This window comes from Cyprinodon variegatus, unplaced genomic scaffold (assembly GCF_000732505.1).
Source record: "Cyprinodon variegatus isolate N-32 unplaced genomic scaffold, C_variegatus-1.0 Scaffold109, whole genome shotgun sequence".
Taxonomy (NCBI): Eukaryota; Metazoa; Chordata; class Actinopteri; order Cyprinodontiformes; family Cyprinodontidae; genus Cyprinodon; species Cyprinodon variegatus.
In genome coordinates this window covers 429393-492913 of record NW_015150562.1, presented here as the reverse complement: position 1 = coordinate 492913, position 63521 = coordinate 429393, and the positions used below count along the sequence as shown (strand labels likewise).

Below are 63521 nucleotides of genomic sequence, written 5' to 3'. Positions count from 1 at the left end.
AAGTTATTGTTCAATTTTGAGCCCTAACAGAATTTTGCATGGATCCATTGTTAACCCAGTCTACTCTAAGTAAAAAAAATAAAAAAAAGACTTAATTACTCACTTGTTTTGAGTACAACAAAGATTCTGGGGTATTAGAGAATTGATGATTCATTTAATCTTACTTTTATTCTCCAAATAAAACAAATTTTTAAATAGATTTCCAAAACAATTCTATATTTAATATATACAACTCTACAAATACTTGAAAAATATTCCACAGAAATCAATTAAGGTCAATAAAATTTTAGTATATTTGCACCATTTGTTGTGTCTATTTTAATACGATTCATCACTTAAAATCTAAGGATGATGGAAAGATAAACATTTGAAGCTTTTAGTGTGTTACATTAACTTGAGGCAATCAGTTTCCTCAAATTAATTAATTTTAAAAAAAAGTTGTGAGAACTAAAGTATAGTAATTTTTTGGGACTAAAGAAATTAGTAGGTTAAGTATTTTGAATCATCTTAAAGTAAATTTTACCACTTAATTTGGTGTGGCTCGGTGCTGATAAGTACACTGAACATATAATAAACAAGTTTTAAGGAAAAATACACCTACGTTCAGGAAACTTACTGGTTTTAAGTTCAGTTTACTGAATGAAACAGTACAATAGAATATTAACAACTGTGTTACCATAACCAGAATAAACTAATAACATACTTAATTAGTTTTTTTTATAGAACTTGTTCATTTGAGTTAATGTACTTAAATGATTTAAAGAAATCGGTTTCCTTAAATCATGTGAGTTCCAAATTACTTATAAGGTTTTACAATGTATAATAAATTAATGTTGCTTTTTGTTTATTTTTTTACTCCCATCAGTTGAAATTGTAAAGTAGATTGACCAAGTTATTTTATTAACATGAGAAGGGAGAGAGCAAGTGTTATCAATGATGACACCAATGGGAGAGAAAGATGGAGGCGTGACTGGAATGAAGAAGCTATGAAGTTTGGTAAAGAGAGAAGTTTTGTTTAATTGCATTTTAATTTAAGAAAATTCAGGATGAACCAGTGTTTTATTCCACGGAGTCAATTGGAGAGGGACTAATATGGGAATATAGAATTGGATTTGAGAGAGACATGGAGCTGAGTGTCATCCACGTAGGGGGAGAAGGTGAATGACGAACATGCCTATTAATCCAAGGGAACATCTGAGGTGACAGAAACATGATGGGAGGGAATCTGCTTGACAGTCAACAGGATATGTCCTTTAATACATGTGGGAAACTTTGCATGTTCCTGTGTCAACACAGAGACAGAGGACAAACAGTCATGCACACAGATCTAAGGGCCGTTAGTGAGACCAACTTACCTGTTTGCATGTATCATGTTTACATGTAGTTTTGGTTTTTAAAGCAGGCTTTATAGAATGGAGAATTGAGAGGAAGAAGAGGGCTGTTTTACTGCTTCAAGGTTAACAGATAACCATGCCAATGAAAATGAGAGAGGGGTTTTTCCCTGCCCCGTTTTACACTGTTGTCTCTGTTCTGTCACTGATACCAGGTAGTTATCTGTATTTTAATGACAAGCGCGGTACATTAACCTAGCCTAAGGGAAGAAACCCCCCCAGAAAAGTACATTTTAGTATAATGATAAGGCGTGCGAAGAAAAGTTTGACTAGTTTAGATAAAGCTCTTGGACATGAGTCCTTTAATGCTGCAGATATTATTTAGGTGATAGAAGGCTTTGTTACTGTCTTTATGTGGCTCTGAAGGTTCAGGTTTAGTGGATTTTCAGCCTGGTTGGTGTTTTCCAGCTAAAGTAACTAAAGCTATGTGCTAAATTATTATTGCTCCAGGTTTTTACAAAAACTTTAACTTCTATTCTGTTTTTGTTCAGCTGATAATTATTTGATCCATCCATGCATTAGTCAAGGCCGTTTGTTAGCTTTAACAAAACTTACAAAAGGTGAACTGCAGCTTAAACCGACCACAGCGCTTAATTAATTAGTGTTGAGTATAAATTGGTTGTCAAGTATTAGCTCTTCTCTGAACATACATTGCATTACAAGCCATTTATATGGTGAATGGATCCCTCTGGTAACACTATCGAGAATAAACAGAATCAAGGATCTTGTTATCCACCACATCTTTTAGATACACCCATACAGCAGTACAAACAAAATGGTGAATCCCATTTAAACAAAGAGGGTTTCATAGACATCTTTAGAAAAGTATTTGTGTATGAACTATTTGTCATATTGCAAAAGGCTGTAGGATCAGGAAATACTTCTCTAGTCATTTAAACTGGTGTGACAGCTTTAAACAAAGGCAGCAGTGTAGATATTAAAAGATTTTATGAGTTCATCATCCACACCTCAACTACCTGACTACATTTACATTTTGGTCTGCTGTAACCAAAACTATCAACCAAAAAATTTTGTTTTTGATTTAAATACATCTAAACTGGTAGATTTCCATGGTACATAGTGTAAACATCTTGCTTACATGCCCAAAGACACAAGTAATGATTCATGAAATTATTTTTTCAGCGAATATCTGAAATGTTACAAGTCCTCAATTGGGGAGTTAAGGTCTTTGGAGCACCTTTACTTAGTCACCAATTTAATATTTCATGTTAAAACTAATTGTAGGAGTAAATTATTTTTTTAATAATAAGTAAAAATGTTTTTTGTTTTTGTGCATAATCTAGCTATGTCTATTTTACTTTATTGTTTGATATCTGTTATGAGATTATGTTTTTTTTTTTTTGGTTATTTAGTCAAGTTCCTTTGTTTTTTGTTAGTTAGGATTAATTTAGAATGAATTAATTTATGATCAATTACTTTTTTTAAATAGGCAGTCACTAGTAGGACCAGCATGCATCTGGGTGGGCAAATGTTTTTTTCTTTTTACCAGATCAAGAGAAACATGGAGGAAATGTTTGTCTTTTTTTGTTTGCTTGCCTGAAGAGAAAATAAACTAGGAAAACTAAAGAAGTTTACCTGGAACATTTTTCTTTTGCCTGCGTAAAATTAGTCCATGGTGCATTTGTGGCCTTTGTGGATTTCCACTTTTTTGTGTCATCAAAGCTGGGCCACAAAACTAATGATGTGGAAAAAAAGTTTTTTTTTTTTTTTTTTTTAGGGCCTTTTTTTAGGGATTAAAGATTTTTAAAATTGGAGGTTCTACAGATGAAAAAAAAAAAAAACAATAAAGGTTTTGGATTAAAATTACATTTCCAGAATAATTTAAACTCAGAACTTTGATAAAGTTTCATTCTCTCAGTGTAGAATACAAATGTCTTATTGTGATGCAGGAACAGTATTTGTCAGCATCCTTTCTGATGTTGAATTCTTAAGCACAAAATTATGATAGAATTTTCCCTTCAATAAGGCTCATTTACAAAAGGCGAACTGCAGCTTTACAGAAACTGATAACAGCACTTAAGTTTTCAGTAACCTTAAGTAAACTGGTTGTGAATTCATCTGTTCAGTTTTTGCTTTTCCAGAACCAAGTTGTATTACAAACTGATAATATCAATGGCTCTCCATTTTTTCAGGACTAAACAGGATCCAGGAATGTTTATCTTAAACTCCAGTTCATCTTGAAAGCTTTGATACTTAAGCTTAAAAATTAACTGAAGCACAGTTTAAATATTTAAGAATGACCACCAGACATGATCGAACACAAATCTTGTTTTACCTTTTTTTTCTCCCAAGAAGGCCAAATATCAGAACATTTACTACAGAAAAGTTCTGCATTTTTCCCCGATTTTCATTCATTTCTGATTCCATTCTAAAGTTATGCTTTCAAAGGTTTTAAATAAACAAATGTATTAAAATGAGGAATAGACAGCTTTGCGGGTTTGATCCAAACCTGTTAAAAGTATACAGCAGCAGACAAACTGGGGGGAAAAATGGCCTGGGCATTTTCACCAGAGACAGGCCTGCTAGGTATTGATGCAAAGATAATAAAGCCAATGGATGGAAACAAAATTATTTCTGATGGAGCTTGCAAACTGTCTTTTTCCCACATATGTATTTTTCTAATAACCGTAAACACCTACAGCATCCTCTCAGTCCTGTTAGTCTGGAAAAGGACATAAACCGAAAGGCAGCTTGTTCTAGTTAACCTCCTTAACAATGTGCAGAATATAACAGGATCCTGACGTTTGGACAGAGAGGAGCAAAAGTGATCATTTTTATTTACAGATTGTGACTAAATATTATTACAACCTGTGCTTATCACATCAGGATGAAATGATTCAGATAATTAAAGCACTCTCTCTCCAAGATACCATGGGGACAAAAAGCTACATTACCTTAGGTAATAAAATGCCCAAATTATTTAGTTAACAAAAATATACTGCGTGAGCAGGGGAAAGAAATAATGTAACATGCCATCTATTGATCGTTAACTCTTCTCACGTAAAGGTAGGACAGCCCAGTTTAAGCACTTTCCATCCACCTTATCGATGCAAACTAGCTGAACCAAACAGAAACGGGGTGAAATGACAAATTTTTGCTTTTTATGCTTCCACTTTTTTATTACTACCGATTCAATATCTTTGGTATATTGCATTATCGTCCTCAGAGACAAAGAATCTTATACCAATGCCATATTATAGTTACAGCTATAGGCTGAGAAATACCAAAGGACCTTTACATTTGACTATAAAGTATTTTAAATTGAATGGTAACATGTTCAGTATAAATATAACTGAACCGGAGTTTGCAAGCACAAAAATAAACTACATCTTAACTTGTTTTATAGCTGACCCAGATAAATTAGTTCCTTTATAGGTGCCATTTCATATTTGCCTTCAGCTGCATTGACGGCTACAGTCGTTCTCCGGTAGAAGCTTCTTCAGATAATGCTGTTGAAATGGACACTACCAGAACCACCAGCACAAATCTTAACTTTACACATTTGGCGACATGTATGAAGGGCTTTTCTTTCTAGAATATTCTTCTCCATGTGTTGACAGAGTGGTCCAAGAGGAAGGACGGATCTGCCCTGATTACCCCTGAATCAGTCATCACAGGGAAGAGCAAGGTTAAAAAGACAGTCCCAATATCAAACCCCATACTTAAGACTTTTTAGGACTATACAAATCTTGATTGTCAATTTTAGAACATAAAGAGAAGTTATTTTCCTGACAATTTAACCATTTACACTCAAAATTTTAAATTTAAATAAAAGGTTCAAGTTTCATTTATTTTAGAAACTTTAGGTTTTCTCTGAGCTTAAGAAACAAGGACAGGCAGACAGGGACTGTCTTTATGTACATCTTTTATTATCAGCACTCGACAGGTGGTACGGTCAGGTGGTACAAAAGGAACCAGATTACTTCTTGGTCTCTTCCTCCTTTGAGAGGTTCTTAATGATTTCCTCTTTCTTGGCCTGGAGGCGCTCCTCTCTGCGCTTGCGAGCCTCCTTGGTCTTGGTACGACGGGCCTCAGCCTGATCACTGCAGAAAAGGAGAACAGAACAATGTTACTCTAACAGTTCAAACGTTTGATTCCTAAAACAGCTTGACTGGAACAAAATCTCAAGTATCATAAAAAAAAATTATATGGTCATTTCATGCATGAAAAGAATCAGTTTTTCATATGATGAAAACTTACGCAAGGAGCTTCTTGCGGGCCTTGTCTGCCTTCAGCTTGTGGATATGCTCCATTAGGATGCGCTTATTCTTGAAGACATTACCCTTGACCTTCAGGTAGAGGCTGTGGTACCTGGAGGAATTCAGATATGTAAAATAAAACATAAAGCATCAGTAATAAACCTATGTGGATGCTTGTATATCACTAGAGCGACTACTTTGAGACTAATGAAAAATCCAGAAAACTTACATGTGCCTGTCAATTTTTTTGGCCTCCCTGTAGCGACGCAGCAGACGACGCAGGATTCTCATGCGACGCATCCAGCAGAGTTTCTCTGGCATACGTGCGTTGGCTGTACCCTTTCTCTTACCTGGATACAAAAATTCAGCACATTAGTAAAAAGCAAAGTGAAAGTTGCCAATTCCCTCTTAGAAAAACACAATGTTCAACATACCGTATCCCATGTGTCTCCCCTTGCGGCGTGCCAGTGTGTTCTTGCGGCATCGGGCCCTAGAATGGACCGTAACGGGTTTACGGATGATCAGACCATCTTTAACCAGCTTACGAATCTGCTGACCTGAAAAAATAAAAAAATAGATTAGAGACAAACAATACTTGGAAATAAGTGTTAAAGGGGGCTGCACAAATGTATAGATCATCCAGGATATTTTCTCTTCCTCAGCTGAGGAAGAGACGAGTAAAGAAAGATCTACATTATTTGCACTGTGTAGCACTTTGAGATTTTTCTTAATGAAAAGTGCGGTACAAATCGGATTTATTATTATTATTATTATTATTACAACACAAAACTCATGTGGACACTGAGAATCTGCGGCTGCAGTTTGCCACCAGTAACTGAATTCACCATAAGATCAAGGCTTAATCATCCCTTCAGACACAGCTTTTTGAGAGATATTGTTGATCCTAGTTTGATCAGTCTACAATGCAAAGTATACAACTAGAATTGCACTAATTCAATCTGTGTATTCCTGATAAGGAGACATCCATGGCTTATTGAAGAATTGTTGCAGCCAGAGCTGAAGCAAATTATGTAGTTGTTCACTGATTATTGCACTAACAGCCAAATGAAATAAAATGATCACTGATTTAAGAAAACAAGACTGTAAAACATGCCATTTGCTTAAGGATAAACTCACTTCAAATATATATTAATTTTGATGGGGAAAAAAAAGGAGTGTAAAATACTCCATCCAAAATTTCACAAGCGTCATCTTGTTTCAACGGTTTCAAATTCTGCATTTAACCTATTAAACATTTTTTATCCAATTATTGATCAGAAGGAGTAAGCGAATTTATAAATAGATTTCCTAGATTTAGATTTCCTTTCAAACACAATTTGTGTGACCCTCCCATTTGTCTGTGGAGCTGAACTGTAAGCATGCTGTAAGTTTTGTCATTTGAATTTGCCCATCAAGTGCACCTGAAAAAAGTGAATTTATAACTTATCTAATTCTTTGTTTAAAAGGCACCATTGGGAAAATTATAGAAGTCATTTTAGGTATTATTTATACTGTATAAATGGTGAATTAAAAACAAAATTACAAATTGGATACAAGAAATGTATTCTTACCTGTCAAAAACTTACATTAAACATTGAAAAAAAATTAAGATTTCATTACCAGGTTTTATCAAGTTCTTAGTTATCACGTTTTCATAATTACAGCTTTGATTATAGCTTCGTTTGAAAGATGATGCTCCAAAGTCCATGTGGAATTGAAGTTAAAGTGATCTTTGATTTGTTTGGGGCCTGGTGTTGGGAAACTTCAGCACTTTCAGGTTAACTATCAGACAGAAATGCCTCAAAAAACAAACCAACAATTTAGCTATGATGCTTACGGGAGTTGGCGTTAGCGATCTCATTTGTCTCGTTGGGGTCCAGCCAGACCTTCTTCTTCCCGCAGCGCAGGACGCTGGAGGCCAGCCTCTTCTGGAGCCTGAGCATGCTGAAACATCAACGGTACACTCATTAGGGTCCTCCAAATTCAAATAATCTTGTCCCATTACTAAAATTATAAGACAATTATAGTTAAACTAAAACGTAACAACAGATGCTAGCCACTGAGCTAAATGTTAGCCACCCGGTTGCTAACACGTTATCAACATGGCCTCCGTCGCTACATCGTGTTACCTAAAAACACACCATTGTCATATTTAAGCTCAGAAAAAGGCCATAAACACGGGAAATACTATCATAAAGAACCATGTGTTCTTATTTCACTAAATACGTTGACAATGTGTGCATGAAAACAATTAAATTGTGACTTTTAGTTTGCAATCCACAGCGCTCCCACCTCATGGCTGCTACTTCAGTAGAAAAAGGAAGAGAGAGAGTCAGCCTGGAACATACCACTTTAAGAGGATAGACCATCTTTCGGCACAAACAATTTTGGGTTTGACAAGGTAACACTTAGCTATTATTTCTATTTCTATTAAAACCCATATGTGAACAAACATTATTTATATCGTAAAACTGAGTAACTGTATACAGAGCAACAAGAAAACAACGATAATAAATGTGTTTGACTAGCGTCCCCGGCCCCCCTCTCATCCAAATATTGGTACTAACCAATGTTTTTGCAATGCATTATGGGTCAAACACTACAGTATTGTGTTCTTTTCTATGAACACCAGATGGCGGTGTTGAGGCAACATAAAAAATTCCCCTTAAGCACATTTTCAATGTGGCTTCCTAAGCAGAACCATCACAAAGTAATGTTTAAAGAAATAATATTATATTTCAATTTTCAATAAAAAAAGAAAAATAACTTATTTGTTACACATCAAAACAGGAAAAAGCTGCAATAACTGAAATCCACATGTGTGTACTAAACTAGAGTAATAAATTAGACATTTATTAGAAAAGATTAAAAAGAAAAAGGCTTTTTCTTTACTATATTCTTTTAAAATTTTTTTGATAGGGCTAAATGGAAGGGTGTCAGTGAGGCTGTCAGAGGCTAACAGAAACACTAAAGACGCTGCTGAAGGGACTAGCGCTACAACCTGGCATATTTGCTTTGTAGGTGTGTATTTATATGCAATGTCCCTATTAAATGAATAAATGAAATTATATTAATTGTGATAGTAATCATTCATTCACCACAACAATAGATTTCTATGTTTGTCCAGTTCTGCAGCGTCAGCCCTGTTTCTCTCATTCAGGTAAATAAACAGAAGCCCTGCTGTTTTGTTTCAGTCTGTCAGAAAGAAATTAGTTGAAGAGACAGTTAAAGCTTAGGATTTCAGAAATTAGTCATAGATAAGAGTTTAGCAGATTAACAAATTAATAAAGAATATCCTAATATAATTTATATCAAAGCAAAATACATAATTTTCAGAAAGCTTAAATACATATATATCCATTCTGTTGTAGAACTGTGTAGTTTTCTAAAATAAAAAGATTTATGTCCTATGAGTTAAATACTTTAATATAATGCCTTAATAACCATCATTATTTGAAATATCCAAGAAAGTGAATAACAAAGCATCGAATAATCAAAATCCTAATGAGAAGAAGGAGCAAAAACACATCTGATGGTAATATTAAAGAATAAACTATGCAATTTTTAGTGTCAGTTGAAAGCTTTTATGTTTGATTAAGTTAGTAATTACTTTAAAAGGTTTTCTTTTGGCTCAATAAACTCAAAACTATAAAAACATGTAATTTCGCTAAAACAGAAGTTCCAGCTTTAAAACTAGTAATTCTTTATCTGTGAACACAATTCCAAATTAAGAAAGTAAAAAATACAACAATAATGCAAATCATTTCTTGTAATCACAATCTGGACTAATATCATTAAATCCACCCTTTAATGATCGTGAAGAGCATAAATAAGTGAATTGCAGCAAATAGTAGAAGTGTATATCTACAGTATGCAGCTAAGCGACAACAAGAATATAGCTCTAAAAAAAAAAAAGCTTTACAGACTCATCAAAGCATTTGAAGAGAACAAAAAATAAAAGCTTTGGTTTTATTTTATTTTTTAAGTGGTATCCATTAAGAGGATAAGATGGAAACTGTGTTGGTGTAGCGGGTGGGTTCTTGTAAAACTAACTCTTACAGCACAAGTTGACCAGTTATCGTTGAATCCTCGACCTTCTGGAGCACCATACGTCACCAAATGGAGGCTGCAGGCATACAGTGTGGGTGCACAAGGGCCTCTCTTGTGACGTCTTCACCTCATATAACTCACAGAGGCAAAAGCCTCACTAATGGGGCAAATTAGTGAGCGATACCTCATGCTGCAGAAAAACAGAACCTTGAAGCTTTTAAGATGTTTCAGCTTGCAACGATGACCTGCAATCTGTTTAGAGGAAAGGTCTATAATGAGGTAGAAAACGCTTTAATCGCCAAGATTAGTTATAAAGCATACACTTTTTAAATGAGCTGTAGAAAACTCTGCACTAATGGGGGGAAAAAAAATATAAATTACACTCCAACGAAATGTTTCACTTTCATCAATGTGGTCAAATGCAGCTAACCGACTCACGCTTCAGTAAAATAATGCAATCAAAAGAATACTTTTGACTTAGCTAAATAATTTCTAATAATATAAATAACCACAGACCTTAAACCAACAGTTTCATTTTAGTTTCTTTTTATTGTGTTGGTGGAGAGGAACCCCTTCCTGTATTATTGAAAGCTATACCAACCAGGCTCAGCATGAGCAGCCATCTGCCAGGGATAGCTAAAGACTAAGAGCACAAGAAGATACAGATAGATAACAGAATCTCTGAAGCAGAGCTTAAAATGATAGAAAGTGTTGAAAATTTCTATAAAAAGAAGAAAAAATGCACAAAGTTGATGACAGCAAAAGCCCTTTTTTTCCCATAAAGGAAAAAAAGCTAAACAAAAAACAAAATCACTGAATTAGGATTAAGTTATATAAACACATGGGCTGTAGTGTTGTGTATAATGTAGCAAACAATCGGTCTATCAGCTTTAATACCTTGTAGATTGATCAGACATCTCTGTTAACATCTTATTGCCTTAGTTCTACGTATGTTTAATCTTTAATGTCAGATGATTATGCAAATGTTTATCCAGTTGACTAATATGATACAGCTAATTTTTTTACTATCAAACACATTTGAGGGTCTTTCATTCAGTTTTTAAATGTTTTCTCAATTTCAAAGGATGTTTTCATGATAAAGTGTTTAAGAAAAAGTGAGCTGGCCTGAAAAATTCATATCCGTCATGAAGATTTGTAATTTATATGTGAAAATATGTTTAAGGATGAAAACTATTTAAATATAGATTCTACCAGCAGCAGCAAAAATTATTCATCATATCACAGGAGGTCAGCGCTTATGAGTACAGTCATGGCCAAAAGTTTTGAGAATGATTCAAAAGTTAATATTTACAAAGTCTACGGCTTCAGTTTTTATAACTGCAATTTGCCCATACTCCAGAATGTTGTGAGTGATCAGTGTAACTGCAATTAATTGCAAAGTCAATATTTGCCTAAAAAATGAACTTTATCCCCCAAAACACATTTTAACATCATTGCAGCCCTGCCTTAAAAGGACCAGCTAACATGGTTTCAGTGATTGCTCCATTAACACAGGTGTGGGTGGTGATGAGGACAGGGCTGGAGATCAAACTGTCATGATTAAGTAAGAATGACACCACTGGACACTTTAAAAAGAGGCTGGTGCTTGGCATCATTGTTTCTCTTCTGTGAACCATGGTTATCTCTAAAGAAACACGTGCAGTCATCAAAAATGGCCTAACAGGAGAGAGAATCGCAGCTAGAAAGTTTGCACCTCAGTCAACAATCTGTCGCATCATGAAGAACTTCAAGGAGAGAGGTCCAATTGTTGCCAAAAAGGCTCCAGGGCGCCCAAGAAAGACCAACAAGCGCCAGGACCGTCTCTTAAAAGTGTTTCAGCTGCGGGATCAGGCTACCAGCAGTGCAGAGCTTGCTCAGGAATGGCAGCAGGCAGGTGTGAGTGCATCTGCACGCACTGTGAGGCGGAGACTCTTGGAGCAAGGCCTGGTCTCAAGGAGGGCAGCAAAGAAGCCACTTCTCTCCAGGAAAAACATCAGGGACAGACTGATGTTCTGCAAAGGGTACAGGGAGTGGGCTGCTGAGGACTGGGGGAAAGTCATTTTCTCTGATAAATCCCCTTTCCGATTGTTTGGGACATCTGGAAAACAGCTTGTTCGGAGAAGACCAGGTGAGCGCTACCACCAGTCTTGTCTCATGCCAACTGTAAAGCATCCTGAAAACATTCATGTGTGGGGTTGCTTTTCAGCCAAGGGAGTCGGCTCTCTCACAGTCTTACCTAAAAACACAGCCATGAATAAAGAACAGTACCAGAATGTCCTCCAGGAGCAACTTCTGCCAACCGTCCAAGAGCAGTTTGGTGATGAACAATGCCTTTTCCAGCATGATGGAGCACCTTGCCATGAAGCAAATGTGATATCTAACTGGCTCAGGGAACAAAACATAGAGATTTTGGGTCCATGGCCTGGAAACTGGAAACTCCCCTGAACTTAATCCCATTGAAAACTTGTGGGCAATCATCAAGAGACGGGTGGACAAACGAAAACCTAGGAATTCTGACAAAATGCAAGAATTGATTGTGCAAGAATAGACTGCTATCAGTCAGGATTTGGTCCAGAAGTTGATTGAGAGCATGCCAAGTAGAATTGCAGAGGTCCTGAAGCAGAGGGGTCAACACTGCACATATTGACTTGCTGCATTAACTCATTCTGTCATGACTGTAGATGCAGCTCAGCTCACAGAGCTTTGATCATCTCTTTTATATTTTTACATTCATACGCCTTCGTCTTTTCCAGAGTGAGGGCAACCTTAGGTCATTTGTTTCCCTAAAGAAAGCACCATTGTTCTTTCTCTTTAGACACTGTGCCTTCCTGCTCTATATCTTAAATAGAAGAAGCTGAGTTGTTTTGTGCACCAATGAAGCCCTGCAGGACCTCTGTTCTGTGGATGTGTGTGGACTGCTGGCCTTCTAGCTGCTCTCTCATCATTCACTGTTTGAAGGTGGAGTCTCTCCTCATCTGGGCGTAGACATCAGCTTCCAGCTGGAGGCTGTTGATCACACACAGCAACACAAACCTTGTAAAGCTGGACATAAACACGCTGGTAGCCGGAGGATGTTGCCTTAAAAATAAAAGCATTATGGTTAGGCGAATAATGGGGCATCTGGAGGAAGGGATCTAAACATAAACATTACATCATCAGCAGCAGCAATAGAGTATATTCTTTTTACTATCTAGATTTAATTCTGCAGCACAGATAGTTTATTATATATAGAGCTGGAAAAGTTTAAAACTCATACTAATCAATAACTGTGAAGTTTGGATATACATTTTTACCTGTGTGTCCTCCACTTTGGCAATGTAAATATGCTATAATTTTTTATTTAATTTTTAATTTAATTAATTAATTTTTTATTTTTAGCGCTTCTACAGCTACGGATTTTTTTTTCTGTGACGATTATTAAACATAAATAATTTTCCAGTAGTCCTCATTCTTGTACGAGATTGTAAAGACAGCGCTGCCATCGATTTAGCTACAGACTTTATATTATTTGAATATCTTTTTACAGAACATAACTGTCAATGTAGATACACCTTATCTTGAAAGAATACATACCTAAGTACCAAAGTGTTCATGTTATTATTAAAATATCAGTTGAACAGAAATTTCATATGATGTCGTTTCATATGTAAAGTATTCTGAAATACCTTATTTTGCATCAAACTGTTAATTTGTTTAGTTTTTTATGGCTGCTCTCTTTCCCAATTTGTAATGTTGACAGAGTAGACTGTGAACAGAACACACGGGAAATAAACACATTATAGAGGAAGCATATTCTGGACCTATTTTATTTGTATTTCTCACCGGTTCTACCTTTGTCATACCTCATCAAATAGGTTAGATTATCCTGAGCTAATTTCGACATTTATGCTGCTATAGGCTTAGGCTGCTGGAGGACATGGTGACCACTTTTCATCATTCTACTTCATCCCATCTCTATTCTCACATACTGCAGTCTTTGTTCGTTAAACCCATAACTTTATGTTCTCTCTGCTTTTTCCTGACATTGCTTCAAATGGTCTGTTCTTGTTTGACTGTGACACCATGCTGGAGAGAAAAATCAACACCTTAGATTAGAGATAATTGAATGGGGCCTGTTTTTCAGTGTAGTCCTGTTCCTCTTACTATGACTAACTGTACCTGCTCTCTTTCATCCTTTGATGTGGGAACTGGCTTGGAGCTCGGATGCTTGGCTGTGTTTTTCCTGGATGGGGCCACCTGTGGAGCTAGTAAACAGTTACCTTTTGTATATCTACTTCTTTTTGTTCGAATGCTTCTATCTCCTTGAATAAACAGTAGTTTTATTGAGCCTGGTTCTTCTGGACGTTTCTTCCAGTTAAAAGGGAAAATAAAATGAATTGAATTTATATTTGATAGGTTTTGTCATTTTGTATCATTATTATTATTAATAGTAGTAATATTAGTAGTATTGATCCTCTGTTTTTTAGGTCCTTTTATTTGTCTGACCGGATGCGCATCTGCGTCATTCCGCACACTTGACAGCGGCATCTGCGCTCTGTGCGCCAGTGTGTAACGCTATAGGCTGGAGGGAGGCAGCTGTTGCCATTATTTTAACCAGCCACCACAGATCGACCTCCGAGTTCTCCCCTCCCCTGGACAGAAAGGAAAGATGAGTCGCTCCTTTCCATCATAAACATACAACTGGAAGAGATTCTTTAAAAAGTAAAATCAAATGGTACAGAAAAGTAGTAGTATGTCCAGGACGCCTTCGACCCCAAACCAGGAGATCCCCATGGGTATGATCGACCACCATCCGCACACGCAGGTAAGACCACCGATTCAACATTTTGAATTTTGTCTAATTGCTATCGTAATTTTATAGTGATTTCTGATTCTAAGTCGGTTTTTTTAAATGCAAAGCTGTTTCACTTCTGGAGATTAACAGGTTGTTCGGCTCCCCTGTCGCTCCAATGATCCATGCGCTCATAGAAAACCTCATTTTAATCATCAAAACTAAACATGTTTAAGGAGAATTAGGAATAACATCCTGTTTATTTAGAATAGCAGTTCCGATTTATGTTTTATTTCCAATTGCTGTTTTTTTTTCTCATCAGAGCGCCGAGATATAAACCCAGGATGTCCGTTTGTTTCTTTTCTGTTGATTTTTCTGAGGAAAACCACACCTCTGTAATTAATCTGTTATAATAGAAACTAAAATTATCCACACGATCAAATGAAACCCACTTGTTGACATTAGTAATAAAAAATAAATAAATCTTACTTATAAGACTGTTAAATTTTTATTTGGGGATGTTAAATTTATGTTATTATTGGGATGAGAGAAAAAAAAAGTCATCCAGTTTAAACTTTTAATGTTCCTTTGAGTTTTTAAAGCCACAAATAGGCAGTGATTTGTGTGTAATGTGGGCATGTTTAGTCATAACTATTTAAATTGATAAAAAAAAAAAAATAAGAGGAGAATATCTAGAACAAACACGCCTACGCTGAGCTCAGTCATTGTCTCTCTGGAGAAGAGAGAGAGGAGAAAAAAAACACCTCACCAGAGAGAACCAGCGCTTCAAACCATGCCAAGTCCTGCTCTCTCCACTTTACTCCCACTCTTCCCAGCTCCCTCTTATCTCTCCCATCCCCCTCACCTCCTTCTAGTTCCTCTGTCAGTGTCCCACTATCACCACCATCACCATCATCATCATCATCTTGTTTGTTTTTCAAAATCAGAGCTTTACTTGCAGAGAAGCTGCAGCCAGAAACAGGTTGAGGCAGCAGGGTGTTCATCTTATCTTGTCCTTTTAGTGTTGGACGTGTGCTTCTCCTCATGTTAACGTGTGTGTTTCTAAAGAAACAAACTGTGGGTTGAGAACTCAAAGCTGGAGGGCTTCTTATATTAAAGATGGTGTCTACAGACTCCATTAAGATTACAGATCAGATATCTGAGCTCAAAAGATGGGGGATTCTGCCCAAAAGAGTGAAGAAGTCCCCCACTATGCTCCTGAACCACCTGCCTCCTTCTCACACACCCTCCTTAATTACACTCCTAATCTGGGAGGATGTTTACCAACAGGAAGCCTCTCCTCCCCACTTCCTCTGGCATTTCTCTGCCCTTTCCTGACATGAACGACAGCCACGTTCAGCTGCAGTGGGTTTTCACAGATCATCTGTGCTCCATATCGAACATCTAATAAGGCATTAGTTGGCCTTCCCTTTTTTTCCCCTCAGATCATAGAGTCCTTCAAGCTGTGACATTGCTTCATCTAACATCTTAATTGCTAATATATTTGGTGGCAATGCATCATCTCCTGCTCGAAAGGCGTTCAGACTCTAATCGGCTGCAACCAAATTTATTTGATGCCATCTAAATCTCATCTGGAGATGCTCATAGCATCCTTTTCAACTTGACTTATTTGGTGAAATGTTTAAAAGTGAGTTCTGTGTATCGCTTTATCTAAACAAGCTGCAGCTGATTAGCTACAATGAAAATAGTTTACGTGTTTGGTTATATATTTAGTTTGGGTTTGAGCCAGCTGTTTTAAAGTGATGTGAAAAGACTGTTGACACGACTTTAACTTTGGATCACAGTGTAAGGTTTTTTTTTTCTCTTATTTGTCAACTTTTTTGTTTAACTGTCTTATTATTTCTCTAATAATAAATGTAATTGTAATTTTGTAATTTTACTTCTAAGCAATCACATACTTGAATTGATATAATTCACACTTATGATAGACAAACTAAAGGGAAATGTGCATCTAGGAAGTGGGAAAAAAAAGTGATTTGTGACGTTCGAGATGTTATACAAATAATAATGAAATATTAGCTCAATTGTATTCAACCGCTTTTAATATGACACTTCTTAATAAAATCAAGTGCAGTCAGAATGCCTGTAGGATTTCACATGCTGCACATATACATATAAATGTATATGTAGATTAATGGTATGTTTAACGTTTAATGCAGGGTTGATTTTTGTTTATCTGACTGTATTATTATTATTCCCCCACTAAATGAAAAAAGTCAGAATTAATTATTATCTAGAGACTATTAATAACAGGAGGTGAAAAGCAGCTCCAGACGAGCCGAGCCGAAGCGTTGCGTATATTAGCTGTGACATGTGAATCAAGATGCCGAAAAAATTTGATTGACAGATTACTGTTGATACATGATTGGTCGAATATAGGTGTACACGCTGACGTATAAATAACTGGCCTGCATAAGATAATGAAAAAAAAAACAAAACACAGATTTTAAGACAAAATAGAAATTTTCTAAATTTCGCAAAAATATCGTCTGATAGAGTACATTTATATGCATGTTTAAGCCAGAATAATTTGACATTTAAATATGATTTCCCTCCGACGTTTTAATGGACCTGATATAGAAGTTATTAAGATGTGTTCGCAAGACTTTAAAATGGGTGTGTACAGATCCCCCTACATGGCTAAATTCAGACATCTTTGAGAAGAAAAATTGCAGAAATTTCTTGAGATCTACAAAACTTGTAGTGACACACCTTAAAAGATCTTCAGCTGTAGTTGCTGCAAAAGGTCCTTCAGCAAAGTAATCAAAAAATTATATCCCAACAAAACAGATTTTAATTTTGTACAAAAAAAAAGTAAAACCATGTATTGATTTCCTTCACAAGTGTACAACACTGTGTTGCACAGTTACAAGATATCCTTGGGAAAGGAAAGTTAGATCCAAAGAAATATCTTTTTTTTAATAGCCATATACCTTAAAGTAAATGGTGGGAAGTCATTTCTTACGATTCCAAAAAAAAAAAAAAAAAAAAAAAAAAATGGCATGGGAAGGTAGATACAACACAACAATAACAACACATCTGTTGAACAGAAATTGTTTCTTAAAGAGGCATGGTGTGCAAATGATACTGCCCCCCTGTGGCCAAAACACAGAACTACAGAACTTCTCGCAGCTCTTGCTCCCACTTGAAATGTTTTTTTTTTATTTATTTAATAGTTTTCACCATTGGTTTCTGAGTAGATGCTTCAGAGCATTCACTAAATCCATACTAAATATAACGCTTCCATCATTTGCTAGGTCAGACCTAGTGCTTGATGTCACATCTGCAGGAACAGCGTGGGAACTTCTGACCCGAAGTATATTCATAAAAATAGGCCAATGGCTTATAGATGAATTACTGAGGTGCCAGTCTGCTCATCAAATGATCTTTTAGTCATAAAGTGTCAAATAAAAGGGCTAATTTAAATATATTTTCAATAAAACATGCATGATATCTCTTTAAAAAGGAATTAAAAAAGAAAAGATAATTTTCTTGTTTTAGGAAGAATAACCAGAAACCTCACAGATAACCCCTTTACCCAGTACAGCACACCATATATAGACCGGCTGTTAGCTGACAGGTTTTAAAAAACACAACAAAACAACAAACATAATTTTATGGTTTTAGAGTGTAAAAAAAGATAAATTAAAAATTATTGTTTTTCTCCACGCCATGGGTTTATTTGACACCTATACCTTACACTTGAAGTGCAAAAAAAAGGGTCTCGGTGGAGAAATAACTTTTTAGCCCCTTAAAACAGGAGAGATTCATAACACACATAAAAGTAATACTAATGGCCTGTTTCATTTTTAAGAAAATTAAAAGAAAGAAGAATAAACTGACAACTGAAATGAAACAACACTTGGACTTGTTTTAGAAATACATGGAAGTTATTCCAAGACTGACATACAGGAAACGTTTGGGTTTAAGTGAATGGGTAACTTCTGATGTTGTCTTTTTGTGAAAAGATTCAAGCTTCTTTCTTGCTCAACATTCAATCACTCTGCTTATTTAAACTGCTCCACTAATTGGTACCATTGGAAATGTGTCACCCTCGCCACCGCCCCTTTTCTTTTTGTGTTAACAAGCTGAACAACAGCTAAAATGGTGGCAACATAAGCTTCCGCTCTTCTTCCTCTTCTTATGTTCTTAAGTCCATTCAAGCTGTTCTTCTATTCTTGCTCATTTTTGTTTTTAGGGACAATTTAAAAATGTTTACTTTTATGTGTTCAGTAGTGGGGAGTTGGCCCAGTGGGTTAGATCAGTGCGCTTGTGCTCTGAGAAGTTTGCAAGTGGGTTTGATCCCCACAGCCTGCACTCTGGGTTCCTAAGCAAAAGCCTCAACCCCACACTGCTCCCTCGGCGCCGCACAATGGCAGCCCACTGCTCTCCAAGGGGATGGGTTTAATACAGGTAAATTTTTCCAATGTGAGATCAATAAAGCTCAATTATTATTATATATTTTCTAAAAAGAGCTGAAAACATTAATTTGGCGAGGAAAAAAAAGTAAAATGTAGGTAATAATTTACAGTCCAATGAAACCAAAAGGCCCAAAACAAAACAAACAGCTTGAATTTAATTTTATTTTACTTTATGTATCTTTAAATTAAAGACACGTATCAAAGCTTCAAATCCTAATATGACCTGCTCCTTTAGCAATTATATGATTTTATCTGGGAAAAAAATCAATAAAATATCTTTCACAGGGGTTGTCAAAATGATTATTATTTTTTTCAATATTATCAATACCAGACATTTGTTATAGATATTGAATCATTTTCATAAAAATTGACACAAACCCATCTGTTTTGATTCCCTGAATGTGAATGAAGCATCTTAAAAACGGTTATTTATAGAACACCCAGTAAAGCTCTTTTAATTGCATCATTAAAAGAGTAAACATGTCTGCAAGCATAAGTACATATTACATCCTTAAAAATTAACATTTCAATCAATGTTAAAAAATGGTGGGTCCAGATTGAAGCTGACATTGCAGAATCTAGCCTGGACCTGATGCAACTTATGCTCCTAAGTTAAAAGTAAACTTTTTGTACAGAGCAGGATGCTTGTTTATACTGAAACTAAACTGTATGGACTAGATGTTCCCTGTTTACGCTCTAAAATATCTGTTTCCATAAAAATTCAACAACGGAAGGTACCTTCCTAAAAAACAAACAAAAAAAAAAAACCGATATTAGGCCTTTTAAATGTAGATAAATAAAAAACGTTTCAAATAATTTTATTGTGTTGTTGTTGGTAGCATCATTTTGATATGTTCCTCTTTTACCCTATAATATTTAACATTTTCTATGCAGGATGTATTTAGAGAAAGCCCTTTGGATTGATTGTGCTCAAACAATATGTGCAAAATTCAAAGTACATTGACATGCAGCTGTATTCATTATGTTGGGTAGATGTGTGATGTAAGCAGGTAATCTTTAAAAAAAAAAACAACTTACGTACTAGTACGGAACCAGAGTGAGCCACTGGTGTAAACACTTTAAAAAAACATGACTATGTTCCTTTAAAAACACAGATTAGAGGAAATGTATCTGGGACCTTTTGTATTAAAAACAAAAATATTAACCCAAGTGATTTACCACATAAAAAAGAAAAATGTTTCTCTTAAAACATAGCTTTATATGACAATTTTAAAAATATGCAAAAATAAGATTCATGTTTGAGATGGTCTAAAATGCAGAAAACCATAGAAAGGATAAACATTTTCTACTTCCTCATTCATTGCAAATGTTGTTGAAGAGCATTTTCAAGATGTCCTGACATCCTTTTTACTGTCTGTGTAGGTGGGCAGTGATATCATGCTCTATTTTTGCTCTGGAGCAGAACTAAGTACAGTCACTCATCTGCGTTTTCACGGCAAACCATCACATCATGATTCCTGTTCTTTTAGTTACGCCCGCACCACACCGTTTTCACACCCCTTTACTTTGTAATCCAGATTTAATCACATCACAGAAGTCTTATAAATATTTGAGTAACATTTTTGGAAACTCTTCTTTGCCGTTTTTTTTTTTTTTTTTTTATTCAGCCACAAAGATCACAGTACTCCCACCATGTTTGAATATATGTATGATCTTTTCTGAGGGATTTTTTCATGTTGCCAAATGTGACAAGAACCTCGCCTTCCAAAAAAAAAAACATTAATCAAGAAAATATTTTTCCAAAAAAAATGGGGATCACAAAGATTTTTTGTGTTTTGGTAGATGTGACATGGGTTTTAGCTTTCATATTTGTTTTTCTTGGTTCTCACCTTACAACTCCTATTTAGGCCCTTTTTGCTCTTTTCTCCTTTTTCTTGTTGTTGAATCACATATTAGAGCTGCTTGTTATAGGATTTTTTGACCTCTTGCTGGTCACCCCTCAGAAATGTAAAGGTTAGCCACATTAGCATGTTTTTGTTCCCCCATTTGTGGATAATGGTTGCTACTGTGATTTGTTGGGATCCCAAGCTCCTAGGAACAGCTTTGAAACATTTTGCAGATCAATAAATATCAAAGAATTTGGTTCCAATCAGATTTTGAATTCCTTTAAATCAAAGTATGGAGTGTTTCTTTTTGAGATATTATTTCCTCCTTCATCTTTCACTCGTCTTTTATCAAAGAAACCCTATAATGAAAAATGTCCAAAAACCTTCTAGGATCATGTATTTCAATCTGAGGTCAACAATCTTTTACTTTTGGGCCAGAATTTAATATGTTAATTATACAAAACACCAAGAATCACCAAAAGAAAACATATCCACTCTGAAACACAGTGTTGGCAGAATCATGTTCCTTTTCATCAGATGGAATTAGTTACAGTAATTAGCCAAGATGGATGAAACTGTGTAAAGTTAACATATTTATTTTTCTTTACTGAAATATTGTTGAATTATTTAAAAACAATTCTTATAAGATAAAAAAAAATGTTTTAGAGTGTCTCTAGGTTTTAAACAGTGACATAAGCATAAAAAGTGGGATTGCAAGTAGGATTTTTTTCCTTCAGTGAACTAAAATTAGCACAAAAATTGTTTTTTGTAGTTTTCTTCTTGACTGTCTAGCATGTTAAAATTTTCACATTTATCAAATAAATTTACAAAACAGTCCTAATATATTTTCAATTTGTCATCCTAGGAATGTTTAAAAAATATCATATTCGAATGGATTTTGGAGGAAGTCCACAACCTAAAATGTGAAGAAAAGTTGGTCCAAACATCTATGTTGGATTTAATGTTTCCATAAAATAGCGTCATCTCTAGTGCAGCCTGAGATCATTCAGCTAATGTGTGTCTCTAATATCTGTTTCCTCTGGAAACCTCTTGACCGAGTGTGGTATTTTTACATTAGCACAAGTCATGTTTGCTTTACAGCGACACGACAGCCTCCTTTATACATATTGGACAGCGTGTGCCTGTGATGACAAAATACGGGCGGAGGTTACTCATTATGGGTTCCTTGTTTATCTCTCTCTGTTTAATCTGCAAGTCAAGCATAGGGGACTTTTTATTCTGCATGTAGGAGATGGAAGGGATAACTGGGTTACTGTAAGAAAGTGTGTGCGTTCAGCTGTGCGTGAATTTAATTGCCTCTCAGGGTGTGAGTAATAAACCAAATGAGGCTCATGTTAAAATGTCCACGTGAAAAGAATATGTAAGGCACCTGTTAAGAATAGTTGCTGTTGCTCACGGTCTAAATGCACTGTAGGCTGGTTATCTGAATTCATTACATTTGTGCATGACTCATTTTAGTTGCAGGAGATTTTCGTAAACAAGATAAAATGTACACCTCGCATTCTGTTCAATGTGTAATACACCTTATGCTCCAGAGATATAAAAGCTGGAGACATCATGAATTGAACTGGAGACCACCTGATCAGCAGTCAAATGCTCTGCCACTGAGCGATACCTCCTGACACTTGATCCTACAGAGGAGATGATGTGTACATGCTGAGGGTGTATTGATTTTTTGCGTTTGTTCTTTACTGCTGTCTTCTTTTCATGCTGAAATAGCTAGCCTTCTAATTGTCATCAAATATGATTACTCTGTATTGTGTAACCATGACAATGTTAGCTGGGTTGGCTCGTAATGCAATGTGTGGCCTCAGGCTAACCCAAATAGGCCATCTGCCAGAGGTCTTCCAATCAGATTACAGGGTCTCATTTTGAATCACAACATGAAAAACAAGGATGGCAACTAAGGCTCTGGGCACATTTTCTTTGGTCGACTTCCTCTGTGGTCTGGGACTCTTGCCGCTCTATCTCTGGCTCCATCTGACTGCCTGATCATTTTCAAAGGCTTTTAACAAATGCTCTTCCAAATGTTAATGGCTGTCAAGCTTTCCTGGAAACGAGGGTTTCTAAGAAATATGTCAAGTTAATTATTAGAATGAAAGATGACTCAACATTTTCCTCGCTCTCTAACCCTCCTTCTCCTTTTCCTCTCTATCCTTTCAGGGAAAGTATGCTAAGAGGAAGAGCCGATTTAAGCGCTCAGATGGGAGCACCTCTTCTGACACCACCTCGAACAGCTTTGTCCGACAGGTAACATTCACACTTCTCCTCAGGTAATCGGGTCTGCAACCGTTCTCTTGTCCCATTTGATTAAGAACAGTTACATTAAACATAATTAAAGTAGGCTGATCTAATGCTAAGAAGTCAATCATTTTGGTTTAATCCTTTCTTTTCCTCTGCTTTAAAAAGTTCTGATGAGATTGTTTTACTTTATAAGATAAAATATCCAAAATACACACACTATAACTAGTACCAACAGTTAACATACATTTTACACAAACAAAACTTTAAATATCACTTCTTATATTTTTGGCAAAATGTTATTTGATGATCTCAAAACCAAAAACAGGCTTATAAAGACAATTGAACAAAGAGCTTAGGTGTTCACAATGAGCATCAGTTTTCATAGAAGATGAGCAGTGTGATGCAGTTGTGGAGTCCAGCTTGCATGAAATAACTGGTTGATTATAATTATTCTGGTGCAGAACTCTGCTTGGTACTGAGGCTTACCAAGAACTTACAATATCTGCATCTTTTACTCACATCAACAACTGAAAATTAAACTTTCTGTTGTTAGAATTTTGAGTTACTGGACTGAAAATATTTGCTCATTTGGGGAGAGAAGAGATAAAAAGAACATAAAAACAGGAAATCACTTGAGGCATGTGATTATCCAAACTGGGGATTTGTTAAGTCGGCAAAACAAACTAGTAGAAGAACAACACTGCATCAAACACAGAGGAGAAAACAGACAGACACAAAAACCTTGTAAATCCATATGAGTCAGGATTTTTTTTTTGAGAAACTCAATGAGTTTGTCTAAAAATAACAGCTATGTTCAAACCCAACAAGACTCAGACAAAACTGGTTCAGCCAAAAGACTAGACATCCAAACCAAAGCTGAGTGGTGCTATTTACGCACTGCATTGCAGCGAGGACTGTTTGTACTCCTATACTGGAGAAACAAAACACAAACTCATGGCAAAATATAGGAGAGTGAATAGCTTGGAGCAAGATTCAGCTGTAGACTTGCAACTTAAGAGCAAAGGATGCACCTATGATGGCAAAAAATTTTGAACAGAGAGGACAGATTGTTTGAAAGAGGGGTTTAACGACGCCATCTTTGTTTAAAGGGAAAATCCCGAGTAGGGACGCGAGCTGATTGTGTTTTCATCCTCCAAAAATCACAATTTGGTCCCAGAATTCATTCCAAAGAAATTACACCTATGATTCAAAAGGCGTAACACATAGCCCATACACAAAGACTCCAACAACTTAAGCGGATGATGGGTTGATCATTGATTTGCATCATACTTGAATGTGCTTAGGAGGAAAGCCCTCCATGCTTAATAACATCTGCACTACAACTACAGATTTCTCTAGTGCGAGCTGACTGAATTTGACAGTCTCCTGCTTAGGTGTCGAAAACAGCTTCAGAAAAACTGAGCAAAAGTCCGGTTGCCTCAGATTTAAGAATTTTTGTGGTACAAACCAATAAATAAAGGTTATTTGGAACCCTTAAAAAATTATACTTAACAAATGGAGTTTCAGTTTCGTCAGAAAAAACAGTAACAACAGTTCAAAGCTTATGTTTTGACATTAAAATGGTATGGTGTGGCTTTAAAAGCTTAAAAATTAAATAAAGAAAAACATGTTCAAAAATAACTGTTCGTCTGTTATTTAGATAACTTAGTCCTTCGGATAGAAAGTTACCAACCTTCTTAGGATTCTTGTGGAGACGTGAAAGTTTTGCTATTATTTGTTTGTGGGAGCAAAAGACAGGGAGATGACATCACCAAAGGTGAATAGTTGGCGAGACAGACTTGGTCTTTTCATATAGACAGCTTCTGACAGAGCTTAGTAACATCTTGAATCTTTGGTCAGAACCATGGAGGTGGATTTAGGCAACCAAATCCGAGGGGAGGAGGCTTGCGGCAGGTATTCTGTAGTCAGAAACAGGATTGTGTTCCCGAATGTTTAAAAGCAGGCGAGAGAAAACAGCATGGGTAAGATGAGATGGGCAAAATCAAGAGACAGAACAAGACGTGATAAGGGGAGGGCAGGGCTATGTAAGGCAAGGCAGGTCTCACAGTGGGTTTCAAAAAATCTGGCAATGGCTATATCACCGCTATAGGCTTATAAAGCCAAGAGACAAGGTGAGCTGAATTGTGCTGATTGGGAATGGGTGGGTTGGCATAGGTGGAAATAATGAGCCCTCAGCTTGGCAGTTTGGAGCACAGCAGAATATAAACAATGTTGATCAGTCGGGCCCAGAATGACAACACCTTTATATTCTTATCAGTAAATGAGACATGTCTTTATTTCTTCACCTGCTTGGAAATCAGATCAAAGGAACTGAGAAGGCTTTGTAATCATGCAGCTAAGTTTTCATACAGCCAAAGCAGAGATTTTCTTGATGATCGATGGTGGACTGGACCCGTAATAATCACTTTATTCCCACCTACTATGTGGAATCTTTGGCTGTCTCATCAAAGCATTTCTACAACAGGAAGGCTGGACTAAGGCATCCTCAATCAATCGTCATGAACAGCGCAGCTTTCCGTGTCTGGACATGACATTTCTGAAAGCTTATGGTGTTATAGCTGAGAGAGCCACCCGTTTCTGTCTGACCTCTTCATTTGAGAGAGAAACTGATGTGCTTGGTGCTGTATGACATTTAACTGTTTGGTTTGCTGCTTTTAAAAAAAAAATCCTATCCCTGTCGGTGAACACAGGGAGCTGAAGTCTCCTGTGGTTTCTAAAGGTTAGCAGCATTCTCGCCTGCACACATTGCCCTTCCTACTGCCTTGTCCTTCATTAACTCGGAGGAGAGAGAAGACCCACGTGGACTGCAGCCTGTCAGCAGATAGTATTTATGATATCTTTCAGTGTGTAAGCAACACATTATCAGTTAGAATGAAATGTTCTCTCAGTTTTCTTGTTGCATTAAAGCGTACATTTGCAAACTATATGGAAATTCTTAACATACATGTAGTTTTGCATTTAAGCTGAAAATTGCTAAGGCAACATATAGGATTTGATAAATATAGCTGTGCATACAAACGGAAAGCATAGCCCTTTATAGGCTTTACAGTCTCACACACACCCACGCAAGCGCACAACAAGCTCACCACGCACACACAAACGCACAAGAGGCACAATCAACCGACGGCAGAGCCGGCTGGTACACTCGGCCTGGTTTCTATGGCAACCGGGTTGCTGAATCTCCCCCTGCGTGCGTGCGGCGGTGGGATGGAGAGATGAAGCAGAGGATGTTTCGATGGGTTTGTGTTACCGTGTTTGTGCGCCCAATGTGTTTCTGTTTCTTCTTTCTCTCTACCGAGGATGGGTCTGAGGGCGCGGCACACAGGCTTATGTCTCACAAGTTTGTGTGTCAAGTTCAACAAAGGCACACTCTTGCCTGTAGGTGAGCAAAATAAAAAAGGTAAAGTCTATGTGTTGCAGCAGTTCGACCCTGTCGATGTGCTTCCTGTTGCTCAGACTGAGACCAGCGAGGATGTCAATAAAAAGAACACAAGTTTGTTTTACAAATTATAGCAAATAATTAAGAGCCAGAAAACATTCACAGACCCAAGATATGATTATGATACAGCATAAAATGAAAGGGTTTCTACTGCAATTTGTTATTAATTAAAAGAGAACACGGCTAATGGACTGTTCAATGAGATGTTCGCTGATAGAGCAGGATGAAGCTAATCTCCAGACAAACATGTGCTTTTTCAAATTTCTGTCATCCGTTCACTAAAAGCTGTGAATGCAAATTAGATAAAGATGTGTTGAGGAGCAATTTAGGTGATGGGAAAGGGTTTTTTTCATCTTGAGGTTAAAACATAACGCCTAACAAATAAGGAAAAGAAAAAGGTTATGCATGAAGGAAATCTCTACTTCTTTTTAAGCATTTTAAAGCTTGATTGCTCTTTATGTTTGATAAGGTCTTTCTTAGAGCCGTTGGATCTCTTTGCATCCTTTTATTTATTTTTATTTCCCTCCTTTGATTTCCTACAGATAAAGGAGGGAAATAAAGTGAAGAGATGATGAAACGCCCTTTCCTGTGTCAAAGGTCGCCCTCTTGTGGGCAGAGTCAACCCTTTTGGTATTAAGAACCAATTGTTCTACTATCTGCTGAAGACAGTTAGGTAAAATAAATCTACAATTACTTTAAATATATACTTACCTCATATATTCATCCAAAAGTGTTTTAAATGATCCCTAGAACATGTCAGAGGACACATTTAAACGACTATGAACATCATTATATTTTATATGCAGATTCTTTTAGTTAAACTCTATAATAAAATAATATAAATTTACAAATTCATAAATCAAATGTTATTTTTTTCCTGGAGCCAGGTGGTTTGATGAATAGCAACTAAGGAGGAGACATGTATGCATTCTATGTGTATGACCATTTTTAGTATAATACGATTCAGTGACGGATATGAAAAGACGTAAAATGCTTCAATTCTAAAATTTCAGTTAATGTAAACTATAAAAAAGAGCTTTATGTCTTTAGTTTATTACTGCATCTCCGTATCCTTCAGTCTTACATCTTTTCCTGTCTCTATCCCAAATATTTCTTCTTTTTCCTGGAGACACACAAAAGGACAAAAAGAGATGCTGGGGAGAATGACATTGGAGCAGAGGATCAGAGTAATGGAACAAAACAAATGGAAGTCAGGGGGTTGGGGAGGGATGCGGGTTCCTTGTCACTGCCCAGTTTTCTCTCTCTCCTCAGCTGGGCCACTGAATGGCTGACGACTGCATACCAAACCTCCTTCTGGGTCTCAGTGTGTTCACGGCCCTGTTTCTGTCCTGCCAGGGCTAAATATATTTACCCAGATTGCAAATGTAGCACAAGTCCTGAAACCCGACCCCCTCCTTCTACCCCTATAGCCAGCTTCGGTTCTGTACATGCTCCTCGCAGGGTTGTTGAGGTGGGAGGTGGGCATGTGCGTATGCGCGGCCTCGTGTGACAGGGACTGGAGGTTAAGAGTGCGCTCCCTTACTTTCAAACACTTTTCTGTCTGTCTACTTGTCATACACACCGCGCACATACACACAAACACACTCATGCAGTAGTTAAACTAATATAGAGACATCTCCAACGCACACTCGAACAGAGTGGACTCTGGCGTTGTCTCCTTGGTTTGCCGGGGTGCGGCGAGCGTGGCAAACGAGGTATGGAGAGGACTGAGAGGATTCCAAGGCCCGTAATGGTAAGAAGTGACTGGATACTTTTACAAGCTGTGCATGTTTGGCCATTTCTGACTGAAACTAAAGCATGTTATGCAAACCAGTAGCTGAGGGTCAATAATAGTTTAAAATGACAGAGTTTAAAAAGTTCACCTGGTATATTTGCTTTTAAATTTGACAGCTTGATTAAATCTGTCAGTCACATGCCGGTTTGTGTCTGTCTTTATTCCCTCTCTTCCCACTGTATCCAGCTATTCCATTTTGGGCCGGTCCACAGCTGCTCAGAAAGCGCTGTGTTTTTAATTAGACCTCCAGTGCCAGTGGCTGCGTCGGTGCACCAGCCTTCCCAGCACTGTCGCCATTTCAGGGGGTTTCTTTCACTGCAGTTCCCCTTGTTCACTGACAGGCCCGGTTACAGTCTACTTGTGGTAACTTGAGAATTACCTCCAGCTGTACACTTGTTGCTGATTGGGTTTACATAATGCCTTATGTTAGAAATTATGTATATACCAATTGATATGAAAATTATATTTGCTATCACATAATGTGTTTTATGTTTTAAGCAATGTATTTAAACATATTCATAACTTAAAGTGGCAAGCTGAGACTTATAGCTTCTCTATCTGTCATTAACCCTAAAATAGTCACATCTGAGAAGCTGGTTCCCAGAAAGAGTTCCCATATTTGCTGTTCGCTTTGCAAACTCGCATAAAGATTGTTAATGTAGTTTTGATTTAATAGATTTGAACAGAAACTGACTTATTAATGATTGATAAAATCTGCTGCTTTGACGAACAGAAGATTTAAATTTTTAATATGATTAACCATAAGATTATGACCAGCTGCCTGATACTGACTCGTTTGCACAGCTCAGACATATTAATGAACTAGATCCAAAGGATTGGGAAGTTGACTTTAGTGTCAGGCACGAAGCGATCTGTGGAACTTTAGCTTGTTTTAAAAAGTGGAGGTTTCCAGTGGGGCCGACATGGATTGTATCTAATGCTAGCTTTACCCTCTTGATGCTTCATTGAAGGATTATCCTGATAAAAATAAATGGAATATGCTTTTTAGATGTTCACTTAATCAGATGATTTTAAAATTAACATGTTTTGCTGTAATTGATCTTTTTTCCCAACCTATTCAGATATATCAGAACTAAAAGTCTTTTTCTTGGTCTTTAAAAGCACCACCAAACAAAATTTGTGCTTCGATGCACTTTGTTTTGTTGAACTCAACTAAAGTTTATGATGATTTATATAATTTATATGTTTTCCTGTATCTTTTCAGAGAGACTATTACAAGTGAGGGAATGAAAACACTTCTTTAGTTTAATTTGTTATTGTGCTGAATAGGCACAGGTGGGTGGGAGATTTTTAAAAGTTTATTCTATATTTGTATTAGGGCATTTACAGAAAAAAATGAAAACAAAAGTTTATATAATTATGTAATTGGTTTATTCAATAGGGAAAAACGCACTCCTTCCCTGTCAAGGGATTCCTAATGCAATGCTTCCCTATATGTGTTGTTTTATTACTGGTTTTCTTCCTTCTGGATATCCCTGGCCTCTGAAGTGATGATTGTAAATCCTGAGTTTTTCTGTTTCATCGGGGTTTGTGGAGTTGCACTAGTTAACTAATACATTTTGCCACCTGCCATGTGTCTTGATAATGTATAAAATGTTGGCAAAGCGACTAGATCCTCAGCAAATTTTCATAAGTGGGGAACACAGATGTCAGCTTTTGACTAACCTCTGAGTTGAAAGTGAAAGGTATCCTTTTATATCACTGTAGAAGTGTTATGGCCCACTTTTCTTTGCTGTTTTGTTTAAATTCCGATCTGATTGTAATAAGGCTATGACACCACATCTCAATCAAATTTAATTTCAGATTTTGAGCTACCCAAAACCTTTGTGCACTTTTTTTATTTTCTTTCAGAGTTGACCTAGTGCTTAAAATCACAAACCAATTATCAATTCCTCTAAAGGACTTTCTACTGTAGAACAGAATGTGAGGTTTCGTCAAATGCAGCAACCATTTTAGTTCCTGAGAAACTACTGTAAACAGCCCCAGATAATAGAAAGTGATTGTTATGAGGTTTTTTTGTTGTTTTCTTTCCTCAAAAGTGCGATCTGCAATCAAATCCATGCCTTCCAAAAGGTTACACTTTTGTTTTATCAGTTAAGAAAATAATCTTTTCGTCATATGTTTTAAGGGCCTTTCTGTTCTTTTTTGACCCTTAGTGATTTTCACTTTGCACTTACCCCAAATCAGGCCTTGATTGCCCAGTCTGTTTCTTATTGTTGAATCCTGAATGAGAATTGCATCATTAAAGGTTTTGTTATGAGATTTATGTGACCTCCTGGATGAGTTGTTGATGCTGTCTTGGAGTAATTTGTTGCTCATTTGTGGATAATAGTTCCCACCGTAATTTGCTGGAATCCCAAATGCGCGTTCTTACTCTGGATATGACTATCAATCACTCCTGTAGCAAATCGAAGTGTTGCTATGGATAAGGGCTATATGTAAAGTTTACTGTTCTTTGATCCTAAACACTTAATTGTGAAAAAAAAACAACATAAAAGTGATATTAGCCTATGGAGCCTGACTTATATCAATTCATGTTATCAAACCTATTTCTGTTTTTTCTTCTTTGGAAAACAAATCTATAGGATCAAAAGTAATGTTTAGATATATTTTTGGACTAAATAAAGAAAAGCGCTTGTCAAGCCATGAAAAGATGTCTAATGTTTTAAAATGAAAGGCTTTCAATTAACTCTGTTTATGCTTTAAAAACTAAAATCAAACGTAATCCAACAATGACTGAATTAGTGTAGAATATAATTGAATCCCTTACAGTCGTCAAAGGACGGAGGGAGTCTGATGTTCTCTTCAGTGACGGGAGGAATTTTGGTTCAGTTGAGTCCATCTGTGACTCATCTTTCTGGTCATTTCCACACAGTTGAGGCGGTTGCTATGATGCGACAAAGATGAGAGGAAAGGCCAGTTGCAGCCACCAGCTTAGAGATCCAGAATGATTCTTCCCTTTGCACGCGTGGCTGTCACCATGGACTCCCTTCCCTTTCTTCTCCTTTTAATCTGCATTGTTCAACTCATTCTGTTCTAACAAGCTTTTTTAATCTTCTATTTATAAAGGTATTGCACATGGGGATGAGGGGTGTTGTTGCACTTTCCTTTTATTGGAAGGAGCCATTGTCTCCCTCTTATTTTTTGGACCATGTGATAGAGTTAAAGAGATAAAGAAATAAAGGATATTTAATGTTCTCACTTTTCCTCTATTTTATTCATTATCACATCATCCAGCGTGATAAGTGTGAAGATATTTTTATCTGTTTAATTATCAGGGTACGGGGTTCGCAGTACGTGTCAGCTCTCTGATGGTAATCACCTCTTTGTACATCCAAACTGTGGATTTTTGCGACACCTGCTGTGATGTTCCTGTTGCCCGAGGCAGTAGCAGATTAAAGTCTTTAAACTCTGCCCTGTGTTGTGGGACTATTACAGAACAGCACAGTAAAGCATAGTTGTAGGGTTTATTTTTTTCAAATGGCTAATAAAACAAAGGAAGTAATAATTATTATGTTACCGCACCATTAATGCCAAGTCGATATTTGTAATCTTGTAGAAAATAAATCATATTTTTTCTCTTAGTCGCTGCTTCAGAAAATTATGCCTCCTCTGACTTCCTCAACAGAGGGGGATTCTCTCAAGTCTCTTATCATTTTTCTTAGCTGTTCATTTTTTCCTCATCCTGGCTTATCTACTAATTTCTTCACCCTTCTCCATAATGTTACTCTCTCTTCCCATCTCCATTAGTTTTTCCTCTAAGGAACCATTTTTGGCAGCTTAATGATCATCCTGATGATCCCCTCTGCAGACCTAATTGTTTGTTGCAATCTGGATCTATTCTGTGTGGAAAAGCCAAACCACACAGGATGTGGACAAAACAGACCCAATAGAGGAGTGCAGAATATAACCAGCAGCTTGTTTAGCAGATTGTATTTGAGTTGGAAGAGGATGTGCCGTTGCGTCTGGGCCTTCTTTCGAACAGCGTCTATATGTAACGATTATCCAAAGAAAGGTGGTTTTAGCCAATCATTCATAATTTAATTGCAAAAGATGGTTGACATGTGTTAGATAAACATAGATGGTCATTTCGATTTTTAAGTGATGTCATCTTCTTTGTTGAGTGGACTTTCAGTCCAAGTCAGTATAAAACTTGCTTCACTTTAGATTATGTCTCTTCAACTTTGACCATCAGTACCCACTATCATGCAAATTTGTTGTGATGTTGAAGTGATTATGTTTTTTTCCTAAGCAGCAATAAAGGCCTGAAAAAGGCCTGTTAATAATCGATTTAGTTAAAACAGGTGTGTGGAAGTTGGATAAAAACCTAAAACAGGCAGGAGAGTGGGTCAGCGTTAGATAATGGGCCTTTTCAGACCAATTCAATCTGCATTGTCACAAGATGTTTTCCTTATGTTCTGGATTCAATATGTAGATTTCCTAATGAAATAAAACATGGTAGAACTGTTGATTAAACATCTTAAACCTCGTCTAAATTTCTGACATTCATTAAGTAAAATCATTACGGTAATATTAACTGACCTATAGTGGGAATACATTTAGTCTGATTTATTCTCAGAAACAGAGAAATACATTATGTCTTTCTAAATTGGCCTGCTTTACCATTTACCATGACAGTACAATTTCTACTGTACTGCAGTTAAATCCATAAAAAAGTGCTGCTGATGTTTAGCATTGCAGTTCATTCCTGCATTGACTTCATAATGAGGTATTTGCATTGTCATTGTTTGATTTTTCTTATTAACAGGTTTACTGTAAGGGGAAATCGTAGTGATAGTACAGTACATTTATGCTGCTATCTTGTTGGTCCAAAGCTGAGACATCTCGAACTCCTCTGCCTCTCATTTCATTCAACCGCCTCTTCCATTTATTTACAATCAATTCCTACATGGAGGACCTCACTTTTTTCTTGCTCTTTTAGCCTTGCTCACTGGCTGCCTGCAACAAGCTGTACTGATGGTTACTATGACACTGCTGAGGTCCCTGTCGGGGCTCCGCCAATAGGAAGGCAGCTCTGCCATCAGGTGGCCTGTAGCTATTTTGAACAGGAGCTGTCTGTGAAGTGAAGCAAGCAGCTAAATTAGAGACATAACCCTAATGACATCGGGGGAAGGAGCCGTGGTGAGGGGGCTTCCGAAATGAACAGTGTTTTCTTTCTGTGTGTGTCTCTCTTTTCTGATATTGTGGGATGTTAATAAAATAAAGAGATGACTCAGACACTTATCCACGTTTTAAAAAGTCGTAGCTTATTGCTCTCTCTCCCTACTGCGTTTTCTGCATCACTGACCTGTTGAAGTGGGTGGCTTAGATGATGCACTGTCCTTTTTTTCATCAAAAGATGTTCCACTGGGACCCCCTGTCAGGTATATTAGTCACTGTGGCATGTTGGGATGCACCTGAACAGCTCATCAGATGACTCAGACCCAGTAAGTGGGGGTACTGCTGTTATTGTCCCTATTAGATGCTGCTTGGAACTTACAGTGCCACCAGCGCACCGCTCTGACTGTTCCTCTAAATGAAACAGGAAGCACAGAGACATTGTCCAGCGCCCTGGTAACAGGGAGTGCCAGCAGTCATTGTGCTGTTGCCAAGTCACAAAGCACATCAGTGAAACAGGTGGCACAGGGAGAATCAACATTAGCTTTCATCGTTTCATTTCCAATCCTGTAGATACACATGGACAGCCGTAAGACGCTAAGACAAGGATTAATCAAACATAAAGTCCATGTGCAAACACTGACTCATAGCAAAGATTCTTCAGCCATAACTGTGCTCTTTCCAGACATTTGAATCCAGCAAAACATCTTTACAGTTTTATATGTTTTTATATATCCCTAAAGGTTATTATAGTTTTCTCTGATTTAAACAACTTTAAAAACAGAGACACTTGCTACAATCACTTAATTCTTCTATTTATGAAAAGAGGTATAGTGATGATGAACCAAACCAAACTCTGTCAGCTGAATCAACAGCTGTTATATCTACCAGACTTTTTCATTTCCATTTCCCTTTCAACTGTTGTGATTGTATTTTTTAAAAATCCTTTTCTTCAGTCAAGTCCTTATTTTGCCTGCCTGCCTCCTTCCTGCATTTTGATTCTGTTCTGCATCATTTCCTGACATAGAGTGCCAGTATCACATCAGAATTTAAAACAAAGTCTGATCATCATAAAGAAACATGTGGCTGTTGTATTTGCAATGTTAAAGGTACATGGAATGATTTAGTTCAGATGCCAGGGATTACAGCAAGACCGGACACCAAGTGGGGACCAGCTAGAGAACACAAGTTTGTATGAAAACTGCTTGTTGTATACCAGTTATATAGATTGCATACCGTCTATATAACAGACTTAGATGTGGTTTCAACTTGAATTTGTTAGGATGAGACTAAGATTGAGCTTCTCACAACAACGACCCGAAGTCTTCATTGTACATAGATTCTAATGCAACTGTTTGATATGGTGAAGGATCATACCCCTTTCCCACTGGCCGAAAAACATGATTAAACCCGGGAACAATCGGTCAAACGACTCGGCAAGCGTATCGAGTTAAAATCGCCTCGGCTCTGATTGGCATGCTGTGGGAACACTAGGGCTGGGTTGACTTGTTTAATTACATGACACTATTGTACGCAACGCATGGACTTCAACACACTGGTAGCACTAGTCGCGTCTGAGCTAACACGCCAAAATAACTCTGTTTACATTTGATAAACATGGAGCAGCACTGGTTAGAGGGTTTCAGACAAGATATAGAGCAGAACAATAAAGCACACTTGCTAAGCTCTGGCTTTCATCCATGTTTCTCTCCGTTGTTTACTTTCTTGATGTATGTTGCACTGGTGACCCAGCATGATGGTGTCACCAGACACGCAGTGGTGGGGGAACAGAGGATGTGCAGCTTGTCAGCGAGGGGTTAGAAACGGTTTTTTTTTTGCCAGCTGTAAGGAAACCAAATGCTGATTGTTAGCAGATCAACCCATGTTTGAAAAACCTGGATTAATGGAGTTTTTTTTTCTAATGCAAAGGCCCTGAGAACCTTGCTCAAGTTGACTTCAACCTGAGTTTCTTAAAATATGAGCTCATGATTTAAATGAGCATCTAAAGGCCTGTGTCAGATATCAGAAATGGCTCATCATGTGGTCCAGAACATATGATCATACTAATGGATATCAAGCCCTTTTTATGGCTGTATAAAGCTTAAACCCAATGAGTTTAGTCTGCAAGTTTAGTCCCAGAGAGACAGGTTGTACGTTTGTTTCTTCTGTAGTAAAGCTAGGTTGTTTTTTTTTAAGAATGTTACAAGGAACCAAACACATCTATTGAATATATCACTGTGAAAATGGGAAATTTTCATTTTCAACCATCCATTTAATCAAATGTGACCTTCAACATTAGTCGATTTTTATAGCAACTATAAGGTGACTTTTGAGCAACACCAATAAGTTTGAAACAGCTAAATTGAAGTTTGTTGTAAAAAGACATGACAGCACCCATTTTTTTTATCTTTGCATTGGATTGAACTTACTATGTGAAGTGGTTGTAGAGTAGATGAGCACCCTGTTATGGGAATACTTCATAAAGTATGTAAAAGCTGCACTTTTAAAAGGCCCTTGAGGAAATAGAGTACTGTGGATTAATGCAGAGCACTGTGATGCTGCAAAAGGCTTTAGATGTCTTCTTGTCTGTAACGGCTTCGCTGGTTCTCCAACTTTATATAACATGAATCATTTCAGTAAATACTAAGTTTTCATAGCACAGCTAACTTCAAAGATTATTAAAGCAGTATTACAACAACATGACATTTGTCTTTATTTCTTACACCTGTCCAACGGTGCAGTTTAATTATGTGTTTTATCTATTTGGAAGATAAAACTTCCAAAAATATATAAGCAATAAGCATAAAGAATTCAGAGGAGAGAATTCACAGATGTTTCTCTCCAACCCTGACCACAAAACCAATATGGCTGCTTTCAGGCTTGGACTGGGAACGATTTTCGACCCTGGCATTTTTCCATCTACACTGGCCCACTTATGGACCCCCCTCCTGAAAATAGAAGCACAGTTAAACGCGTCCGTCTCAAATGTGAAACACAGTACGAATACACACTGTGGATTAACCGATCTATCTTCAAGCATCACACGACAACCATCATTAAGACCTCTATAATGCGATTTTACTGGCTTTGGTTATTAACACAGACGTGACAATGACTGCTGCTCCGCCATCACTACATCAGCAGGGTTGCCAGATGCCACTGACAGCCCAAAAAAATCGCCTGAATATACGAAATCTCGCTCAATTTGGACCAAAGTCTATTGATCTATATCTATTTGTGATATAAATTCTTTCTTTTCCTGAAAATTGTACTCCTAATACTCTAGAAGCTAAATAATTTTAAGAATAAATAAAAATATTCGCATGTACAATACAACTTACAGCCTTTGATTAATAGCTTGTCAAAGCACTTTTTGTAGTAATTGCACCCCCAGGTGCTTTGGGTATGTCTCTAATGGATTGGTCACCTGTTAAAGTATTTTTTATCAAATTCTTCCACAGAGATCTAAAGCTCAGTTGGGTTGAATGGCCATTTCTGTAGCTCTTGAATTGGATCGAGGAATGCAACGCAAGCCACTCCTTTGGCCTTTTAAATGTGTGTTTTGGGTCACTGCTAAATGTCTCTAATCTGAGTTCAAGTGAACTCTGGAGCAGGTATCCTATACCCATGTGCACTGCAAAATATGTAAATCTAAATAAGTCATTTCTTCTTAAAATAAGTGATTTTTTTTTCTTTAATTGAGGAGATAAGTGAGACACTTTGCCAATGGAACAAGACAATTTGCAATTAAAGTAAGAAAACAAAAAACAATTATTTGAAGACCATATTAACTCTATTATTATAAGATTATGCTTTTCCATTCCATTGTAAATCATCTTATTTACCTACTCAAATTAAGGGTAAATACACTTAATTTAAGAAATGTCAACTTATTTGTAGATGTTTTTTGCAGTGTGCTCTCCAGCCCAGAATTGTGGCTCCCAGTAGCTCTCTAAAGGCTCATAATATAAAAACTAAAAATTTGTCCCTTGCCAAAGAGCAGGTTAAAGAACTGAGGACACAATGATCTTTGTATACAGAAGGTCAGCACATTTAAAGGGACATTCTGACTATTAACAAAAAGCCATTCACCGATGGCATTAAACAGGCTATGAGCGCTGCAGTGAACTCGCTTGTCTAGGATCTTTATGCTAAAACAGAGATTCTGTCTCCAATTGGTGATATCTAACTAGGCCTAAACACTGTGGCTCAGACGTTGTGGGAATTATCAGAAGACAGGTGGTCCTTTCAGGGGAATGACTCTGTGGATTACAGTACAGCTGGCTCCTTTTGTGTCAATAGACTTTAATGACTTTTCCAAAAAAAGTTGAGTTTTTCACTCTACTTCCACTGAGAACAAACACTAAAGCTCCTTTTGGGCGGGATAAGCATTACCTTGGGACCACACAAGTAATAAATAACTTCAACTTCTTTTTATGTGTCAGAGCAGCAGTTGTTCCTTAAGAGCCGCTCTGACTGTCAATCAAAATTCCAAGTGCATTCTGTGTCATGAATCAATCACATGATGCTTTTGAACTAAAACAGAACAGGTAATAAATTTTAATGAAGATAAACGAATAAAATATAACGGAACTCATTTAATTATAGAAAATGTTAGCCACGACAATGAAGATAAAATACACCCTATAGCAGCATGAAGGCAGTAAGATGTCATAGTCAAAAAGCTTTTTGTAAAGTTTACCAAAGTTATTTTTCAATTTCTTACGAATGTTTAGTACAATGTAAAGCAGCCATACAAGAAACACACACCTAGAAAAGCTGCAACCTCAAACTGTCCCTCAAAACCACCCCTGTTTTTTTTTTTTTTTTTTTTTTTTTTTTTTTTTTTTTTTTTTTTTTATCTACTCACCCTATATCCCCTATGTATCTGAGCTATATTTCGCCATATCCTCAGCCTTTTTATTTTAATGCTGTATGTAATGGGCCGATAGAGCTTTGCTGACCTGGGACCCGAAAGATTTCGTAAACCCTCCAATCCAGCCTTCATTTGGGGATTTGGTGTTTACAGTGCTGCAAAGGGGTATTTTGTAGAAAAGAAGTTTTTCTTTGAAAACCTTGTTTCAAACTATGACAGGATGTCACTCAGGATTTAGTTCTCATTGCAAAATGGTTTCAGGCTATACTTAATTTCTAAAATATCATTGCATCATTCACCATATGGTATATCATACTAGCTACCAGGAGAAGAAGGAAGTAGAGCAGGCAGAGAGTTGTTGATAGTACAGAAGCAAATAATCCAGAAACAACAGGCAAAGAACCAAGGAATCAAAAACGAGGAGACGCTCAGGGATACTAACTTATGGAGTAAAGTAATGAAGAGGATCCAGCAATGAGTAACTGCCCAGGAGGCGTAATAGAGGAGACAGAACAAAGGATGGGCTAATCAGCTGATAGGGAGCAGGTGTGGATAGAAGTAACTAGAAGGGAGCTAGGGGAAAGGAGACTGGCACAAGGAAGCAACAGAGAATAACTCAAAAAATACAACACTGGTTGAAAAATAACACAAAATAGATAAGAAACCAATGACCGAGAAAACACAGAATGACATTAATCAAAGTGTAAGTTAAACTTAGACATAACTTTAAATAGAAGTCCAGAAAAGACGGAATCGTTACACCAGCTTTATTTATGGAGAACTTTAAAAATCCACCTGTTGAAAGTTCTGAACATAATTAGGCAGTACAAATTTAAAAATAGTGAAATCATTCTTAAAGTTTGTATACAGTGTATAGATAAATACAAATCTTTGTTTTATCTTCTCCTTTGCGTAGAGATAATGAATTGTTGCCTTTTTTCTACAGCATTATCCTGCCAACACTGTGCTTCATGATTGGGATGCTATTAGCCAGTATAGCTACTGAGGCCTACGAAATTTTAAAATTGACTCATATTAACAATAAGTCCTTTTCACAATTCAGAACTATGTGTGTCAGACAAAAAAAAAATAGATTGGATTTGTTTTAAAACAAACTTCAGAAGAATATCTGGTGGCAGACGTTTGAGAGAAATGTGTGACGAGGAATTTTCTTAATAAGCATCGCATATGGCTTATGTCATCTTTGTTAGAACTATTTTAAAAAGCCTACACCTAGTGAGTCACTTCTTCTGCCTGGCACATTCAGCTGTCCCGCATTCTTGTCACTACCTCCTACAAAGCGGCAGCAGCAGCCTGTCAGCTAAAAAACACACAACAAAAAAACTAGAGCACAAGTGGGACGGTTACATAAATTGAACACTTAAACTCTTCATATTCGAAGAGTGTATTGGGACCAGGCTCACAGGACGTGCAGCTTTTTATCCCGGCATACTTTTCTGTATCAGGGTCAGCAGGAGAGGGTCAAGTTACCGTACCTGAGTGGTGAATGTGCTGGAAACTTTAGCCACTTCATGAGAATTTTATATCCTAGCTGATATTATAAAGAGTTCCCGCTCCGTGGTATTGTTTCTACTTCAGGCACCCACACACTGAATCTTTGGTGCATTCGGATGGTTTCAGACCTTGGATACACTGCAAGGCAATTGTTATGCATCACTGTCAGTGCAGAATATTTAGAGTCACCTTACAAGCAATATGGGGGGCCTTTTGTGTTTCTTTATGTTCACCTGAGCCAGCCTTTAAAACTCAGATGGTTTGCTGTGCTGGCTCCTGGTATAGACATGTTAAAAGGCCTGAATTGAGTATATGTCTTTTAAATGCAGGATAATCTGAAATTAAACCAGTTAAAAAAGGTTATTTATTCATTGGAGGAAAAAAGGATTATAAGAAGCTTGAAAAAATACTTTTTCAATAAATCAACTGTTTTCAAATTAGTAGTACCTAAAATAATCAAAATAAAAAATAATGAAATAATTTTTTTTACTACACCTGTGAAATTTAAACACAGGTTCTAGACTATTCTGTCTTAACCTGAATACATTCAATTGTAGCTCCAACTCCTTCCTCTTTACCTTTCATAGGGTCAATAGTAATACTGGACTGCTCTGCTGAATATGGGCAGACTTCAGCCTTCCTGACGTGACGTCATTACAGGAAGGAAATGCACGACTGACATTTGTCAAATCCTGAACTATAGACTTCTGAAAAAACTACAAAAAAATTTATTACAAAAATGTATTGAATGGTTCAAGCTCTCAATTATAAAACCTAAAACATTTGAATGTGTGTCCAGTTTGTATTTCTCCCACATGGTTTACATTTGTTCACTGCTGTACTGTAAGAAATGGAAACTGTCATGAGAGCTGTGCAAAATGAAATTTTGTTTTGTATACACTCTGTGTATACAACATGACAATAAAAGTTGTCTAAGTCTAAGTCATAGTGCACATGAAAAAATAGTGTTTTTTTTTTTTTTATTAGTAAAGTTTTCTGTCCCTACAAAGGCACATAGGAAGCATCCGGTAGAAAGCCTCCTGCTTCCTCTTTCTATCTCCTTCCTTACTGCCAGCACTATTTGGAAAGCACTAATCACCTTACTGATTCGCTGCATTCAGATGGATTCAATTACTTTTTATTCCCTAGAGCGTAAACATAATGTGTTTTTGCAACATGGAACCAGGTCTGGAGAGCAACACTGGATGAGAACATTAGTTCCGACTGCAAAAAATATTTTTTTACGATAAAATAAATAAATATCAGGCAATTAGTCGCATCATCATTTCTCTTAATTTTTCCTAGAGGGAACTATGTGTGACACAAACGATGTAATGGAAATGCAAATTAAAAAAATATAAAACCCTGCAGCATAACATGAAGATAGGGTGGCATAAAGAAGAAGGCAATAAGGATTATTTAAGATTGAAAAATGGTTAAAGGTGTATCTGTCCATAGAGAAGCAGGAGGAGCCTGATTTCAAATGCAGGACCAGGGCAGAACTAACAAAGTTAGAACCAGTCAGATCAGAACTCTGGATGTGACCCATAATGTATTTTTCAAATGAACGGTAGTTTTAAGTTTTAAAGATGTATCTAACTCATTTGACATCAATAAAAATCGCTCCACTGCAGTTGCACTCTTGATATAAAGCCTAGTTGCATTATGGGTAATTCAAAGGCAAGCCTTTACTCCTACCTCCCGTGCTGGAATCGGTCCAGTCTGTTATAGACCAGAGAGTCTGAGCCATACCAGACTGATTTATGTGCTGTGGAAGTCTGTGAAGCCGGCCAGGCTACAAAAAAATCCCTCTCTCTGTATTCTTTAAGCGTGAAATATTCAGTGGTGGGTAGAGTATCTAAAAATTGTCTTCAAGTTATACCAGTGCTGCTTCATCATATTTACTTATTCAAGTAAAAGTAAAAAGTAGCCTTCCAAGACATGACTCGGGTAAGAGTGAATAGGTCATTGGTGAAAAAGTACCTAGTAACTGATCTAGTTGCTCAACATCATAAGAAAAGGAAAAAAAGATGCAGTAATATGTAACTTCTGACATTTGTTTAAAGAATAAAATAAAACACAAACACATAAAAACCGGTAATCACTAAGTAACAATTTCATGTGAAAGAAACTTCTAAAAATATATATTATTAAAACACTTAAAGTATGGTATGAGTGAAGAACCATAAACCTAGTAGATGAAATACATGTTTGTTATGGTAGCAAGGTGTGATTTACAGACAGTTACTCCCACTTGCTAAAAGTTTCACTTTTATAAGGTATGCTGTGAATTTCAGGGCTCTGCAGACTCCTACACCAGCCGGCCGTCGGACTCTGACGTGTCCCTGGAGGAGGACCCCGAGGCTCTGAGGAAGGAGGCCGACAGACAGGCTCTTGCCACACTAGAGAAAGCAAAGGTCAGTTATCAGTAGGATAATGTTATGGCCCTTGTTGACCTGTGTGCCTTGAAATCTGTATGCAGTTAAGCCGCTCCCAGCATATTTATATCTGCTCCTGGTGATGTGATTCCAGACCAAACCAGTGGCGTTTGCTGTGCGCACCAATGTCGGTTATAACCCAGGTCCCAATGATGATGTTCCTGTGCAGGGCATGGCCATTTCCTTCGAAGCCAAAGACTTCTTGCACATCAAAGAGGTTTGAACATGACTTTCAATACAGTCTTTTAAAATTCTGTCAATTCTTTAGAGAACATAACGTTGTAACTTTTTTCCAAAATGTCATCAGGCTGTGATCTCTGCAGCTGAGTCCACAAATGTAATGTTAGTGTGGAGTCAGAGCAGCCTGGATGATGCAGTGAAAAGGATGTCAGGATCAGGGCTTTGGGCTTCTGTGCCATAAAACAACTTGTAGTGATAGTGGGTGGAAAGCCAATGAGTTTTTTTTTTGCATTGCAGTATCATGCTGCACTGCCACGCTCCATCAAAACCATGGAAGGCCACGAGTGGGTGTTGGTAGCAACAGAAGCTGCAGTGCAGTAAGGAATAGCTGCTCCAGTTTACAGAAGAAAGAAAAAAATGGAAAGAATTACACAAAAGGCTCAAGTTTCATGTTTATATGTTGTATAAGTCTCAAATTACCAATGAATCATTGTGTCTTTGTATTTTCCTCTCAAGGTGCCAAACGTTCATCCAAAGTGGTCCTATAGAATAGCTCTCAGCGCTTCCTGAAGCCTTTTAAGTTTGTTTGTTTTTGCACAGGTTACTTTTTCACTAATTTCCACTTGTTATGGCACCTAAAAATAATGCATCATTAGAAAAACAAAATGTCTTTACATTTATTAAATTAAATCTAGAAATAACACAATGTTACAAACATAAAGTCTTTAAGCACCAACAGTTTAATTCCAAACCAGGCTATAATTGGTTATATCAGGTGTTAGCCGGATTTTATTCCTTATCATTTATTTTGAATCACATGCTGCCCAAACTGCTTTACAAACAAAGAGTGGCCTTAAGAGGCTAAAAGGGAAAATAAAGCCTAGATAACAACTTTGAAACACAGTTAGAAACACTGAAGGCTTTTTTAAAAGAAGAAAATTTGATCCTGCAGAATGAAACAGTAAAGAAATATTAAAGCTTTGCATATTTTTGATCATGAAAGGAGGGAGGACAATAAGGTATCCTGTTAAGATGCAATGAGTAAAAGTAATCTTTAATCAGTTACAAATTATAATTTGGAGGTCGTAGTTTTTGTTTTGTTCTCTTTTTGACAATCTGGACATTTTGGAGTGCATTTTATTTGCCCCATTTAAACCCTTCCATTAGATCTGGATGTGATTTCCTAGTCTAGTCCAGTGTTCATCTTTAATATTAGATGTTCTTAAAAGGAATCAAAGGTTTGCTTACAGAGCACTGGGGAACAAACAGCCCCATCACAGTAAGGGAACAGACCAGAGTCTGTAGGGATGAAGCTGTGAAGAATGGATGAAGGTTAGGATATAAAATAGTTTCCTAATCTACTTAAAATGGCACATTGAAAAAGGAGAGCATAATAAAAGATAAAACCAAGAGACTCATGGTAGCTCTAAAGTAAGAGTCAAGCTGAAGCTGAGAATTATTTTGACCCAAACCTGGTCTTTATGGATCATGGGAAAGATTCATTAATCGTTAAATATGGATGCTGCAGTTTGTCTCTAGCCAGGCAGCAGACATGATTCAGGTCAGATGGGACTATATTTGAACATTGAAGGTACTGTGACCACTGGTGGCAGGATCATGCTGTGGGATGCTTTTGCTCTGCAGGAGAAAAGCTTTGCAAAGATGAACGCACCTAAATATATCTCCAGTCCTTTCAGTTAGACTGACTTCCACCAATTCATTGCAGTGTTAGGCATTGCAGCTGGGCAGTCTAGGCCTGCCTAGGCCTGTCCAGCAGCAGAGCTTTTATGTAACCATAACATTCAAGATGGAAGCTGCAATTGAGCAATGTTTGAATGATTTATTTAGTTATGTTCTGAATGAGCTGAATGGATCTCTAATTAGCTGATCCAAGACTTTTTCTTTTTAGAAAAGACATCCAGGAGTTATCTGATTGGTTCTAACCTGTTTATTCAGTGTGTGAGTGTGTGCGTGAATGGGTGAATGAATGTAGTGTAAAGCGCTTTGGTCAAGTCTCCTAACTTGAATAAAGGCGCTATTTTAGTACATGCCATTTACCATTTACCATTTACTGATGGTGTTAGTCTCACCCTGGTCCCACCTTTGAACTCAGACTTTGTCTGCAGCTTTCTGGACTAATATTCCGTGTTTACGACAAAGGTTAGTCTGGCTATGTGGGCTAATTAGGATGACCCTGTCAAAGTTATCATTCAATTGAATCAATTAATTATGACAGTTCTTAGAAACTTAAGTTCACAGACTTTCTGCTTGTATTCCAAACTTAGCTTAAAGGAATAGTACACCCAAAACATGATTAGCCTTCATTTTCTACTCACCCCCATGCTGAACAACACTCTGGAGTACTTTTTTGATATCTCAAATGCATCTGGAGATCTGGGAGGCTTCTTGCTGTCTGCTGACATTCAAATAATGGAGGTCTATGGTGACCGAGACAGAAAGGTCCATAAAAGTCCACAAAAAACGTGTCAATATTCCTCCATACTGCTCGTCCAATGTATTTCAAGTGTCCTGAGTGGGTAGCATCCAGAATTTACTCGAAACGAAGTCATTTAGAATGTTTTTAGAGCATAAACAGTAGTGTATAGGATTTCCTGAAAGCGCGCACATGTGCGCTCACGACGCTACGGAAGCCGGCAGACCAAACCAGCGCATTCAGCTCGGCAAAGAACTCATGCTCTTCCAAAACACTGAAGTCCTCAGACATTTTTCTTTCGTTGTTTCTTTCTTTGCACAGGTAAATAGCACATTTCTTCTTCTACGCTTGCATTATTGGCAGAGCAGACGCTGAATGCGCACTTTCATCTGGTTTGGTCTGCCGGCTTCCGTAGCGTCGTGAGCGCGAATGTCAACAAAGTCAGAATCCATATTCTCATGTCTTGTTTTTTTTTTTTTTACATTTTTGTCAGATTTGGAAAATAAATCTGTGCATTTCACATTTATCCACTCCATTGGTTTGATTTGTCTCAGGAAATAAAAGTTTTAAAGGTTTTTGGTTCTTGTTTTACAAAATCTAATGAAAATGAATTAAAACCTTTGTTACTTCAATTGTACCTCTGCTCCATCACGTTTTATCTGTTGCTGCCTACTGATGTCCGGTTGTTTTAAATTTGTGCAGAAGTATAACAACGACTGGTGGATCGGACGCCTGGTAAAGGAGGGCTGTGAGGTGGGTTTCATTCCCAGCCCGGTCAAACTGGAGAACACCCGCCTGCTGCAGGAGCAGCGAATGAGACAAAATCGGCTCAGCTCCAGGTAACCATGAAAGGTCCTTTGTGTCTACACAACCAGCAGCGCAAATAGCAGCCCCGCTTTTCAAAAAGGGGTCAAACATGAATCACTCCTGATCCACCAGGTTCTGTAAAACATACTAAAATAGACAGAAGCACAGCTGTGAGTCACTTTATTTCTCTGTGCTTCTTCAGTGCATACTCACTGGCCTTTATCAGACATTTACTCTGAGTAACCGTGGTTATTTAGAATATGAATTAAAAACATGGATTTTAACCTTTTACGTTTACAGTAAATCTGGAGGAAGTTCGAGTCTGGATGTCGCCGCAGGAACTCGCAGGCCCACCCCGCCAGGAACAGGTAAGGTCAAAAAACATCCTGCTTTGTTTGCTAAGAAATGAGACGGTCGCTTGATTACTTAAATGAAGATGTTAATAAGTCGGTAGTTATCCAAGCATGATGATGAATCACGGCACGTCTCAGTGGGTTCCTGTGAGAAGTGAAAGAGGTCTTCAGAGGTCTGTCATTAGCACTCAGTGCGCGACTGAAATAGATATGAGAGCAGGCAATGCTCATTAGAGTTGTTAAGTATGTCTGGCTTGTGTGAGTCTGCATCGCTGTGTCTCTGCAGAGCTGCTAAAACAAAAATAAATCAAAACATAAAAAAAGTATTGTGGATTTTTTACAGTTTTTTTTTAACAGATGGAGCCTCGAAGATTGTGTTCAGACATCTAAAACTAAAGTTTTGAGTGGAAATTTGGATTTACTGACATAGTCAGGAGTTCTCAACCCTTTAAAGCCTGATTGTCACAAAATTAGATTTTTTATTTGAACTTTCTGTCGAATAAATAGATATACATTTTCTATAATTATTTGCATCATTTGTGATACATTAGGCATTTCTGTATAATCTATAATAGATTTTCTATTCACTACATGTGTCAGATTCTTAGGGTTAGGGCTTTCAAGAACATAAACATCACACTGCTGATGTAGAGGTCTCAAAAACACATATTCACATTTGAATGATCCCACAACGAACAAATGCATGCAATATTGATATATTATTTGCACTGTTACAAATATTTAGATAGAATCCCTTTACAGAGCTATTAAAGTTGATTTAGACTGACAGGGTTCCAGATTGGACCCATGTTAGATTTTCTATATGTCTTATTTCAGGGCTTCATATAAAGACCATTTTAGAAATCCTAACAATCCTCCAACTTCCTCGTTTTGCTGTTGTAAAAGTGTGTCAGCCCCACAGCTGCCACTACCAAGCTTTACCATTATCACCTTCCCTCCTCCAAATGGATTTATTACCCTGTTTTTGGTGACTGTAAAATATTTCTTTATAAGGCATTTCTCTGCTCCATGTGGGCAGCTGCAATTTTCAGTCTAGATCGCAGGTGTTCATAGATCTTCACTGAAGTCTTTGGACCTTCTCATACCTCTTAATGTTTGTAAGTTCTGTCAAACAAACCATTTGGTGCAGTTCTCAGTTCTAAAGATCATGTAGTTATATGTTGATCAGTAATTGTAACAAAAAAAAAAATTACTCTCATGAATCAGTAAAAGCTCAGAGTGGAAGATTGTAGACAAAACACCGAAATCCTCTTGAAATTAGGAATGAAGTTTGTATTTTTGAGAAGTTATTTATCCGAATCCTTAGCAGAGAGTTGTTCCTTCCAAAATCAGGTGGATTATTGCATGTTTTTGGTTCCTGCAGCTGTCAGCAGTTTCCTTTGTTTCCAGTTTGTTATATAAATATTCTTTAACAATCATCTGAAGTCCTTTTCCTCCCAGAATCTAGAGTGGACCCTTTAAAACTAGACCCCCACCCCTCTCACGCCGCCACTTAGCTTGATTTCTTCTCTCCTGCCGTATGCTTTTTCTCGCAGCCTCTCCTGTTTCCCACTTCCTGCACATTGACACTTCAAGTTTAGCTGTGTTCACACTGAATTCACCTCGGTTCTTCTCGCTGTAACACCTGACATCTGCACCGCGCCTCATGATGTTCTGTTGTGTTCTTTTTTTTTTTTTTATAACTTTTCCATTACAGTTTATGCCATCTTTTGCTTCCCTCTGGGGGCCTCTCACATGCCTTTTCCTCCTTTCAGTGTCCCTTTGTTATGTTTTCTTTTTTCTTTCACATTTTTTCATCCTGCTTTCTCTTCCTTCCCCTCTTTCTGTCGGAACGGTCCGCCCCACCATTAGCTCCCGTGGACACGTCAATGGCAGCCTTTGACATTGACCCTCTCGACCTGGATGCCGAGGAGCCCCCTGAGTCCCAGGGTGACCCTCGCTCCCCCAAGGGCGTGTCAGGCAGCGTAACTTCCCCCCAGGCAAACGCCCACCGTCTGCCCTTCTTTAAGAAGGTAACATTAAGCAAGACTCCCTGGAACATCTTGCTGTGGCCTCCATCCTCCAACCTTCCTAAACTTGACCTTTAAAAGGCGGGTTAGGGGTTACCTCTCTGCCTCTCCTCCCCGTTTTTCACTAATTGCTCGCATTTTAACCCTCCCAGCTGCTCTGCCTTCCAAATCTAACCCTGTTTGGCCCTGGGAGACTCCTTCTCAATTATTCTGCTGAGATAAGTTTGAATGTGTGTTTCTGTGCTAGAAATGCTACCCCTAATAATAACATCCCCTCTCCTGTATATTCCTCTGATCTAACCTGTCAATAACTAAACAAGCTGTATTTTTTGTGCTTTGTTTTTGTCTCTTTTTGCTTGAATGATGCCATAGGTGGCCCAGCTAAACAGAAACAGAAGTCGGTGAGTCTCTGTTCTCAACACTAACCTCTAACATTTAATCATGTCCTACTTTATTGTCTCTTGATGTCCTGCTTGCAGAAGCTTTTAGCGATTGTTCGACTGCTGACGCTTCCAAATAATCATTGTTGCAAAAAAAGGTCAATAGAATGGCTTTTAAATCCTGTTGACGGCTCTGTCATTTCCCCTGAGCCCGTTTCACATTATCAGTGTGCAGATGCAGGTGCAGGGCTGGTTAGTCAGAGTGTGGCTGTAATGCATCCTGACGGGCTTTCATTCCCATTTATAATACCTGATATGAGTGATAGAAGAACACTGTCAGTCAGTGTGTCATGGTTCTCTGTGTTTTTAATGCTCGTCACAAGCTTTTATAAGGTTATTTAGGCAGCGAGACTAATAGGCATCATTCATGTTTACTGTGGTATTGACAGCATCAATTCTCCCACCACGGCACTAGTAAACATGAAGGAAGGGTCAAAATCTCACACTGAAAAATCCACGCAAATCCAACTTTGAGAAGGAACAGTTTGCACATTAAGAAAGATTTTATTTTTTACATTTTCTAGCCTGATATAACAAGTAGAAGCCCTGATTAGTCTTTTCTTTCACAAAATAAAATACATCTGTGTGAAGATCCATTTGAGTTCACTAAAAAGCCCACAGAATGACAGATCCTCCACTATACTAAACAGCAGTTATGTGTTGATTATACTCTTTGTTTTTACCCCCTACCCTACTGGAGTGTTTGCTAAAAAGAAACAAAAATATTTGTTTCATCTCACTAGAGCACTTTGGTCCTGTTAAAATCTACATGACAATGTCTGCAGGCTTAATAATATGTTAGAAGTAGTGTGAGTTTAAAATGCATCCTGCAGAAGGAGACTGAAGCAGGAGATTTATTCCACCTTGTCATCTTAAGCATCGTCTTCCGCTAATCCGAGATCGGAGCTCAATCGGGGCGTCCCAGAATTCTGACTGCCCTGACACTTCCCTCGTGTCCTCTGCGGGGAAGCCAGTGGTGTTCCTTTTCCAGCAGAGAGACATGGTCCCTCAGCCACCTCAACTGACTCCCCTCGATGTGCAGAAGCAGCAGCTCTACTCTGAGTCTCTCTCCTCACTCTGCAGAGGGAGCTCACTTATGTATCACCTTTTCGGTCATGACCCAGATTTCATGACCACAGGTGAGTGTAGGAACGTATGCCGACAGATAAATACAGAGCTTTGCCTTACAGCTCAGCTCTCTCTTCACCATGATAAACAAGTGCAGCTGCAGGTGCACATCTGTCGGTTAAGATTAGAATTGTTTTGGTTAAGAAATTATTCAAAATTTAATAATTTTATAATTCTATTAGTATTAATATTTTCTATATATCCTGGAAATTTTCTGTTTTTCTATTTAACATATCTTGGTCAGTATGCTGTATACTATCAGTCAAGTTGCTCAGAGCTCTAAATTGTGCTCTATTCCTGCTTTAGTCGTACTGAAGCAGTAGAGCTGATGTTTTCAGCTCAACAGCTTTGCCCCCTTTATTGACACAACCATTTGGACATTTTTACACAGCGTATTTTTGGCTCTGGTAAATAGAAATGAGGTGAACCGAGCTTCCGTTGTTCAGCTTTATGTAATGTAATGTTTGAACAGGTCGCTCCATTGCTTTCTGATGCCTGAAGTGTTATACCAGCACACACAGAGAAGTGGGCACACCAGGAATACAAATCCAAAAAGAGAATCGTTTCCAGTTTCATCATTCTCAAAGAATAAAAGGCAGCTCAATGTTTTTACAGAAATTAAATTGTCTTCTGTAGAGAAGTGATGATTGCATTTATATATACTATTAATACAAGCTCTTAACTGATGACTGTTTATAAAAACCTTAAGCAGAAGCTGATTCAAGACAAGTAAAAACCTAAAACTAGGTACTGAAGAAAAGGAGATGGATTTAAACAACAAAAAATATATTAATTTCAAAATAACTCTAGATTAGAAGAGAAATTGTAAAAAAAAAAAAAAAACAACAACAAAAAAAACAATCATCCAATTGAAAATCATCATTAAGAAATATGGATAGATTCCCTACTTGGAATGTGGATTTTCTGTGTGCGATCATACATGTTTGTCTTTCAGTTTTATTCCTAAAAGAAGTTTTAAGAATTTTCCTTTATTTTAGCTTTTAGTTTATTTCAGTTGCTTGAACTATATTGCTATGTTTTGCGCTCACTATTTTAGGCATAAGTGGTTGATTCTATCCGCGGTGTTAAATATTAGCACAGTGAATGGTTGCTTGTAATTAAAAGCATTTAGAGAGCAGTACAAAGTTCTCCAGTTGTTTGATAAAACGTTAATGGCATTAGCCTGGCCATAAGCAAATAAGCTTCCTAAACTCTTTTAGTGTTTCTTCTTATGAGCTGAGTCCATCTAATCATGGATTGTGGATTTTTAGATCACATTTGGGCAAATTAATATAATGCTCTCCATTAAGGTCTAGGCAGCATAAAAGGATTAGGAGACCTTAACTTAGTTATGAAACATTTAGGCATTAAAAGCTCCCTAGACTACAGGGTTTACTGCAAGTTGTATCTACATGTGGGATTTTATATTTTAGCACCAATAAGATGATCACTTGCAAAAACTGAAACAAATTAGACTGCATTTTATATTTCCTTAATGAGGTTATTTCAGCTAAAAAAATCAAACCCTTGTTTTTTTTTAGATAAAGAACAACTGTGACCATTTTATCAGCTAGAAAAACACACGTTTAGTGATATATCCTGATCAATGAGAACAGCAAAGCTTATTTCTGTTTTTTTTTTCATAGATAAATAAAACATAAGATTACACATCCACATGTGTGCATTTGTTAATTGAGAAATGAATACTTAACAGGATGTCCCCATATATGTATTTTTACATGACCGTAGTAGCAATTAGTAATGTAATATGTCTGCAGCAACTGTTCCCATCTATAACAGAAAGAGGGAAGTGTGAAGCAGCTCTCAGACGGCTGTTTGAAGCTGCGGCGCGGTCACCAGGGCTCTCCTGACACACACGCTGGCGTCTGGTTTAATTATGGACACATTAATTATGGAGCCAGGGAAATAAAGGGCAGCGCTTTGAGTTCAAAAATCAATCCCTCCCTCTGAACACTCAGACAGTTAATAAAACAAATGGACTCCATCGTCTTAGACCAGCCATCCATCACTCTGACCTCTCACATAAGGAGGAGAAGGATTTATGTGTGAGTGTAACGTTGCTTGAGCTTTCATTCTGACCATTTGGATGTTCTCCTTCCTTGGCTCAGATGGAGCATGTTCCTCCCTACGACGTGGTTCCTTCCATGAGGCCCATCATCCTCGTTGGACCCTCACTAAAAGGCTATGAGGTAACGGGGAGAAAAGAAGCACATTTCAGCCTTAATTTAATGTTTTTTTGTAATCGTCATGTCTGATTTTGCTTTCTAGGTCACAGATATGATGCAAAAAGCTCTCTTTGACTTTCTGAAGCACAAGTTTGAGGGCAGGTAGGAGGTGCAAAAATAAATTATGACCTGTAACTCCAAAAAAATCACAATTTCTTTTAAGCTGTGTGTTTTTTTGTTTTGTTTTTTTCATTGTCAGGATATCCATTACACGTGTGACAGCAGACATCTCTCTGGCCAAACGTTCAGTCCTCAATAACCCCAGCAAACACACCATCATTGAGCGCTCGAGTACCCGCTCCAGCCTGGGTGAGACAGCCTGCTCTAAGAGTCAGACACAATCAGACAATATAACAAAAATACAGGGTTTCTCTCTGAAAGTGACATGATGTGGTGTAGAGAATATATCACAACAGAAAAAATATCTATCCATCGCGTTTCATTGCTGAGCATCTTTCATCATCCATGATTCACATCTGGGTTTTTATTTACATAAGAAAAAAGACTCAACTCTAAGGTAGATTGTTTGCTGGTTTAAATATTGTAGGAATAGAGACTGATTTTATACTATTTAACAATAAACAAAACAAACTATTTGCTTTGAAAAGAATTTCTGCTATCTAAGATAAAAAAATAAATACAAATCTCATAATTACACCTTTTCTGAGTTAAGCTCAAGTTCTTTCACTCCTGTTGCAGTTTGATTTAATCTTATTTTGATTCAAGAAAAAAGTAGGCAAAGGTGACCATAAAATGTAAAATGAATAACAATTTTAAATTAAATGAATATTTGTTTGTGTTTTTATTTATTCTTTGTTAAAAGAAATCCTAGCTATAGTAAGTAAAAAATGTTAGCATTGCCGGCTAATGGAAGCACACAGGTCTATTCATCACTACACACTAAAAACAATCGGATACAAAAAAAACAACAAGAATCTACATAAAAAATATAATAAAAATATAGAATAGACTGTGAAAAGAACCTAAAAATGAAAAAGAAATGCACTTACCGAAATTGGCTATGAAAATGTATGTTTCAACACTCTAAAAATGTGCATCTTTTACCGTGCTTGACTTAGAGACTTAGATAAACTTTATTGTTATTTTGTATGCACAGAGTGTATAACATACAAGATGTCGTTACATACAGCTTACAACAGTGTAATGGTATTGCAGTTGGAGAAAGATAATGTTCCGCAGTGATTAGAAGGCTGGTGAAGATGCTCAGACATCCAGGTCATGGTCATTCCACTAAAGAAAAACAAACAACTGGACTTTGTTTTACAAGTCTGAAGACATTCCCATCCAGGAAGCTTTTTCAATACAATATATCTGGATTAACGTTGAGTATCAAGCTTTATAGAGTAGCCCAACAAAGCCTTGTTATGGCTTAGAAAACATGCAAATTGATCCGGGAGAACAGGCCCGCCCCTTATGCCCCTAACGAATCCCCCTTTTCAGACGCATAAACCAGTATCGGGTATTGCAGGCTAACAAAGACCTCAACGACTCCCCGTTACTAAGGGGTGGACCTGTTCTTGTGGTTCAATTTGCATGTTTTCTAAGCCAAGACAAGCCTTGGTTGGGCTACTCTATAAAGCATGGGACTCAACTCTAATTCTGCCATTTTGAAGTGAAAAAGCTTCCTGGGAGGGAAGCGAAACATCTTGAAACATGGAAAGAAAAAAAAAGTCCAGTGGATTGTTTTTTTTTTTGTTTTTTTTTTACTTTTTTGGAACAGTGATCAGCATGTAACAATGTAGGAGAAAAAGAAAACAGTTTGAAGAAAATGGTGCAAAGGGGCATTAATATGAAAAAAGTCAGTGTAGTGCAAAAATAATATGGTGCAAAATGCAATTGAATATATATGTATAGATATATATATATCTATATATATATACAGAGTAGTGGGAAATGGTCTTTGATGCTTCTGTAAAGATGCTCATCAATGTCAACCACTGGTTTTGACTTAAGCATGGTGGGCATAAACATTTTAGGGAATATTTTCTTTCATTTGACACATATCAGGACTTCCTGGCTGCAGATGTAGTTAGACAGTAAAACAGCGGAAACTTTAGACGTCATTGTATTTCATCAATAGACCTACAAGCTTTTATTCCAGCTCTGATCTTGCATCCTCTCTCTTTTCATGCTGTCTTTTCTGCCCTGCGCCCATCCTCCTCTCCCACCACCCATCCTACTCCTCCTCCTCTTCTGTCTTTTGATTCAGACGTACTGGGTACGTATTGCTCCCCTCGCAGCAAAACAATGAAGCCCCTCTCCCCCTAACTTTTTTTTTCTAACTATTTTCATAATATGCTTATTTTCATCTTCGCCTGTCTGCCTGTCTGCTTGCCTGTCAGTTTCTCTGTTCCTCATAATTCTTTGTGACAGCCTGTTGTCAGGAACAAAAAGAACAGAATTATAAAAACCTCAAACAGGAAGTGATCAACTGAGAGACCAAAAAGCTTCCACTGCTTTAGGATGAGGAGAGAGAAGCATTAAAATAATGCAGCTTCTGCCACTATTTAAAAGGCTGCAGTCTTTTATTAGCTCATGGTGAGGGAGTTAGTTAATAAGAAGTATGAAATAACAGTCTTTGCTGAAATTAAGCAAAGCTCTGCCTGCTCTCCATTCATATGACCTAAGGTCCAAACTTCCTATCAGCATGCAGAGACCCCGTCTGGCCTCCAGCTTCAGCCCCGTCGGGAGGGGCTGTAATGTTTGCTCGCAGCATCTCTTAGCCTCTGTTATCTCCCTCTGCCGCTTGAGTTTTGACTATGTAGGCCAAGGGTTAATTCAATTTGTTCTTTTCTTTAATCTTTTTAATTCAAAACTAGAACTCTGGTCGAAAAGTTAAGTTCTGAGTTCTTACTGAGGAACAATGAAAACATAAAACACAAGCCATCCACAGTGTTGAATGATCCAACATAGAATAGCTACCGCCTTGCCTGTACTTTGAAACAAAATCTGACGTTTCATGGTTTTCTTTTTTTTTTTCATGTTTCTGTCTTAGTGAAGTAGTGATAAATATCGCCTTATTGCAAGCTACTCAAAGTACCACAGGCATCTCATTTCTAAGTGCCTCCTTCCATCACAGACCTGAATAGGTAATGAGCCAAAAAAAAGGTATAAAAAGGTCAAATATCTGAAGGGGGCAAATTAATGAGGATGCTGCAGTGCTCCATTTAGCTTAGCATAAATGGAACTGAAACTGTGGTCCAAACTGATTTATGTGGCTGGAATTTTCTTTTATATCCGCAAATAATTCAACATGCATGGTAGCCACTAACATCTTAGTTGTGTAGTTTTGCACAAGTTAGAGAAACGTTGTCTCCTTTAGCCAAGATGCTTGTCTTCAAAGAAAATCAAATATTTATATGTTGTTTTATTTATGTCGTTTTTGTTTCTGCTTCCTGGACTCAGCTGAGGTGCAGAGTGAGATTGAACGTATATTTGAGCTGGCCCGCACCCTCCAGCTTGTTGCTTTGGATGCAGACACCATCAATCATCCCTCTCAGCTGGCCAAGACCTCCCTGGCTCCCATAATTGTTTATATCAAAATAGCCTCACCAAAGGTGAGATTTGCTGTTTTTCTCTACTGTATTTAATGTCAAGCTATTATTTGAGTGACCTCTGTTTATAGTGACTACAGTGTGGCAGGACAGTCTGAAATTTTAAGTGATTCAGGCTTACAGCTGGTCAGAGATGGTTTTAGCTTTAGAGGATAAATTTGTACAGCTGAAAGCAGATATGTACAAATGTAAGAGAGTTTAATTATTCACAATAAAACAAAACCTGCATTGAAAAGTATTAAAAAAGCTCCTTAAGGAGGAAGCATTACTTCAAAAGTAACTTAAAGTCAGATGAGTTTACAAATGTTATCAAGAATAAAGACATGTGCAGGTCTGATTATTCCAAAATTGAAGGGTGTGGCTATAAAAACAATTTTAACTAAGTTAGGGAAAACTTAAATCCTGTTTTATACTCGAGGGGGCATGAGCCAGCAGTGACGAAGTTGCATCATCCATGTGTTCTTCCAGATTTTTGTAACTCACCAATTTTCCCTCTAAGCTGGGCGCATGCACAGTAGTTCACTGCTGGCACATTCTGAGCACATAAGAACACCTATACAGCGCATAAAACATTCAACATAAACTATAAATCAATTAGATCAATACGTTTTTTTCTGTATCATTTTGTATAAGAGCATCATTAGTTTTTCAACCAACGCTGAAAATACGAGAAATACATTTTTCCCACGCATTTTGTTACAAAATATAGAGAAATGGAAAATAGCTATTTTTCATTGCTTTACTAAATTAAATATAAAAACCTAAAAACCAATAACCAATTAATCAACGTATACTAAGTTATCAACCCAGTATCACTATGGGAAACATTGCTCAGTACTAACCACCGTGTACCATAAGAGTTTAGAATAAACTAGATGCAGACTTTTGAATCACAAATAAATCATTATCTAAAAAATTGAAGAAAGAGTGTAAAATAATAGAGACACAATGAACAGAGAAAGGTAAGATAAATATAAATTTGAGGTATAATAAGATTGTGCAAAAAGGGCCTAAGGGGGTCTTTCCTCCTTGTTTTTTTAACTCTGAGTCTAAAACTTTATAAGGAGAAAAACATAATGTGGAAAATACTGAAATAGTATTTTAGTACAGAATGTATGTACATTTCTGCTTTCAGCTAAAAGTGGTCACATTACTGACAGTGTAAACTTTCCCATGTAAAGGGGTATATCTGCTACTTAATAGTATTTGTTAATTTTGATGTTTGCTTGTATTTGTTTAATGTTTTTTTTTTAAGTTTTCCATGCATTTTTAGATGATTCTTGAAATTTACTGTTGAACATCACAGCACTTTCGTTAGCCGATCACCTCCACTTAACTCAGCTCCTTCTTTAGAAATTTTAGGAGTTTGGTTGGGGATTTAATTGGTGTGTTTTTGTTTTTGTTTGATTTTTTACCATATTATTGCAGGTTCTCCAGAGGCTCATTAAATCCAGAGGGAAATCCCAGGCCAAACATCTAAATGTGCAGATGGTTGCAGCTGACAAGCTGGCCCAGTGTCCTCCTGTGAGTTCAGCCTTGATTTCTTTTTTAATCCACACAAAATCCAATTATATCAGGATTCTTAAAGTTTTCGTGTTTGTTCAGGGATCATTGTGCTTAATATTTGTGGCTAAATAGCTCCAATGTTATCCTTCATGACCTGTGCAGGAACTGTTTGACATCATCCTGGATGAGAACCAGTTGGAAGACGCATGTGAACACCTTGCAGACTACCTGGAGGCCTACTGGAAGGCGACACACCCGCCCAGCAGCAACCCTCCAAACCCTCTTCTGAACCGCACCATGGCCACAGCCGCCCTGGCTGCCTCTCCTGAGCCCGTCTCCAACCTGCAGGTACAAGTGCTAACCTCTCTGCGCAGGAATATGGATCTGTGGCCTGACATGGACGGTGCTGTGGCCAGCGAGGGGAAAGAGGAAGAGCATGCTGTCTGAAGTCCAAGAGCAAGAACGTGATTTGGGAGGGGGAGGGGGGGACTAAACCTGAGCTCTGTAAACATGAAGGAGGAGTGCAGAGAAACCCTGTTTATTCTGTATATAAAAACACAGGACAGCTGCGTTATACAAGTGTTGGAGTAAGGAGTGAATTTCTCACATATGAACTGTTAGATTAAACGACGTAGCCTTTAAAACTGTGAAGCTGTCTGGTCCAGGTCCCGCTGCCCTCGATGGCCTTTTCATTAGTAAGATGATATCTGCTGCCCTAACCCCGCCCTCCGTTAGCTCCGTGGCTTCGTTCCTCCAGCTCCTCTTCCTCTCCAAGAGGAGAAACTACTTTGCTGTCCTCCTCCGTGTTGCCATGGTACCGGCCCTGAAAACAGCAAGTCATATCCGCCTCTTCAAAGAGAAAGGGCTCGGTTTGGTGGAGGCCGTCTCTAACACTCTGACCAGTCCTGTAGATCTGTTATTTGGAGTAACAGCAAAGGACTAATCAGTTTTCAATCACTGCTGGCTACTCATTAACTATAATGACCTGTGGCTTGAGAGCTTAGCTACTGCATGGTCATGTAACGCCTCATAAAGGCAATAACATTAACCAAAGACAACAAGACGAAACCTTAATATGGATTTTTTTTTTATTAATCCAATCATATGATTCAAAATAGGCCTTGATCAGAACCAGGAGGTGTCAGTGCTAATGTTGCTATGATATTAATCAGCCAGCAGATAGCAGTGTTGTATTGGTAAATATTCTGATCTACTTGTTGAATAGGGTAAGTAACCAGCAAACTTAATCTATGCAACTAATTGTATGTGTTAAAAATATTAGTGCATGTACATAAGTACTACAAACTGACAGTACCTTGCGAAATTATTTACACACAAAAGTCAATGTTTTTCATTTGGATAGTATGTGATAATAAGTTATAAATAATACAGGATTTTAGATTTCTGTTGCAAAGTGTGGGTGTGTATTCCTCAGCCCTATGTCACTAATCTAGCAAAATAACTTCTTGCTGTAGTTTCAGCTTCTAGTTTTTTTCAGGTTCTAGATTGAACAGATTTATCATTTTTAATCGGAACTGGAAATCATGTCATGTTTTCTTTACTTTGCAATGATGAGCTCCTTTGTGTTGCTTTGTCACATTAAATCCAAATGGAATAAATTGAATTTTGTTGTTGCAATCTGATCAAATAAGAAAAAATCAATATGAAATACTTTTGCAAGGCTTTGAAAATGTGTGAGAGTAGGAAACTAATGTTTTAATGTCACAGGTGATGCTTATGTTGCTAACCCTGCTGGCCCATGACTCACAGTTTGGTTTGCTGTCTGTGCCTCTGCATGTCTTTTTTTTGTGTGGCATGGGTGTGACTGACTGCAGAGTCCATACCTGGTTCACGGTGAGCAGAAGCGTGAGGGGGGTCTGACAGAATGCGGTGGAAGCAGCACTCTTCACGATTATGAGACCGACCTGGGTGGAAAGCCTCAGCAGCAGCAGCACCAGCAGCAGGCTTACCTGCGCTCGTCTCGTAGCCAGCTACGAGCGGGTAGCGGGAGAGCCCTGTCCCGGCAAGACACCTTCGACTCTGAGACCCAGGGCAGCCGAGACTCGGCCTACACCGAGGCCGGGGACTCCTGCATGGACATTGAGACTGACCCTTATGAGGAACCCGACCCGTACCGAGGTAGTGGAGGCAGCCGTCTCCACCTGGCGCAGCATCACGGCCGACAGGCCTCTTGGGAAGATGAAGGTGCTGAACCAGACCAGGAAAACCTCAACCACCCTTCGATGCCGAGACATTCGCAGCCGCACGGAAGGGCCAAGCTGAGGGAGCGCTACTGCCAGGACCCTGTGGAGACAGGGTCCAACATGAGCCGTAACAAGAACCAGGAGGACTGGGGGAAGGATGTTTACATCCGCTGAATGCTCACCACAGAGACTAGGAGGATGCAGACTGAGGACAGCAGGAGGGGAAGGATTCTGCTTGTAAAGGAGCTGAAGTGTGGGTTTGGGGCCACACCTGTCAGACTTACAAAAATGTGTTTACATCCCAGTAAAATGTAAAGATATACGTCAACTGCCAGATACCACTCTCATCAAGTTCTTGCAGATCCAATGATTTATGTTTAGAAAAAAAATATAGATCTGTTTTTTTTTTTCTTTTTGTCAATGATGCATGAATATCATGAGTTTCTATATTGACAGCTAAAAAAGGTCTGTCTGACCCGATCTCTCCTTCAGTAGTAGAGTGTGAAGGCTGGTAGGGCTGTGGTCTGTCATGTCTGTCCTCTGCAGTCTTAAACAGGGTCTAATGTCACTTTTCCCACATATGTATATTGTCGGGGGTTTCTCTTTACATTTTTCTCACTCACAGCTTTTCACTTCCAGGATTCCCTCCTATACTGGGATCCAGAAGTTGTGAGTCGCTCACCGCCTCTCTCTTATCACCCAGACCTTAAAAAGCTGGTAGAGGAGTCAAAGTCAAAGATACATTTTTTTTAATCAAAAAAAATATATCTTTTGTCAATACAATCATGACAGCTAGATCACAACAAAGATGTTTACTTCTTCCCTGAGCTGGTTCAGCTTTCAGTATTCACACTGCGGTGCAGCTTCACAGCAGCACTCAGAGCTACAACAACTACAGTCGTGAGAATGAGACGTCCTGCCTTAGTCGATCTCACCCCAAAACACCTTTATTTCAAGAAACCTACAATCACAAGTGCCGGAATGTCTTGCCAAGCCATGTCCACCAGCGGGTGGGATGTCTTAACTCTTGTTCCACTTGTTTTCATACCTTGTCCTTGTCTCTGTGTGTGTCTCTCCTGGCTGCTCTGCAGCACGTCTCTCATTTTGTTTAGTTTGCACCATCTTACCAGACTGCATTCAGGGCTAAAGCTCATATAAAAAGTGTTTTTTTTGTTTTTTGTTTTGTTTTTTGTGAAGTTAACCTCTCTCAGCTTCCACTTGAATTGCAAGCTTTTCTGACATTAAAAACAACTCTCTTCTTTCTTCCTGATTTCTGTCTGATATGGGGTTCTTTTGTTTTTATTTTTCCTGTGAACATTTGCAATTTTTTTTTCCAGTTTCTGTGAGGTAATAGGAGGAGTATCGTATGGGGAGGTTGGGGTAGGATCACCTTTGGTCTTTATTAAGTTATCTATAATGGAGAATCCATGAATGTCTTCAGCGGGCTGCTTTAGCCCGCCTCTGTCTTCGGTTAAATAAATAAATATTAATGATCAGTAAATAATGTTATTGTTGCATTATCGCAATTGTTAAAATGATAAGAAAACATGTATCATTGGTGCCTGATTGTAGCTACATTTTGCTTTTTCTGCCTTTCATTTTTAATCTGTGGATAAACTCGTATTTTAATTAAAAATTTCATTTAAAAATGTCACATTGTCTCTTTCTTATTATGAAATGTAACTGTGGAGTTGTCCTTAAAATATTTAAGCATAATACTGGTGGTGTATCTCACACTTGTAGAGGACTTTTGCTGGATACAGACATACAAAACAAAGTTCAGACTGCCTGAAGAGAAATGTGCGTGACATTTTTGCTCACAAAAGGTATTCACCCAAGAAAATAAAGTTTCCCCTGGTTCACCATTACGCAAGGCGATACTTTCAAGCAGATAAGAACATTCTATATGCAGGATGTGGTTTTTGCTTCTTTGCATTGCCTTTTTCAATTTGAATAACATTGCAGAGCTGAATAACGCAATATTGTGGTTTAAGAGTGAAACGTGAGCCTCACATAATTGAGTCAAAGGAGCCAAACAGCAGATACCCAAAAGGGAAACAGAATATTTCTTGTTTGTTTCTGAACAAGTCCTACCATCTAACTATATTTTATAAATCTATATTAAAAAAAAAAAAAATTATATATTCCTGCCTCTTGAATTCGGGGGATTCCTTTTTTAAATCACATTAGAACAACAAACTATATATTTTATTTGGTTATTAGGTGATAGACCAACACAAATTCAATTCAGTTTATTTATATAGCGCCAATTTACAACACATCTCATCTCAAGGCACTTTACAGTGCACAGTTCATAAAGTCAAATTGATTCAAAGTTTTCTATCTAAGGAAAACCAGTTGATTGCATCAACTCATTGACTCAAAGGCAATCCCTCACACTAAACATGCTTGTAGCGACAGTGGAGAGGAAAAACTCCCTTTTAACAGGAAGAAACCTCCAACAGAACAAGGCTCAGTGTGAGCTGCCATCTGCCGAGGCCGACTGGGGTTCAAGGAGACAGAAGCAGAGAAACTGGCATGTAAATCTAAACGATTCTGTTGAAAATAACCTGGGTGAACAAATAATGTCAAGGGCAACAAAACACAGCAGAAACATCAGTGATGAAGTCATAATATGGTGTGTGAAGCTTTGAAGATCTCAAATCTTTGATCCCCACAGCCTCCACTCTGGGTCCCTGAGCAAGACCCTTAACCCCACACTGCTCTCCTGGCTCTGCACAGTGGCAGCCCACTGCTCTCAAAGGGGGTGGGTTAAATGCAGAGGTAAATATTTCCAGTGTGAGATCAATAAAGTTCAATTATTATTAGAACGGCTGAATCAAATATAAACCTGCCATGAAATGACTGTCCATCTAAACAGAGAAGCAGGCTAAGAAGCCCATTGTTACTCTGGAGGAGCTGCAAAGATCACCAGCTCAGGTGGGAGAACCTCTCAAGACTATATATACATATATATATATATATATATATATATATATAAATATATATAGGTGTTGAATTGGTGGAGGGAAAAAACATTAGAAAGTTCTGGGTGAAGATAGGTAAAAGTCATATAGGGACACAGGAAACATCAAGGTTCCCTACTCCATTTCCAGCATTCTAGCCTATATAGAAAACCACCCAGATCATGTGAGGACTTTTCTGAAAAATGTCACTGAAAGCAAGATTCACTGGATTCTTTTCTACAGCAGTAACCAAGAATTTAGAGCTGTAGCTGAAAACCTGCTGAAGCCCTTAGGGGATTTGGACAGCAATGCTTAGCATAGAGCCAGAGCTACAACGGGAGAGTTTAGATCAGGTAAGTATTCAGGTGGTAAAATGGCCTATTCAATCCTGAGGTAAGGATTAAAAAAATATATTAATGGAGATTCATCCTTTGATCAAAGGGAGTTAAAGCATGTTTGCCAAGAAGTGAGGGTAAAGAAGTTTGGATTAAGCTTGTAAAGAGAAATTACTCAAAAGATTTTGCTATAACTTTCCAAAGATTGTATAATGGTCCTGGATTGACTCAAAAGGGGTGGATTCAAATGCGCACCACAAAAAGGGAAATTAACTAAACAATGTTCTATTTCCTTTCAAGTCCCAATATTAAAGAAAAAAAGCTGTGATAAAAATCCCAGGTGGGATGGAGGTTGTGATTCTATAATACCAAAATGTAAATATTTATATTATGATAATCAATAGTAGCTTTAAAAACATTATGCAAATATAAAAAACATCATTTATTTTATGCCAGTTGCTGTCAATCATCTCTAATTCTAACCCTTAGATAAAACTAATCATTATTACAGTAAAATAACATTTTACAATGAACTTTTTGGAAATTTAGTTATTTTAAATTAGACTAAACCATAAAACGTTATAACCTTGGGTTGGTATCAGTTACACGTTGATAAAAACACATATGGGAATTGCTTTGGTAATTTCTTGGAAATACCAGGAGTGTGAAGAAGTGTCCGGGGATTTCTTTTTGATGTTTTTGCTTTCTGTTTGGCCCTTGGCGACGATTATTAAATTCACAGGCAGGGAGGGGGGAACGGTTTTACTTCCTCTTCCATTTATGGGCTGGAATTCTCCCTACGTCATCTCATCGTCAGCTTTCGTTTGTTGTCGGAGCCACAGAGAGATACGGCAGAGATGCTTTCAGGGACCCACCTATAGTCGGATATTTTGAATCGCAGTAGAAAATCTTCAGGTGCGTTACATTAGGTGGAAAATATTAAACTTTTTATCATTATTATTTACATTAGTTGGTATCAAACATGAGCTCTTCTTTAAAGAAACATTTCAGAGAGTGAAAGATATCTATACAATTATAAGACAGTAATAGTAACAATAGTAATAGTATGAGAGGTGTTACATTTATATTTTTTTCATTTCACAACCAT

At 37.6% G+C, this 63521-nt stretch overlaps 2 protein-coding genes across 6 annotated transcripts; one reads left to right on the top strand and one right to left on the bottom strand.

Annotated features, from left to right (window-relative positions):
* Positions 1–5259: 5259 nt before the first annotated feature.
* Positions 5260–7995, bottom strand: LOC107084780 (60S ribosomal protein L19-like). Its single transcript, XM_015374783.1, has 6 exons — positions 7904–7995; positions 7449–7555; positions 6046–6168; positions 5841–5961; positions 5613–5723; positions 5260–5455 (listed from the first exon to the last, which is right to left on the bottom strand). Exons 1-6 carry the CDS (start codon positions 7978–7980, stop codon positions 5332–5334), a joined length of 663 nt encoding a protein of 220 aa, XP_015230269.1. The 5' UTR covers positions 7981–7995; the 3' UTR covers positions 5260–5331.
* Positions 7996–14241: 6246 nt separating this feature from the next.
* On the top strand, positions 14242–60750 carry cacnb1 (calcium channel, voltage-dependent, beta 1 subunit). Of its 5 annotated transcripts, none has more exons than XM_015374838.1 (15): positions 14242–14465; positions 22906–22992; positions 42069–42188; positions 42304–42426; positions 45526–45662; positions 45931–45998; positions 48386–48414; positions 51711–51791; positions 51871–51929; positions 52027–52136; positions 54058–54066; positions 55254–55405; positions 56831–56926; positions 57071–57256; positions 58744–60750. In XM_015374838.1, exons 1-15 carry the CDS (start codon positions 14373–14375, stop codon positions 59284–59286), a joined length of 1893 nt encoding a protein of 630 aa, XP_015230324.1. In that variant the 5' UTR covers positions 14242–14372; the 3' UTR covers positions 59287–60750. The 5 variants fall into 5 exon arrangements, with proteins under 5 accessions (XP_015230324.1, XP_015230322.1, XP_015230325.1 ...); XM_015374836.1 differs by lacking the exon at positions 48386–48414 and adding an exon at positions 47856–48016; XM_015374839.1 differs by lacking the exon at positions 54058–54066.
* Positions 60751–63521: the final 2771 nt, after the last annotated feature.

Excerpts from the sequence above, each read along its gene's own strand:
- cacnb1 (XM_015374836.1), top strand. The coding sequence starts at position 14,373 with ATGGTACAGAAAAGTAGTAGTATGTCCAGGACGCCTTCGACCCCAAAC. Across the intron at positions 45,999-47,855 it reads GCCCACCCCGCCAGGAACAG|CTCCCGTGGACACGTCAATG; the intron begins GTAAGGTCAAAA and ends CCCCACCATTAG. Across the intron at positions 57,257-58,743 it reads AGCCCGTCTCCAACCTGCAG|AGTCCATACCTGGTTCACGG; the intron begins GTACAAGTGCTA and ends GACTGACTGCAG.
- LOC107084780 (XM_015374783.1), bottom strand. The coding sequence starts at position 7,980 with ATGGTCTATCCTCTTAAAGTGGTATGTTCCAGGCTGACTCTCTCTCTT. Across the intron at positions 5,724-5,840 it reads AAAAAAATTGACAGGCACAT|GTACCACAGCCTCTACCTGA; the intron begins GTAAGTTTTCTG and ends GAATTCCTCCAG. Across the intron at positions 5,456-5,612 it reads GCCCGCAAGAAGCTCCTTGC|TGATCAGGCTGAGGCCCGTC; the intron begins GTAAGTTTTCAT and ends CCTTTTCTGCAG.